The following is a 72,089-nucleotide window of genomic DNA, read 5'->3' as shown; positions in this document are numbered from 1 at the left end:
AAATGCAATGCATGATGGAATAGCAAATTGCAAATTTGCTAAATGGGGGCGCAAATTACCATCAATTTGTACTTGATGATAATTTGCAAAAACTTTTAAAAATGCCTTAAAGTGCTTTTTTAAAGTTGTAGGTTACACTCACACATGCTTTTGGGGCATGTGTATGCGCAGCATGTGTGCACAGGTCAATTTCAGGGTGCAACAGGGTGTCCTTTTGACTCCCTTGCACCCTTGAAATTGCACACGCAATTTGCGAGTAACATTGGTACTCGCAAATTGCGTATGCAATCTCCCATTCATGAATAGGAAGGCATTCCTTATTTGCGACTCGCAATTTGCGAGTCACAATTAAGGAATGTTTAGAAATCGCTAATTTCATAGCGATTCCTACATGCATTGGCTTTTGCAATTGCTTAATTGCGATTCCTTAATATTCGCAATTAAGGAACCGCAAAAGTCTACATTGATGCATGTGCCCCATAAAGTTACTGTTTAATGGCCACCACAACAACATCAGGGTTCTGCTGTTTAATGGGTGGTTAAGTCACAATCAAAGGGAATAAATCACGTGTGTCAGTTTTCCAGAGTCAAAATGTCTCCGTCAAGGGTGCAGTTTATGTTTATACCCCGTTCCTTCAGTTAGATGAGCAGTGTCATTATCGGGTCTTAATCACCTGGGTTCTCCAGGTAATCTGTTGTCCTCCACCAGGAGGGAGACTGTTTGGTTTAGGAAGCCTTAAGTGATAGGTAGATAGTGAAAAGTGTGAGTTAAACTTACCTCAGTTCAGGTAGGAAGTATTGTATTAGTCAGAAAGGAATAATATTAAAAAAGAATAAAAATTGAGCTTTAGTTGACGTGTTAGTGATCCAGAGCACCTAGTGGTTGGTTGACCTGTTTTGCCCTAGGTCGCCCTTGTGGTTCAGGGGGTCTTCATCAGGATCAGTGTGAGAGTGACTTTTTGGGGGGATCGCTCAGTGTGTGTAGGTAGATTGACTTACGACTCTTCGTCTGTGAGCTTGATTGCTCAATCTCTGACGGTGTGTTATAGGTCCAGACTCTGCCCATAAATATGGACGACAGAAAAACAGAAAAAGACACTACATTCTGACTACATGCAATGATAGGTACTGTCTTGCCCAATGTGGTGCTACAATGAATAAAAACCTAATTGAGGAGCAGGGGTGCACATACAGACTCTAGTAATCTTGCAAAGGATTTGTGAATATACTCTTTATGTATCCAATGTTGTATTGGTGTCCTCTAGGAGCCTCACGAATTGTTGTTGGAAACAACGGTGTCATCATAAATGAAGCTGTGTTTGACTAGGGTGGCTAGAGCAAAGGGAAAAGGGAGCGTATAGGCAGCACCCCGATGCTTGGTTAATTCAGAGAATAACACAGCTTCCCATCTTAGTACGCAAATGTTAGGTGATTACACACCCCGCTGTCAACAGCGGACTATCGCTCAGAGGCAAGAACAATATATGGCTTGGACATGCCCAATCGTTTTCCTCACCTCATGTAAGCAAAACTGCAGGGTAGAGGTGTCACTGTGAGGCGGCGTTTTGTGAATAAATATAACCTCTTCAGGGCTGGGACAGACAGAACACTGCCCTGTTCATAAATGTTGCGAAGGACTGAACACACGCTTTTATGAGCGGGCTGTCACTTTAAAAAGCCACTTATAGACTGAAGAGTCTCAAGGCAACTTCCATGTGTGTTAAACCGAGTGCTTGCTCCCCTCCCCCGTAAGTGTGTGCGACCTTAATTGGGTTAAGCCTAAATGATGATGTTTATTAGGGAACTGAGTCAAACACACTAAGAACCCGGTTTCATAAGTGCACACGACCCAAAGTTCACTCATTTGCAGGTGTGCATTCACAGGGCTAGAGCGTGAACTAAAAATGACAATCTCTTCAGTAGGCAGCATGCACACTACCACTACAAGCCATCGATCAATCTAAACAAATACAAATGCTGGTATATTAATTTTCATATCAGGACACATTCCCTAAGATATCCGGTTAAATGCCCCTCTGAACTGTCATTCCCTGTCTAATGTATCAACTTGATGAAGGGCAAAATTATGCCAGCTTATGTTGACACACCATGCACAAAGAAGTCTGCTATCACTGCATCAGTTGGTTTTACAGTGATCTGCTTAGAGGGGTTTGCATTTCATTCATACAGTAGTAAGTTATTCACCATTGTCTGTTTTTCTCTCTTGCAGGGTAGCACTGCCCCTGGTCTTCATGCTACTTGATGAATTCTGCAACAACGCTGATTGGTGGAAACAGGCCCTTTCCAACTTTCTACACAAGGGATCAATTTCTCTTTCTTCGACTTAACACGTTATTCTCTAGGAACCTCTTGTGATTCTGCTATTCCTTGTGCCACTTTTCCAATAAAGTAGAAAGAGCATCACAGTCCCTGTCTCGACTCCATCATTTATTAGATCTAGGAGGATAGACTGAGCAGCCAGAGACTGCATTTGAGAGCGGACGTTGGACTTTTACGCAAACTTTGTAAAATATTACTATCAGTGGTAAGAAACCATCCAATACATCATGGTTGTTCAGCACTGTTCCTTGTGGAGGCGGGAATTCTTCTGCCAGTTTCAGCTCTACAGACATTGCTGGGGTCACTTGGGGACTTACTGAGCAGAGAACCTTTACAATACTAGCACAGCTACTGGGGGGATTCTGAGCCAATTGCACACCAGGAAACACATTCAAACTGCACCGCACAGCCAATAGGACTGGCCGTCACACTGTTTATTAGTGGATATGTTAGTTAAAGTAGAGTAAATCTAACTGCCAAATAAAACAAACATTGTGTTATAGCTCTTAAAGTGAAGTGATTACCATAATGACCTTGGCATAAAGCAGATGAATTCATGATAAAATACAGTGCCTAAAGCAAGATGAGGCACTTTTATCACGTGTGTATTAAAACAGCAAACTTAAAAGAGGCACTGCTTAAACTGTCTCCGTACCATGCGGAAAAGAATGACATTAACCACACCTATTTTCATCAAAATCTAGATATTCAAATTAAAATCTTTTGTGATCATGACAATATGTAGCACGTCATACGAATACAATATGTTTTTACCAAGTGTGCACTATGATAACAACTGCATGACAGGTAATAGTTCAATTATATCTGTAGACAGCAAGGTAAAAGCATATACACTGCCATATTGTTGCTAAGAAATTCAAACATCCAGCTGTTACCAGAGGAATAAGAACAGGATGATGAATTAGAGCGGGAAAAATTAAAGTAGGTTCTAAAAATGGGCTGAACAACAACAAAAAAACACAACCGCCACCATTAAATGCTTTTTTGCAAGTAGAAAACAGTACAAGTGAGCACAAAAACCAAGAAGGCATTGCCACTGTATCATAAAGTATTAAAATCTAACGTTATATTTTCATATTAAAAGTCATGCGCTTCACATTGCCTAAGATAGGAACACGAGGCGCTTTCACCATCCATGCATTGGCGCTGCAGCATCGACAGAGGCACTTGCTAACATGTTTGCTTGCAAAGTAGAGACGAGGAAGAACCCTGACCGATAAGTGCTATTGAAAGTCAAGCATTCCGCGGGTGATGGAGCCGGCCAGTCTGGAAAGCATCAGTGCTCATCTGTCACCCAGCTCCGAGATGCCCTTCGGGTTGAACGTGAGCTTTACAAATGTTTATATAGATTTAGGTAAAGTCCGACACAGTTACGTTTTTTTCAAAAGTGCTTCGCCTGGACTACTGTGTAAACTCAAGCAAACGTTTGGTGCATACATACATGTTTTGTAAACAGTTTCAAAAAGTGAGCAGTACAGTTGCCAGTAACATGCCATATATCACAAATGTCTTCACAAATTACATCTTAAAACATGGTTGTTCTCTAAATTGCTCCGAATGTTCCCTCCTTTCCTCTTGAGGTAAACAGAAATGTCTATTTCATGGTCCGTGACTGGCTACCCTCCCCTCCCAGCTTCCCACACCACACCTTGAAGGATTGACATAGGCAAGTTGTCTTTGGAAGGCGGGGGGTCAGGGACCCCCCGGCCGTATTTATTATACAAAACAATAAAGGATGAATATCAGCATTACATCAATATGTTAAGAACTGCAAAATTCATAACATTAGATCTACAGTATTGAAGACAAATATCAAAGGCTAACCTTAACAAAAGTCTAATACAGCGTGTTTCCTATCCGAATCTAACATCCTGTCTGAATTTTGCATTCGAACATTTCTGGCCCGACGGCAAGGTTGCTAACCGGTGTCAAGTCCTACTAGCCACGCCCTTACCTACAGGTGCGCATGTGCGACAGGGGACCGCCTACCCCGCCGGCATCGTGAACTCCATTTAACCAACAAGGAGGGCCCTTACACTCTGCGTCATTTGCTGACGTCATGATGTATGTGCGGGGTGGCTACCAGCCTAAGGAAAGCGTGATTCCCTCCCCCGCATCTTAAGCAGCTAGCGGATATTCCTGCCCCTGAAGTTCTAGGAGGGACCAGTGGCCCCTCCCCCTGGGCCGCCCCCTCCGTGGATGGTGACGCCCCCCCAGGACCTTAAATTGCTGCTCACCGATCATGACATTACCGCCTGACCAACCCTAATAAATACGACGATGAACCTAGGGAAAAAGGGAAAAGAACTCGCTAAAGGACAACTACACTAACTAAAACCAGACCATAGTAATACAAAGCATGCTGTACTAATGGGAAAAAAGGCCTAAGTACACACAATATTACACTTTTAATGACAACATAATCACAGCTATAACGCGAAAAAGGCCTAAGTACACACAACATCCATATTTGATCACAACCAATCACAGCTAAAAAACGGGAAAAAGGCCTAAGTTCAGATATGACCAAGGAGAAAAATGGGGGCCTATGTAAAACCATACAATCACGTCAACTTCCTACACATGTAACGGGAAAAAAGGCCTAAGTCAACTTACATAGTACCTTCGACTAGCATTGTTTTGTAGCTTGTATTTTAGGGCTGGTGGGTGGGGAAAATTAAATGCCCCGAACGTGGGGCACACGAGGTATGCGGGGAGCGAGCCAGGGGCAAGAGGGCGCCCAGCTTGCTCCTCGGGCCTCTTAAGGAGCTGTGCCACCAGTGGGTCGCCGGCCCAGGCGGCCCGCCCCCCAGCCGACCCGCCCTCCTGCCCCGGAAGCTGTCCAGCTGCCTCCGGGTCACAGGGGAGGCATCAGCCTATCGGTGGTGGGGGCGCGCCGCGCGCGTCATCGCCCCGCAACGCACCCCCACCACCGAGAGGCCGGGGGAGGGGGGGAGTGCCGCACCGCCATGTGGGCGGGAGGGCCGAGCGGCCCCCCTTTACACATGGTCCGCGACTGGCTACGCTCCCCTCCCAGCTTCCCACACCACACCTTGAAGGATTGACATAGGCAAGTTGTCTTTGGAAGGCGGGGGGTCAGGAACCCCCCGGCCGTATTTATTATACAAAACAATAAAGAATGAATATCAGCATTACATAAATATGTTAAGAACCGCAAAATTCATAACATTAGATCTACAGTATTGAAGACAAATATCAAAGGCTAACCTTAACAAAAGTCTAATACAGCGTGTTTCCTATCCGAATCTAATATCCTGCCTGAATTTTGCATTCTAACATTTCTGGCCCGACGGCAAGGTCGCTAACCGGTGTCAAGTCCTACTAGCCACGCCCTACCTACAGGTGCACATGCGCGACAGGGGACCGCCTACCCCGCCGGCATCGTGAACTCCATTTAACCAACAAGGAGGGCCCTTACACTCTGCGTCATTTGCTGACGTCATGATGTATGTGCGGGGTGGCTACCAGCCTAAGGAAAGCGTGACTCCCTCCCCCGCATCTTTAGCAGCTAGCGGATATTCCTGCCCCTGAAGTTCTAGGAGGGACCAGTGGCCCCTCCCCCTGGGCTGCCTCCTCCGTGGATGGTGACGCCCTGCCTAGGACCTTAAATTGCTGCTCACCGATCATGACCTTACCGCCACAGGCCAGCATTGTTTCCCGACGATCTGGCCACCCCACAACTCCTGCCTGAAGGTCATCCCTACCTCACAAAGCCCTTCAACCAAGCTAGGATATAATCACACCATAATGTATTCCCTGCCTCAGTCAAATGGACCCCATCCTGTAAGTACAATTCATCCCCCCAAATAGTCCCATGTGGGATGGTCTGTAAGTGCGTGGTTCGGAAAAGTTTTTCTAACTTGGTATTGATCCTCTTTACCGAGTGATTCAATGCCCTGACGGAATCACCCCCATGCCACTGCAGCCGCGGTATCAGCTGGGACCAGACTACAGTGCAGTCAGGGCACACCCTCCATACCCAACCTGCTGCTGAGATGATCTCTTCCAGGAGGACCCTCAAACCCAGTCTAGCAAGGTCATTTCCCCCCAGATGAAGAATCACCACCGCTGGTGGTGCTGCATGTTGGGCGACCAACTCTGCAAAGAACCCCCGAAACTGACTGAGGCAGAGACCCCCCCTCCCAAAGAAGGAAATGGACAAACCTTTGCGTTCTAGCTCCCTTCTACCCTTGCCTGTAAAAAAGACATGTTTAGCACGATTAACATATGAATGACCAACAATCCAAACCCTGCCTGACCGCGTCCTGTGTTCCTGACTGTTCACGCCGCGATGAGTCGCCGATGAATCTTGATGATGACCCGAAGCGAGTTCTGCGCCTGCGTCACATAGCGAAGAAACTGCAAAACCAGAAAAAACAACCCAATGTCAGCAAAAGCTCTAGGTACTTTACAACATGTGTACCCGCACATACCATTTGTAGCAATTGGAATTGGGTAACCATCTCCCAATTCTTTTAACACTGTTCACATGCAGACCCCTTGTGATTGCCTCAGTGGCTGTGCCTATCCTAAAGGAGTGTGTGCCAAATTCCTTCGGGTCAAGGCCCACCCTGGTAATAGACTCCATGACTCTTCTGAACTGGTATTTGGTTAAAGGGGGTGCCATCAGCGTGTAATAAGAGCGACTCACCCAACAATCCACCTCGCTGCCTGATGCAAGTCTCCACATGGTGTACCAGGCCGCAAGGATTGGCCCTCGCCCTGTGCAGTACCACAGTCTCCCCCCATGCCCCCTGATCAGTTTTTGATCTCAAAATTGTCACCCACCATGTGTCTCCCTGTATAGTTGTGTTCAGGAATTGGATACCCCCCTGCCTATCTGCCTTGGAGGCTGCAACCAACTCGCTCAGCCTCAAAGCACCATACAAGGCTAATGTGAAAGCTGCTTTAAACAATTGTATCTCCCAGTCTGAACTACAGACGTCATGCAATGCAGGCAATAATGCCGTCAACCTCCCCAAGCCTATTGGTTTCCTAGTGTCAACCATGCTGCCCTGTAAACGGCGCCAACCCCTCAAACCCTTCCGCACCACAAAGCTGTTAGTTGAGTCTTTTACTCCCTTTGCCTGTGCTTAGAAGGAGACAGCTGCCCTATGCCTGTTAGCTGTTGCGACTAAGCGACCCTCCTGATGCAGTTTACCAAGATAATCTGTAAAACTATTCTCTAGAGCCCATTTGGATTCCCAGTCTCGCCCCAAGAAAGTGTAATATGAACCAAATGCCCCTTCATACGCTGTCCTTGTCTTGGGGGCTAAGCTAGCCGCCACGAGGTCCTGTAATTTGGGGCACCAATCTGCCAGAGTGCTGATGGGAAGTGTATCAGTGTAGGCTCTGCTGATGGAAGATGTTCCCTGAATACCTGCATTTTTTGGCGAGAGAGTGCATCAGCTGCATTATTAAGGACACCTGGTACATGTTTTGCCCTGAATATAACATTCAATTTCAAGCATCTCAACACAATCTCCTTCAAGAGGCAGAGTATGAACCTATAGCGTGCCGATTGCTGATTAATACACTCCACCACCGTCATGTTGTCTGACCAGAATATCACTGATTTGTTACACAGAAGATCTGGCCAGACCATTAATGCAACCCATATGGGGAACAGCTCCAGAAAACCAATGTTGGTTGTCAACTCACTGTAAACCCATTCGTCTAGCCACCTGTGGGTGACCCACTTGGTTCCCAGGATGGCACCAAGCCCAACACTCCCCGCAGCGTCAGTCCATAAACCTAACTCTGCTGAAGTAGTGGGGGGGGGGCCGGACCACACAACCCTGCCGTTGAAGTCCTCCAGGAATGCCATCCATATCTGCATGCCCTGGCGTACCTCAAGCGACAGTCTAGTGCTGTGGTGTTTTTCCCGCAGGCCCTTCATAGCCTGCGCGATTGAACGAGAAAAGGGGCGAGCCATTGGTATCACCCTCAATGCAAAATTCAACTGGCCCACTGTTTCCTGAAGCTGTTGTAAAGAGATCTTCTCTTTGGCCAGGCACGCGCCTAGTGCCGCCTTGAAATTTGACACCTTCTCTTTCGGGAGCCTGAAACAACCCTCCACCGAGTCTATTTCAATGCCCAGAAATTCTAAGCAAGTAGCTCGCCCCACTGTCTTCCCCGGCGCCAGCGGGACCACAAAAGCCCGCATGAGCACGCAAAATTCCTGCAATGCCCGCGCACACTTCTGAGACCCAGCCGCGCCCAGGAAGAGAAAGTCATCCAAGTAGTGCATGACCTGCTGATGCCCGGTTGCGTGCCTCATTACCCATTCCAAGAAGGAACTGAACGTCTCGAAATAGGCACATGAGATCGAACAACCCATGGGCACGCATTTGTCCATGTAATACTTCCCATAAAACTTGAACCCCAAAAGGCGGTGATCCCCCTGGTGTACAGGGAGAAAACGAAATGCATACTCTATGTCAGACTTGGCCATCAATGCCCCTGAACCCAGGCCCCTAAGCAACCCCACCGCTTGCTCAAAAGAGGCATATTTTACACTGCATACCTTCTCATCTATAGCATCATTCAGAATGCCGCCCTTGGGGCTGAGAGATTATGAATGAGTCTATATTCGCCTTTCTCTTTTTAGGGACAACACCAAGTGGGGATCAAACAAAGTTGGGCACTGTCACCTCATCAAATGGTCCTGCTATCCTACCCAGGCGTAATTCTTTTTAATTTTTGCCGCCACTACCCCTGGGTTATGCTTTACAGACAGTTGGTTCCTGCACTCAACCCTACCTGTGTACCCTCCTGGCGGAATCCTGAAACCCCAAGAAAATCCCTCCTGAAGTAATTTAGCCGCTGCGTGATCTGGGTATCTGTTCAGCCAGGGAATCATTGCCATGACATCAATGGGAGTGTGAGATACTAAACCCTCCTCTTGTCTATTCAGGTTTCTTTCTCCCCCTGGAGCCCTGGTTGCCACCCTTAAATCTACAGGAGGTCTGAAATACATGTTTTGCCTAGGATCCCACAATTTGAGACGAGTTTAGGGGTGAAGGGCATTATTCTTAGTGTAAGTAGATTATTCAAGCCACTAGACCTGCAAGTCTGGTAACATTTTCATAAATGTTTGTGGCCTGATGGAGAAAAGGGGCTGGCTGCAGTCATATTAATGCTGTGTGAAACCCGGAGAGAGTGTTCCAGATATGTTAAATATCCTTGATAAGGAAAGAGACTTTGGCGTAATATTAAAATTAAGATGGTTTGCTTTAGCCCTCATTCACAGTAGAAAGTTAATCTTGAAAATGGTTCTCAAAAAGAGGGACGTCAGGGCCCCATTATTCAACCTCTTCTAATGCGGCTGGGTTTTGCCAATTGGCACTGGCATAAGGGAACGAAAGAAAGTAATCGTTCTGATCTGGCTGCCATCCCTTATGCTTGCATCTACATAATTCTTAACTTCCAAAAACACAGTAATGTTAAATTCTTCCAGGAATTAGTAGCAATGGCACTCTATGATGGCCCCTGACCTGTCCACTCTGTTGGCGCTCCTTTCAACATCTGCAGCCACCTAATTTCACAAATTGAGGACTGTACCACTGAAGTAAAGGTTAATTACTTGAATGCAGTATTTGTGCTGGCTACATCTGTGTAGTTGACCTATTTCGAGTGCATGCGTTACAAGAAAAGATTAACTAACTTGCTCTTTACTCGCTAGAGTCTTATTTTTCTAAATCAAAGTAGCAATCTGGATTTGCCGATGTAGGCTAATCAATTATAAAAACAGTTTTAGAAAGTACCAAAACATAAGAAACGAATGTCATCTTCTTATTTGTCTTATTAGCCCCTACCATGGAGCACTTACTGTTCACATCCCATTTAGATGCACAAACATATGTAATGTTTTTCAGTCCCACAATACGAATATTTTCTGCTTTATTTTGTTTATTGTTATTGACTAGTGGAAGCAGGGTGTACTATTTCCCTACTTTGTAAGTAGTGTATACCGCAAATCTGCAATACAGAACGACCAAAACCTCAGAAGCGAGCTGGGAAACGATTTACGGAATGGGGACGCTTGTAACTAAACTATTTCGAGGTTCCCTAGGGCACTCGCAGACAACACGATAAAGGTGGAAGCGCGCACATATTAAGAGTGCAATAAAGCACTGCGTCCTCTGTGGCAAGCAGAACCAAAAGAATCACCACAAAAGGGGTTACGTTACGAGCAGTGAGCATTCCTAAAAAACTGTATTATGCATCGGAAAGGGGAGGCTACAATTTAGGCCTGAGCACATTTTGACCATCTCCTGGGGCGGAGATGCACATGTATCTGTAGTAAACCTAGAATCACAAACTAGCAATGCAAAAAGAGAAATAGCCCCACGCTCACAGCCATCAGTTAACCAATCATGCTAGGCGTTTCCGTTAAGCAGCTTATTAAAAATTCACAGTGCACGTTCGTTTAATTCAACAGTGTGTCTTTGTTCAACGCGTGAAAACGACAAAAAAAGGGCCGTCAATCACCCTGCTGTCTGTCCCGCTGCTCGACCGGCACCCCTCCACACCTTACCGGAGTATGCACCACTCAGCATACCACAACGCCGTTCTCAATGCTCACGCCGATCCGCCCTCAGCTGCTCCGCAAGTCACTGGGCTGCTCCGTCTTCCCGAACCGCCGCTGTTGCTGCTGACACGAGATGCGCACAAACGCACACGACACGAACCTGGAGAGGGATAAAGGAAGAAAATTAAACGCCCCGAACGTGGGGCACACGAGGTATGCGGGGAGCGAGCCAGGGGCAAGAGGGCACCCAGCTCGCTCCACGGGCCTCTTAAGGAGCTGTGCCACCAGGGGTCGCCCCCCAGGCGACCCGCCCCCCTGCCCCGGAAGCTGTCCAGCTGCTTCCGGTTCACGGGGGAGGCATCAGCCTATCGGTGGTGGGGGTGCGCTGTGCCCGTCATCGCCCCGCGACGCACCCCCTCCACCGAGAGGCCGGGGGAGGGGGGGAGTGCCACACCGCCATGTGGCGGGAGGGCCCAGCTGCCCCCCGTTTACACATTTAGCTCCCAAAAAACTTTGGTTTACATGCGCTTTACACATTTCATTAATAATAACAGTAACATGATCAAATGTATATAAAGCTACTGTTAACAATTATTATTAAGCAAAGGGACCCACAACGGAAAAGGAAAACATTAGGTCCGTTCCTCCAAAAAGGTATATTTTAAGTCAAGTCAAGTCAAAAAAGCTTTATTCAGTATATTGTATATGACCATAAAAACATTCTAATCACGAAAAAACTATTTAAATTAATAAAACGAATTTCGTTGCGTGCACTGCATCCCCAAATGCGATGCAGTGCACGCAACGAAATTCGTTTTATTAATTTATATGTAAACTTACCTGTAAACCTCCGTAATCCATAGTTTACTACCCCCCACCCTGCCCCTCCCCCTCCCCACGTCACCGCCCTGCTGTTACTCCTACTACCGACCGTGGCTGCTCTCTCTACTGCTTTCGTACTATCCTTTGCTGACGGAGACGACGGTGACGGCTGCATTCCTGAATCTTTGACAGACTGAGTTGCTGCCCAATTTCTTGATGAACTAAGGACTACCAAAATTCTATGAGCACTGATTGATGCTTGCACGTCTCTGGTCCTTGACCCAATCTTTGGGACTGTAGCCAGCTGCATGAAGAACTTTCGAATTCTGACTGATTGACAACAAATTTTGATGACTTAGAGGACGACTGATTGCCAGATTAGGCAAATATGGTGTTCTGTGATTTGCGTAATGATTAATACATTTATTAGATGGAACTAAATTCTTGTATTAAATAGATAAACAAAAGTATTAATTAACAAGAAATTGTGTCTGGTCATTAGTTGAAAAGAGATAGATCAGGATCTTTGAGTATGTTTAGTGGGAATAAATCATCACTCCAATCTAACTAAATGATCCATCGATCATGTGGGAGGAGTATCTTAATGTTGAGGTTTAAGGTGTAGAAATAAGAATATTAGTGTATAGATGTGTAAATAATTATCTCTCCATAGGTCATAAGGTATTCTTTCCATGTCAGCGCTTGGAACATTTATCTCTCCTATCAGTGCAGTCCAGTAAGAAGGTCCAGTAAGAAGTGAAGTGTGAATGTTTTTGGTGTTATGGGCCCCACCAGTGATTGAATGAGTGAATGTGTTGACGTGACGTCTGGACTGTGATGAAAGGAGGATTTTAGGTACGGATTTCGCCTTGAATCCCGTTACCCAGGTTTCCGCGCTGCAACAGTTTTTCTGGTAGCAGAGTTATGGTTTTTATTGTTTTGGTTTGGTGATTATTGCTTGCACATTGCTTACTGATTATTGATTATTGATTGTTAATGGTTTATGTATTAACACTCTATGTTGATTTACTTTGAGTTCTATGTTGTTTGACGGCTTCTGGGATGTAGGAAGTCAGAAGTTTGTAACGGTTCCGTAGTAGAGCAGAGGTAAGCGCTGCTCTCGGGAAAGACGGAATTGTTGTTGCCCGTAGGTACACGGAGAAAACGTGTGACGATTGAAGTTGCACAACACATTGTCTGGGTTCGATTTGGTGACATCGTCGTGTGTTGCCATTAGAGATATTCTTGTATGAGAGGAGTGTATGGTAGCGAAGGTCACCTGTGAAATTTTGGTCTTAAGTAACAAGAGTCCAGAAGGTACTCTGATAATGCTTATCACTGAAAAGGTAGTAGGTGCTCCCTAAGCTTGTTAGAAGGATAACGTAGAGGGAAGTGCTACTTTGTTAACGAGTGTCATAATTCTGTAGTAGGACAGACTGTTTGCTGTTCTCGGAAAAGACAGAATTCTGTGTGAATGTACTAAATTTCTCCCTGTGAAAGTGCGTGAATGAAAAGGCATTCAGGTTAATTGTGAAACTCTGGTTTTATTTCTCAAGAGCATTGGGTTTCCAACTAGGGTGCCGATCACGATCCGGTAAAAACCGGGTACGAACCGTCGGACGGAGCATATTCTCCGTCCGACGCGTACCCGGTCGTAAAAATATACAAACATGGAATTACGATTCGCACGGGAACACCATTTCCGTACGAATCCTACAAAACCCCGACCGAACAAAATAAACCTACAAATGCGATCCGGGAAAGCGCCGACCTGACGTCGGGACGCTCGCAGCCTGCCATTCACGAACCAGGAATTACGATTCGCACCGACGTCATCCCGCACGGTGATTATTTTCCGGCTGGCCAAAAACTGCCGGGAAATCAGGACGACGCGAACAAGGACTACCAGTACGCGACGGACTGACAGGACGACGCAAACAAGGAGGACCAGTACGCGACGGACAGACAGGACGACGCGAACAAGGAGTACCAGTACGTGACGGACAGACAGGACGACGCGAACAAGGAGGACCAGTACGCGACGGACAGACAGGACGACGCGAACAAGGAGGACCCGTATGCGACGGACAGACATGGACCCGAACCTACGTGTCATCCCGGCCCTCATAGCAGTCGACCTCCTCTACAGGTTCGGACGCAGACGCCGCAGAAGGTCAGAACAACTAAGGGAGGGGGGAAAGTGGGGTGGGGTGGGGGTGGCAGGACCAGGGCAGGCCACAAACCCCCACCAAAGTCACACAGCACACATGCCCTGGACATACCTGACTCCCATGCCCTGGTCACTACGAGGGGGTGGGGGCGTGTCCAGCTAAGCCAGCGACCGCCACAACGGAAGTCCGTCACGACGCGAACCGGCAACACAACCAGACATGTACGTCCCGTACCCACGCCTGAAGAGCGTGGTTACGAGTCGTACCACGCCCACACCCACGTCACCCCAACAATGGCGGGACGGCTCGTACCCACGTGACAAAGGCCTGGGTACGGGCCGCACAAGCATCACATAGCGTGGGGATGGATATGTACGGACCCTACCCCCACCCCGTATGCATGGAGCGTACCCCCACCCCAACAGTGTAAGTACGACCCGTACCCCCACCCACGTACGTATGGAGCGTACCCCCACCCCAACAGTGTAAGTACGACCCCTAACCCACCCGCGTACGTATGGAGCGTACCCCCACCCCAACAGTGTAAGTACGACCCGTACCCCCACCTGCGTACGTATGGAGCATACCCCCACCCCAACAGTGTAAGTACGACCCCTACCCCCACCCGCGTACGTATGGAGCGTACCCCCACCACAACAGTGTAAGTACGACCCGTACCCACACCCGCATACATATGGAGCGTACCCCCACCCCAACAGTGTAAGTACGACCCCTACCCCCACCCACGTACGTATAGAGCGTACCCCCACCCCAACAGTGTAAGTATGACCCCTACCCCCACCCGCGTACGTATGGAGCGTACCCCCACCCCAACAGTGTGAGTACGACCCCTACCCCCACCCGCGTACGTATGGAGCGTACCCCCACCCCAACAGTGTAAGTACGACCCCTAACCCACCCGCGTACGTATGCAGCGTACCCCCACCCCAACAGTGTAAGTACGACCCGTACCCCCACCTGCGTACGTATGGAGCATACCCCCACCCAACAGTGTAAGTACGACCCCTACCCCCACCCGCGTACGTATGAAGCGTACCCCCACCACAACAGTGTAAGTACGACCCGTACCCACACCCGGGTACGTATGGAGCGTACCCCCACCCCAACAGTGTAAGTACGACCCCTACCCCCACCCACGTACGTATAGAGCATACCCCCACCCCAACAGTGTAAGTATGACCCCTACCCCCACCCGCGTACGTATGGAGCGTACCCCCACCCCAACAGTGTAAGTACGACCCCTACCCCCACCCGCGTACGTATGGAGCGAACCCCCACCCCAACAGTGTAAGTACGACCCCAACCCTTACCCGCGTACCTATGGAGCGTACCCCCACGCCAACAGTTTAAGTACGACCCGTACCCTCACCTCGAATGCATGGAGCGTACCCCCACCCCAACAGTGTAAGTACGACACGTACCCCCACCTCGAATGCATGGAGCTTACCCCCACCCCAACAGTGTAAGTACGACCCGTACCCCCACCTCAAATGCATGGAGCGTACCCCCACCCCAACAGTGTAAGTACGACCCCTACCCCCACCCGTGTACGTATGGAGCGTACCCCCACCCCAACAGTGTAAGTACGACCCCTACCCCCACCCGCGTACGTATGGAGCGTACCCCCACCCCAACAGTGTAAGTACGACCCCTACCCTCACCTCGAATGCATGGAGCGTACCCCCACCCCAACAGTGTAAGTACGACACGTACCCCCACCTCGAATGCATGGAGCGTACCCCCACCCCAACAGTGTAAGTACGACACGTACCCCCACCTCGAATGCATGGAGCGTACCCACATCCGTGCATGTCATGAGCGTACATATTGTGAAATTGGAGAGGTGGGTGCAGAGTCCTCCCAGCAGTGCCCTGAGACAGGAGGGATGGGTGCAGAGTCCTCCCAGCAGTGCCCTGAGACAGGAGGGGTGGGTGCAGAGTCCTCCCAGCAGTGCCCTGAGACAGGTGGGGTGTGTGCAGAGACCTCCCAGCAGTGCCCAGACACAGGAGGGGTGGGTGCAGAGTCCTCCCAGCAGAGCCCTGAGACAGGAGGGGTGGGTGCAGAGTCCTCCCAGCAGTGCCCTGAGACAGGAGGGGTGGGTGCAGAGTCCTCCCAGCAGTGCCCTGAGACAGGAGGGGTGTGTGCAGAGACCTCCCAGCAGTGCCCAGGCACAGGAGGGGTGTGTGCAGAGTCCTCCCAGCAGAGCCCTGAGACAGTAGGGGTGGGTGCAGAGTCCCCTCCCAGCAGTGCCCTGAGACAGGAGGGGTGGGTGCAGAGTCCTCCCAGCAGTGCCCTGAGAAAGGAGGGGTGTGTGCAGAGTCCACCCAGCAGTGCCCAGTGACAGGAGGGGTGGGTGCCTATCACTCCCAGCAGTGCCCAGTCACAGGAGGGGTGGGTGCAGAGTCCTCCCAGCAGTGCCCAGTCACAGGAGGGGTGGGTGCAGAGTCCTCCCAGCAGTGCCCTGACACAGGAGGGGTGTGTGAGAGTCCTCCCAGCAGTGCCCTGAGACAGGAGGGGTGGGTGCAGAGTCCTCCCAGCAGTGCCCTGAGACAGGAGGGGTGTGTGCAGAGACCTCCCAGCAGTGCCCAGACACAGGAGGGGTGTGTGCAGAGTCCTCCCAGCAGAGCCCTGAGACAGGAGGGGTGGGTGCAGAGTCCTCCCAGCAGTGCCCTGAGACAGGAGGGGTGGGTGCAGAGTCCTCCCAGCAGTGCCCTGAGACAAGAGGGGTGTGTGCAGAGTCCACCCAGCAGTGCCCAGAGACAGGAGGGGTGGGTGCCTATCACTCCCAGCAGTGCCCAGTCACAGGAGGGGTGGGTGCAGAGTCCTCCCAGCAGTGCCCTGACACAGGAGGGGTGTGTGCAGAGTCCTCCCAGCAGAGCCCTGAGACAGGAGGGGTGGGTGCAGAGTCCTCCCAGCAGTGCCCTGAGACAGGAGGGGTGGGTGCAGAGTCCTCCCAGCAGTGCCCTGAGACAGAAGGGGTGTGTGCAGAGTCCTCCCAGCAGAGCCCTGAGACAGGAGGGGTGGGTGCAGAGTCCTCCCAGCAGTGCCCTGAGACAGGAGGGGTGTGTGCAGAGACCTCCCAGCAGTGCCCTGAGACAGGAGGGGTGGGTGCCCATCACTCCCAGCAGTGCCCATGGAACGCAAAGGGTGGAGTAGTCACAGATACCATGCCCACAAATGTCAGTCAGGTGCACAAGGACCCTGCAGTACATGTACCACATGTGTGCGAGGCTGGGAGTATACGCATGCATAGCGCAGAAAAGAAAACATGTCCACATGAAGTCATGTCAATAGGCCACATACACAAGTACAATGACTACCAAGGATGCCACGAATGATGCAGGTGGAGCCATCGTTCAGCATGCATGTGCAAAGGTGAAGGACTAGGTCACACACCCAGCTAATGGACACACAGCTCTGTGCTAAAGTCAGGGGACACCCTGCAGGGAAGAAGTCAGGGTACACAGAGGAAGGAATACACCTTGGGACAATTGCAACATGCAGCAACTGCTTACATGAATGGAGAAAGGTAGCTAACACCGTGTGAGGCACACAGATCCCAGGGTCCCCCCTATGAGCAGCACACTACTACATTTCCCACACACCCAACACATGACCAACACCCACAACCATGTAGCAGCCCCACCAACAGCAATGCCAGCAATGCAGGAGTGTTCCAAGGGTAAAAAATAAATAGCTTTATTCAGCATGAGCAAAAAACTAGTATGACGTAAGTCCAATATTAACAAAGGCCATAGGGCAGTCCAGGAGTCCCAGCTGGATGGGGGACACAGTGGGATGTGTGTCCCCTAGCTTGCCTGCACAGTTCCAATCCATTGTCTTCCACAGGGGTGAGGGCATCATGTGGGGGGGGAAGAAACAGGCACCGCAGGGACAGGAGGGTGAAGGGTAGGCGTCGTGGGTGCAGGGATGGAGGTCTCCACCACAGGGGGTGGGGCAGGGCCAAAGGCGGAGGCCAGGATCTCGCTGCACACCTTAGCAAGTTCCTCCAGGGACTCCCCTGCACCCGAAGGAACCACAGGCCCCAAGGAGGGGGGGGGGTCAGAGGGATGGGTCGCAGCGCTACTGGGGGAGGGTGTGGACAGGGGGGGGACTCAACCACCCTGACCGAGGACTTCCTTGACCGCTTGCGTGGTGGTGTCACTGTGGGGCTCAGGGACAGAGCGGCCATGAAGGAGTCTTTGGGGGAGATGTGGCCAGGAGTGCTGAGGGGAGGGGATTTGGAGGGAGTGGATTGGGTGGAATGCGGACTCCCACTCTGGCTGCGTGTCACACGTTTGCCCCCCGACCCAGTGGGTGTGCCTACTGCACCCTGTATGTGCGTGTCAGGAGGTGTGCGGCGGACCTTCCCTGCTGGTGTAGTGCCTGTGTCTGTTGTGGTGGGTGCATGCTTACGTCTGGGTGTATGTGGGACAGGCATGGGAGTGGGAATTGTGGAAGGAGCAGGGGTAGGGGGTGGGACGTAGCGCTGCAGGAGACCCACTGCTGCAGTCAGTGTGGAGTCTATGGACCTCAGCAAGTTGCGTTGGTCAGCCTGCGATGAATGAATACCCTCCAAGTATGCCTCCATGTTGTTGAGGACCTGGCTGTGGCCATGGAGGACATTAAGGATCGCAGTCTGACCAATCTGCAACTGCCGCTGGATGTCCACAGACTCAGCATTGGCGGCAGCAGTGGAGACAGGGGCAGGGGGTGCGGTGCCTGGCAGGAAGGAGACATGTGGTGACCGGGCACGTTGGGAAGGGACACGAGCACGTGGGAGGTGGCTGATGCCAATGGAGGGGGCGGTGCCAGATGTAGGGCTGCTGTCAGATGGTGGTGCAGCCACGGCCCACTCGGAGTTATCATCCTCGGACCGTCAGCTTCATACTCTGTTGTGCCAGTCGACAGGTCCCCGGGTTCACTCTCCACCGGCTCAGTCCCACTCGAAGTGCCAGCCCCGATGTCACCGCTGGCACTGGTGCTCGGTCCCTCCGCGCCGTCTGTGTCCATGTCTCCCTCCGTGTCCCCCGACGATGCTGTGGGCAGGGTGAAGAGACAGAAAGTAATCATACACCTGTATACATATGTCACATGAGTCAAATCTACGTAGGTTACAGTGCATAGCCTGAAACAAAGGAGGAGTTACATCTACAAAACAAGGTACATATGTAGGGCATGCAAGACACAGTTTTTTGACCCACCATGCCATGGAAAAACTATGGAGAGCATGACACAATAGCAAATGAGATGATATGGAATTTTGACTGAGGAGCAAGGCCCTGGGGACAATCCAGCACTGCATCTGCACCACACAGCGTGGCAGCAAATAGGGATGAGCAGGGACCATAGGCAGGAACTAGAGGCACATGCAGCATAGGTAATACTGATAACATGCCCACCCTGACTGGCACACTGCACCTTAAGTGTATGTCCAGGCAAACATGACACACTGGCCAGTCCTAGCAAGGAGATATCAGGTCTTGACATGTCGGACATGCCCGCACCACCCACCCCCTACATGAGACAAATCTATGGAGACACAGGAAGCACGTACATCTCTTAGTCAGGGTGAAATACACATGGGATGCAAAACTTCTATATTGCACACAAACTACCCAAGGTGCGGCTGTGCAAATTATCATGTACAAATGGGCAGCATCAGATGATTGCAACAAGACACAAAGGCAATGGCCACAGTGAGTATGTAATAGGAAAATCAGATCAGGCTGTACAGTGGACACTTGTAATACATCTCACGTCAATATACATGTTGCCAGGGGACAATGGCACAGAGCACAACCTATGCTGTAGACACAGAGATTGTCGACATTCTCGGATTACACACATGATACCTAGGAAAATATGCCCCTGGGGACAGTAGTGGCCACACAACTCCATGCTCCTGAATGGGAATGACTGCAACACACGCTAACATCCCTGCACTATGCCTAACGCACACTCATGCACATCATGTCACAGGCAACCACATGGAACATGCCTGCTGGAAGGCCTGGCACTCGAGAGATTAACTCCCATGTCTGGACTCAGCATTAGTGCCAACTGACATGGAACCCACAAGTCCAGTACTGGACAGGGCACAGGCAAGGTCACAAAACCTGTTACACACCACCCCCACACATGATGCTGCAGGCATTGTACACTTGTAGAAGGTGCCAGGCTACATAACCTTGTGATGGAGTGACTAAACACAGACCAGGGAACACATTGCAAGGATGGGGAAGGGAGGCAGGAGAGCACTGCAATACTGTGGGGAACAGGATCTGCACAACACCATAAACCCTGGAAGTGTATCCATGGAACAGTGCACTTACAAATGCTGGTGAAACACAACAAACACACACATGTACCTACCCCCTTCCGGCTGCTGCATGTCCTGTAGACGCCTGTCCAAGTCAGGAAAGACCACCGCCAGCACACGTTTCTGGATGTGGGAGAGACGGCGGCGCCCGCGGTTCTTGTGGCTCTCAGGTGAGTCCCCCAGCAGGACCCGTGCGATCCTCCGCGTCCAGCACCGGATATCCTGCCAGCGTTTCCTCACCTGGGACAGGCGCCGCTTCCGACCATCCGCACTCCTCACGGCGCTGACTGCGTCCAGCCATATCTGCTCCTTGGCAGAGGCGTCTACCTGTGAGGATGAACAAGTGACACTACATCAATACACCTTGCACATGTCACGGGGACACAGATTAGAACACATTTGCTGTTTACAACAAGGCATAGTGTGCATCCAACGCATTGCAACTTTGTCATAGGGACATGATCCTGTGGGGGAAGGCCAAAAGCAGTACGTGCCATTGAAAGGACACAGGTGGAATGAGGGCAACTACACAATCAATGAGCCAGGCTCACACTGTGCATCACACCCACCCCTCCTGTCTCTGGGCACTGCTGGGAGGACTCTGCACACACCCCTCCTGTCTCTGGGCACTGCTGGGAGGACTCTGCACCCACCCCTCCTGTCTCAGGGCACTGCTGGGAGTGATAGGCCCTCACCCCTCCTGTCTCAGGGCACTGCTGGGAGGACTCTGCACCCACCCCTCCTGTCACAGGGCACTGCTGGGAGGACTCTGCACCCACCCCTCCTGCCTCTGGGCACTGCTGGGAGTACTCTGCACACACCCCTCCTGTCTCTGGGCACTGCTGGGAGGACTCTGCACCCACCCTCCTGTCTCAGGGCACTGCTGGGAGTGATAGGCCCCCACCCCTCCTGTCTCAGGGCACTGCTGGGAGACATCAGGCATTCCCCCCCCTGGAACCCCCCCTACAGTACATAGCATGTGTGTCACACCTGGACACAATGGCAGAAGTCACACTCACAAAAAAGGGACACAGTCTGTGGCAGTGGACACTGCACTCACCTGATAACCTGGTCGCCCATACAGCATGGGGTACCGTGGGAGGATCACATCCACCAAAGCCATGTTCTCCTCCAGGGTGAATGGCTGTGACCTCTCCACAGCCCTTGACATGGTTCCAGGGAATCAGTAGCAGCAGCTGGGTCGTGGAATACAGAGATGTGCAGGCAAGTGCTCCCTCATGGGACCTGGCTGCCTAATATCTGCCTTGCTGGCCCATCTCATGCACAGGAGTACAGAATGATTGGTCACTCACATTAGCATCCTATGTTTCCTCCAATCCCTTCAAACCTAGCAGTCTGTGGGTTCTCTATCGGTTTCATTCTCCTGCATGATGTCAGCCCCACAAACACATTGCAACAAAGTAGAAGAATTCCAACTGACTTCTGCTGTGCACCTTCCAGAACAAATTCGAAATTTGACCTTGGTCTCCATGACAACCAGCATGCATGTAGGCCTTAATACTTGTCCCTCATGTGTCCCCTATGTAATTTGGAGCTTCACACACAGGTACGGTGCGTTCCGGGGCCCTAGGGCACCCCAAATGCATTGCAACGGCCCGTACACCCGTGCCTACGTTCACTATCACTATGGGTGTCCTCGAGTATGCGTACTCGTAGTGGTATGGGCCGTACACACGCCTGTACGCTCCCTATCACTATGGGTGTCCTCACGTATGCGTACTCGTAGTGGTACGGGCCGTACACACGCATGTACGCTCACTATCACTACGAGTACGCATACGCGAGGACACCCATAGTGATAGGGAGCGTACAGGCGTGTGTACGGCCCGTACCACTACGAGTACGCATACGCGAGGACACCCATAGTGAGAGGGAGCGTACAGGCGTGTGTACGGCCCATACCACTACGAGTACGCATACGCGAGGACACCCATAGTGATAGGGAGCGTACAGGCGTGTGTACGGCCTGTACCACTACGAGTACGCATACGCGAGGACACCCATAGTGATAGGGAGCGTACAGGCGTGCGTACGGCCCTACCACTACGAGTACGCATACGCGAGGACACCCATAGTGATAGGGAGCGTACAGGCGTGTGTACGGCCCGTACCACTATGAGTACGCATACGCGAGGACAACCATAGTGATAGGGAGCGTACAGGCGTGCGTACGGCCCTACCACTATGGGTGTTCTTGCGTATGCGTACTCATAGTGGTACGGACCGTACAAATGCCTGTACGCTCGCCATCATGATGGGTACACATACGGCAGCACTCCCATAGTGATATGGGAACGTACACAGGCCCTCTTAGCAGCAGTACGGCGGTTTTCACACATCACAGTGGTGATAGGCGGCACACAGGTAGGAATAGGGCGGACATACTTGTCCATGGATGGACATACTTGTCCATGGATGGACATACTTGTCCATGAATGGACATACTTGTTCATGAATGGACATCAAGGCATCGTCTGTGCATTACTACATGTGTGGGGCACAGGTGTGACAGGCTGTGATGTGGAACATTACTCCTGAGTGGAGAAGGCACCAGATGTATGATGAGATGTGTACAGATGTACTGTGTGACGGTGCAATGTGTGCCAGGCATGCCCTTGACTACTTCGACACGTGTGCATGTCGTACTGCACACTTGGGGTGAGTGTCACTGGCATGGCACAGACACCAACACACGGAAGTGTCCCCTGATGCCCGGTACAGGGGTTACCACACCTGCCTTGTCACTACCCACGGTGCACAATGTGACAATGTCATGTATGTGTGGGGGCTTCCCATCAGGTTGATGTTGGAGCACCCTCAAAAGCTGCAGCTGTTGCAGCAACCAACATGTGTCTGTGTGTAGATTGACATTGCACACTGTTCCGCACACCATGCCACATGTGGTATCGGATGTGAGGTGCACATGTATGCATGGGACACGGAGTAGCGTGACAAGAACATGTCTGCATCCTCACAATGAATGTGTGGTGAGTCATGACATGTGCACCTTCATGGCAAGGTGTGTGGGCTGTCCTAGTGTAATGTCATGTGACCTGTGGCTCTAGTGTTCCGCTACCAGTCTCTGCAATCGGCATCCTACTTCTGCTGATGTGTGGGTGTATGTCACTCCTGTCTTGCGTCTGGCTGTTCACTTGCACTGGGACACAGCTATTCCCATGGCATGGCATGGGGAGGTTCTCAATCTCCGTGTGTAGCTGGGTCTTGGTAGGAGTGTCACCTGGCAGCCATACGTGTCCTGGGCATGTAGCACATACCTGACTCCCTATGTAGCATATGTGTATTGACAGATTAACATGTGCTCAGTACATATGAATTGTTGTCGTAGTGCACTCACTCTTCCATGTCACTTCCTAATTACTGCAGAGCGCCGCCTCTTGCCCTACCAATTCCGGACTTGGCTGCCATGCGGGAGAATGACAGCATCCGTTGCTACCGCTTCCCCCAACCGTTGATTCTGGAGTTGACGGCGAGACTGGCACCACACCTGCAACCGCAGCACAGGTATCCTACGGCACTGACACCCCAGCTGAAGGTAATGGCTGCCCTACATTTTCTTGCCACGGGTAGCTTTCAATATACCATAGCTCATGTTGGTGGCATGTCCCAGAGCATGTTCTGCCATGTGCTGCATGATTTCTTAGAGGCCATGTTGATTCACCTGGATGACTTCATCAAGTTCCCAACCCCTGAACAGTTGACTGCGGTCAAGCGTGGATTCTATGCCCTGGGAGGGATGCCCCATGTCATTGGGTCCATAGATGGGACACATGTAGCTTTGGTACCACCACACGCACGGGAGGTAGCGTACCGCAATCGGAAGCACTACCACTCCATCAATGCCCTTGTGGTGTGTCAGTCCAACATGGTGATTTCACATGTCTGTGCTCGTTTTCCAGGATCAGCACACAATGCCTACATCATGAGGCGTAGCAGGATGCCTGAAATGATGATGCAGCTGCGCAACGAAAAAGCATGTGTTGTTGGTGGGTACAGTCTGTCTGTCCTGTATTTTGCATAGCCTACCAGCACGACCGCTTCACCAGTTCTAACGATGTCCATGTGCTTCCCATGTAGGGGACGCTGGCTATCCCAACATGCCTTGGCTGCTCACACCTCTCCGCAACCCCATCATGCCGGCCCAGCTCCGCTACAACACCGCCCATGGCCGGACAAGGCGAGTGATAGAGAGGACGTTTGGCCTGCTGAAGAGCCGATTTCGGTGCCTCCACAAGACCGGCGGCGCGCTCCCATATGCCCCTGCGAAGGTCTGCAAAATCTTCATGGTCTGCTGCATGCTGCACAACATGGCAGTTGAGAAAGCTGTGCCACTCATCCTGGATCAACATGACGAGGACCATCCACCCATGGAGGACGAAGGGCTTGGCAATGGGGCTAGTGATGTGGAGGATGTGGAGCCGCAAGAGGACATCCGGACTCGGCTCATACGCGACTTCTTTGCTTAGTGGTGAGTACCAGTGTCTGAGTGTGCACGCAATGGTCCCCGTGTGGCATGTGTTGTGATGTGTGTCTCCACCTGCATGTATGGCACGTGAGTCAGAGGTGTGTGTGGGTGTGTCACTGGAGTGATGGTGGCAGTGATGGTTGTATTTCCCCAGTCATAATTGTGACCTAGCATGTTGTCATCCATACATGTGTCGAGTAAATGCACATGCAAGTGGCTGTGCTTTTTGTGGCTGACTTCTTGTGTGTCACTCTTCCCCAGGTACTTGCGCATGCCGTCTGCTGGTTGCATTGTTGCGACACTGCTATTCCTCATGGACACGTCATTGTGGGCTGACTCAGCGTTACAGGCACGGACACGTTTGGAAGTCTCCATAAGGTAAGGGATGCATCAGGGGTGTATTGGGTGTGGCAGTTGTTCACGATGTATGCACACTGCCCCTGTCGATGTTTGGTTCCTCTGCAGCCATGTAGCATCACCATGGGACACGACATGCAGCTGTGTACACCTGAATAGATGGTCTGACTGGTTGACAGTCATCAGTGATGGGTTAGTGGATTGTGATGATGGCATCAATGTGCGTGACACTGCCCTCGGACACATACGGTTAGCATTGGCTTGACATGGTGTGGGACTTCCACATCAGCGGATCTATGGTGTATGGCAGTCTCTCCGTGAGCAGCTGTGGGTGTTTAGCTGTTAGCCGACAATTGTGTGCCAGTTCCATGGCCAACACGCATTTGTGCTGCAGAAGGGGGGTGCCAGTGTTGGACCCACATGTTACTCCACAAGATGTGTTCATGTGTACTTCAAGTTGCCTCTGCAATCCCGAAAACATGACTAATAAAGGTGTCCCTATGCCTCCAAGGTGCCTCTTCTCAGTCAATGCTGATGTGTTGCCACGGTGCATCCAGCATATCTGGCATGGTTTTCCCTGATAGTGGCTATGTGTCAATGTGTCGAGTAGCAAGATGCAAGCTGTGTGTGTGGGCTGAGACTGTGTATTGGGCATGATGTCCATGACTGTGTGGGTATTGTGACATGTGCCATCCCCATGCATCCAACGTTGGCCAGGCCCCCATTCTCTGCATCCACCAGACTCAGGCTTGCAGGATATGGTTCTGCCACCTGTCTACACATACCTGGGTGCCCCCCAGGACACTCCACATGATCCCTGACCTCTGCGCGTGACTGTTGCTGTACTCAATGTGTCTGTCAGCACGGTTGTGCGGCCACCCATTCAGCTGGTTGGGCCCATCACGGGTGTGTATGGTGCTCCATGTCTGTCTTGCCTAATACACTGTGACCCGTGTGTCCTGTGCCAGACTCACCCGTAGGGTGACAGAAAGCGCTATAGAAGAATTTTATACAATACAATACAATACAAAATCCTAACTTCTTTGAATACCAAAAGTAGTAAGTTTAGGATTTTTTCTTAAGTTAGTTCTGTGAATTGGCCCCCCTACCACCAGCAAGACCCCCTCCATGACACAAACGCCAGTGCACTACCCTAAACCCTAAAATACTACCCCCAGCATGACCCCCTACACTTGTCAAACACCACTGCACTACCCTAAACCCTAAAACACTACCCCAGCATAAACCCCTCACAACACAAACACCGCTGCACTAACCTAAACCGGAAATCTTCCCCCAGCATGACCCCCTACACTACTCAAACACCACTGCACTACCCTAAATGCTAAAACACTACCCCAAGCATGAATCCCTACACTTCACAAACACAACTGCACAACCCTCAACCCTAAATCTACCCCCAGCATGACCCCCTTCACTACACAAACACCACTGTACTACCCTAAACCCTAAATCTATCCCCAGCATGACCCCCTACACTACACAAACACCACCGCACTACACTAAACCCTACAACACTACCCCATCACGACTCCCTAAGCTACCCAACCACTGCACTACACTAAACCCTAAATCTATCCCCAGCATGACGTCTCACACTACACAACACCACTGCACTACCCTAAACTCTAAAACACTACCCCAGCACAAATCCCTACACTACCTAAACACCACTGCACTAACCTAAACCCTAAAACACTAACCCCAGCATGACCCCCTGCAGTACCCAAACACCACTGCACTACCCTATACCCTAAAACATGACCCCCTACACTACACAAACACCGCTGCACTACCCTGAAACACTACCCACAGCATAACCCCCTACACTACACAAACACCACTGCACTACCCTAAAACACTACCCCCCATACTACACAAACACCACTGCACTACCCCAAACTCTAAAACACTACCCCCAGCATGACCCTCTACACCACCCAAACACCACTGCCCTACCCTAAACCTAGAAAAGAAAACCCCACCCCATGTCCAATCCCCCTTACCTCTCACTCCTCGTGGTTCTTCTCTCCTTGTGGTTCCTGCTTCACGTCATCTCTGAGGGGCGGTGCACATCATTGTGAGGAAATGGAACAGCCTTTGTTTCCTTACAACAACGTGGATCGTCTACATGTTTTTTAGAACGCATGGTCATTTAACATACATACCTTTACAACAAATTTTGTTGTAAAGGCATGCGCGGTAAATGACCATGCGTTCTAAAATAATGTGTAGTAATGACTTTGCGATGTACAACACATGCATGTTAATGCATGCGTTGTACTAGTATCGCAAAGTTAAAAAGTCGCTGTAACGGCTGTTTGGCGATTGAAGCTGGCCCCTGTTCTTCAGTGAGTAATTTATTGATAAATTAGGAGGAAGGAATGTATTTTTTTTACCGAAAAGTGCATTCCCCGCTGTTGTATTGTGAAGTGTCCCCGTGGCCTGGTTTCACTTCCAGTGAGAGAGTGGAAGAGTCTGTTTGGATCTAAAGGAGTTCTGTTGTTGGACGGGGCCGGCGCAACATGTCATCAGAAACCACAGCTAATGGAAAGCGTCCTCCATGAGAGGTCAATGAGTGTGCGTCCCGCCGCAGTATGACCGTACCTCGTGACCCATGTGCCGCCTCCAGGGTGCAGGAGGCAGAAGCGACATCGCAGGTCCTCTTGAAGACCATTGTAGCACTAATTCTACATTTTGGAACTAGGACATTTTAACTAGGGGTGGGCGGAATTTGCGAAATTCACTTTCGCAAATTATCGCGAAAATTTTAAAAATCTCAGCAAACACGCGGAAATATCGCGAAGATGCAGAATTTTTTTTCCTGCCCGTTCGCGGTATTTTCTGCGTGGTCGCGGCTCACCAACTTACCCATGCGGTTGCTCATGGGCGCACCCATCTTGTTTTCACTTGTCTCGTGGTGCATGATCGCGAGAAGAAATACGTGATCGCGCAACGTATGACGTTACTGCGGGCGCGAACTGTCGCGAGACAGCGCAAATGGCTACCAACAATCCAACATCTCGTAGAGAAAACGACCGGATCGGGAAAACTTGTCTTTGAACCTGGGGATTCAGGTAAGGTGATCGCGCGCACGCGAAAATGTATTATTTTACAGCGCGAGCATGCAAAAAAGCGGAAATTTTGCCATTTTCGCGCTCTCCGCGGAACGAGAAAATGTCAAATTATCTCTATTTCTGCGAGCGGAACGGAATTTTAGTCCAGGCCTAATTTTAACCTCGTTGTTCCTGCCAGATACAAAGAGAAGATCCTCGTTACCTTTTTTGTGGGTTGTGGTGCTTGTCACTTTGCTGCCCCTCCGGTGCACACAACTGGGCACCCCACCTTGTGTGCCATCTGCAGGGCCTCTGCCTTCAGATCACTGGTTTCATTTTCTGGAGTGGCAACATAAACAGTTGCTCCCAAAGGACTAGCCTAAACATTTAGATGAATATCCCCTGCACTAGCATTCCACAGAATCATGAGTCATGAGTGACTGCATTTATGAGTAACTTTATGCATGAATGAGTGGATGTGTGTGTAGACCTAACAATCAGTCAGTGCTTATTTAGTAACTGGTATTGATGAGTCTATTTTTTCAAAAATGGTAGTCTGTATTTTAGAGTGGGTGTATCAAAGGTTATATTCAGGTGTGAGGAGGTGCATCAGATTTTCACGTGGATAATGTCATCAGTGATTTCTTTTGTGATGTCATTTGAGATGTCATCAGTGATGTCATCAGTGATTTCACTGACCATTTCATGAGTGATGTAATATGTGACGTCATCAGCAGTGCATTGCGGGGGCGCGAGTTATAGTTAGCTGAACTAACTATGGTGGGGAATTTCTCTGGTTTTGTACGAGTGAAATGTCCAACTAACTATAACGCTTCTGAAACCTATGTTTTTTTCAGTGAATTTTAAAGCTTATTTAAATGCTAATTTCTAACTATAACGTCTCTGAAACCTATGGTTTTTTCAGTGAATTTTAAAGGTTTTTTAAATGCTAATTTTTAAGTGTAATAGTAGTTATACCTATTTTTTTGGACTGATTTGCTACAGTTTTTTAACTGTTTATTTATTAATATATTATTCATTAAATAACAATACATATTCTTCTGCAAATTGCAAAAAAAGAGTTTTAAAAAAATTAAAACCGAAATATTGTTTAATTTTTTTGTTTTATTTTTTTATTTTAATATATTTATATTATATTCTTTTGTATTTTTTTTTTCCCAAAATTTTTCTGAGTCGCGCACCCAAAGCGTACACATCACGGGGGGTTCGCAGATTCTAGCTGCCATTTTAGAAACATTGTGAAGGATCCGCATACGGTGTGCGACGGCTGCGTGTTTTTCAGTTACATCATAAACATTGAATATTACATGATTTGCGCGATTGGTATGCGACCAGTCCATGACTACTGCTCCCGCGCATTCGCGACACATGCGCATTACTTTATGTGACGCTTGTGTGGTGGTGGGTCCTGCATGACGTCATATACGTGCTGGGTGCGCTGGGTGCGCGACTCCCACAAAAAAATGTTATGTTCTAAAATGATATGTATGTGTGTTTAATATACATATTAGGGCAAGAGACGATGTAAGATATTCATAAAAATAATATATTTGTACTGATAATAAACTTATATTATATAATATATTTTCGAGAAGTCGTATCGGGTGCGTGCTTCGTGAGCGCAGAGTGCGCGGATCCCATGTGACCTAAAAAAAAACATTTAATTGGTTCATAACATTTCCCACTGTAACTATTGAAGGACCCCACCCATTTTAATCATTCTTGTTGGAGCATCTTTAGAAAGACATCTCTTTTCCTACAAGAACCCTTTTTGCTTGATTTTTTGGTGATTTTCAAAAAATATCAAACAAAATGGCATCTGGACAGCAGCAGCAGTAGGAAGTATCTTCTGAAGAAGAATTCTTGCAGAAGGCTCCAAGTCCACAGAGGCCAGAATCTGTCGTCTGGAAATTCTTCACTTTTCCACCTGGAGAGAAGAAAGTAAATGCGAGAAAGATGACGTGCAAAATTTGGGACCGAGTCCTGTCAAGAGGCAGTGAAAACAAATACTCTTGTGGCACTGCTTCTATGTACAAGCATCTCCTGACCACACATCCTCTCAATCTTGCTCGGGAGGAAATGAGGCGAGCTGCTTTGAACCCCTCACCTGCTGTGGCAAGTACATCTGGAGCATCCTTAGGAATACCTGCAATGGACATTAGGCCAGAATTCGCCTTTCTTGAGCAACACTGCGTGAAGTATAAGAAATGTATATGCTTCAGTGAGTAGTCAGTGAATGCAGATTGTGCTGCGCAACGCAACCATCGTTGTTAATTTTTTGTTTTTTTATTTTTTGGAATGATAAGTAATTCCAAATGTTTCCTGTTTTATTCGTTCTTTTCTTTGTTCATTTTTTGAAGAAAAAAAACAAAAATACAAAATTATTCAAAAAAATAAAACAAAAATACAAAAGAAAAAAGAAGGAAAAAAAAGTTCTTATCAGAACTACCTTATCTGGTTAAAGAAAGAACTATAATTGCAAGGTAATGTGTGAAAGTTTGGTTTAATATATGTATACAGCATGATTGACTGAAAGAATGCATTAGTAGTGTATGGTGAATTAACAGGTGAAGATTTATGAGGAAGTACTGCAGCGTGACACTGCAAACTCTTTAGCTGCACTGCACTGTGGCACTTCCGAAACACAGGGATGTGACATATGTGCATGAATATGTTGCAACTCTGTGCTTCCCTCTGCACTGTCGCACAAACTGCAGCCATGCGGTGACACAGGCACCCTTGCACGATGGTGTAAGGATGTCTGTGTCGTGTGGAGATTGTTTTTGTGCTGGAAGGGACACCTTCCTGCACAAAAACAATCAGTAAAGGCATTTTCTTCTTTCAATGTATGCTGTGGAATGTAGCATGCATTGAAAGAGGAACAAATGAGGAGAAATTAAAGCAATTCTCCTCGTTGCGCCTTGCTACACCAACTCTAGGATGGCGCAGCATGCACACACATCTCCAGATTTACGATTTCTCCCAAATCTGGAGATGTGTCTTGTTCTATGGGTGTTATGTGAAAACACCCACAGCAACACCTATGGGACGCCCCTTCAATGCAAAGTTCTGTGAATGAAGGGGTCATATTTACAAGAAGAGGAAAAACCATGCAGGGTGGCTTTTCCTCTCCTTGTAAATATGAAGGAGTGCCTGGCGCCATCACTACGTTACAAAAAGTGACGTACTGGTGGCGCAGGGTGCTTGTAAATCTGCCCCATAAGTGCTAAGGTATAGGCAGACTGATACAATAAGAACATAGTGCTGGATGGGTGATTGAAGAATTGCAAAAGACTGATAGGAGGTATCCTACGCTGCATGGGTACTACTTCAGTATTTAATGGAGTGGACCAATAGTATGTATCTGCTTAGAGATTTGTAGGGATTATGCACAGAATATTGTATGTGTACATGTGTTGGTGCCTAGGTAATTTTATAAGAATGCCACTAGTAACTGGAATGATGACAGTGCTACAAACAGAGTGAACACTTAACTTATAAGTGCTTACATATTGGTGGAGTGATAGGATAAGTAGATAGTGGTAGATAAGTGATTAAAGAAGTGCATGGGACAGACTGGATGATTCCTACACTGCATGAATACTAACTGGGTATTTAGAATAGTGTATCAATAGTATGTAGCTAGTTAGAGGTCTGCAAAAACAACAATTGATGGACAGAATGCAGAACAATGTCATACATTCACCCCAGTACAGAGATCTGGGCCTAAATCCATCGTTTTTTTGCTCACCATGCCATTCCAGTTTGAACCCAGCCATATGCAAATCAGTCTTGACCCTGTGCCCAATGGGAACAGTCCAGCCCGAACTGCCAAGCCAGGTCCTCCCTGGACTGGAAACAAGCATCCTAGGACCGGTTTCGGGCTATCAGCCCTCGTCAGCCAGGATAGCTTGATTCCAGTGACATGGAGAGCAAGGGACTCACGTCTGAGCATACCCTTCCCACTCGGGGTGACAAATGCAAAAACAACAATTGATGGACAGAATGCAGAACAATGTCATACATTCACCCCAGTACAGAGATCTGGGCCTAAATCCATCGTTTTTTTGCTCACCATGCCATTCCAGTTTGAACCCAGCCATATGCAAATCAGTCTTGACCCTGTGCCCAATGGGAACAGTACAGCCCGAACTGCCAAGCCAGGTCCTCCCTGGACTGGAAACAAGCATCCTAGGACCGGTTTCGGGCTTTCAGCCCTCGTCAGCCAGGATAGCTTGATTCCAGTGACATGGAGAGCAAGGGACTCACGTCTGAGCATACCCTTCCCACTCGGGGTGACAAATGCAAAAACAACAATTGATGGACAGAATGCAGAACAATGTCATACATTCACCCCAGTACAGAGATCCGGGCCTAAATCCATCGTTTTTTTGCTCACCATGCCATTCCAGTTAGAGGTCTGCCTGGATAGTGCACAACATATTATAGATGTACTTGTGTTATTGACTACGCCATTCCTTAAGTATACAACTAATAAATGGAGTAATTTCAGTGTTACAAAGAAAGTGCATGCTGAATTTATAAGTGCTTAGGTATTGGTGGAGTGATAGGATACGTAGATAGTGCTGGATGGGTGACTGGAGAAGTGCAGAGGACAGACAGATGGATTCCTAGACTGCATAGGTACTAACTGGGTATTTAGAAGAGTGTATCAATATTATGTAGCTGGTTAGAGGTCTGGAAACATAGTGTACAAAATATTGTACCTGCACTTGTGTTAGTGGCTAGGCCATTCCTTAAGTATATGACTAATAATTAGAGTAATTTCAGTGCTACAAAGAGAGTGCATGCTAAATTTATTAGTGCTTAGGTATTGGCAGAGTAATAGGATACGTAGATAGTGCTGGATGGTTGAATGGAGAAGTGCATGGGACAGACAGAAGGATTCCTAGCTATGTAGCTGATTAGAGGTCTGCATGCATATTGCACAGGATATTGTAGCTGTACTGGTATTGGTGTGTCTATGGTTTCGAGAATGATAGTCTGTACTTAAGGGTGTGAGGAGGTGCATCAGATCATCACGTAGATGATGTCATCAGTGATGTCATTTGAGATGTCATCAGTGATGTCATCAGTGATGTCACTGACCATGTAATGAGTGATGTAATATTTGACGTCATCAGCAGTGCATTACTTTAATATATAAAGCTGGTGGCCATATTGGCCTGGTTACTAGGTGAAAAGTCAGGAATTGAAACAATAAAGAAATGAAAACAAGTGTTAATATGCACACAATGCCGTTTCAGCATATCTTGCCCCGTGACCGCCATACCTGTATTTTCATCAACGTGACTTATTCATAATAAACATACTTACAATTGCAAACACCAACATAAACAATGGACTACACATTACTTTAAAGTGAAAGGCTATCAGACATATTAATCACTGCAGGTTGCGTATTATAATGGTTCTTACACGAAAGAAAAGGAAAAAAAGGGGTGTTAATATACACACACTATCCCTAAATAAAGTTCTAGCGATTATTGTTCCATTCCATTTACAGCTCATTTGAGATGTCATGAGTGATGTCATGACTGATGTAACTGATCATGTCATGAATGATGTAATGTCTGAGGTCATTAGCAGTACATTGCAGGGGTGTAAGTTATAGTTAGCTCCGGTAACTATAACTGCTTAATTTCACTGGTTGTGTATGAGTGAAATCTGAGTCTAACTATACCATCCCTGTAATCTTTGTTTTTTTTCAGCAAATTTCTAGGTTTTTTTTTTAACGTTAAGTAAGATGCATATCACAATGGATGGTGGGGGGTTGGAAGCAGGGCCTGGCATTGTGCTGCCCCCACCCAAGCTTGCTGCTCCTGCCTTCCCTCCTCCTAGCCATCCATTGTCCAGGTCCATGTCCCTTCTCCCTTATTACAGCCCTGTGTGGCCGTTGTTCTGCCACTGGCCTTCCCACCTTCTCTGAACACTTAGCTTGCTGCCCCATCCACCTCGTCTCTATCCTCTGTTGTCTGAATCCATGGACTAGCCACCTCCCTCCTGCCGTGCATGGTCTGCCACTGCCCTCCATTTACCATGATGTACCAGTCCACTCCTCCTGCCCTCCATTGCCCAATTCTATGTCCCATCATTGACCTCCTGCTTAGCCTCTGTTCTTAGCTTGCTGCTCCTATACTCCTTCCTCCTGCCCTCCGATGTCCTTGTGCATGCCCCTGCTCCATCCTTTTTGCCCACCATGTTCCATGGACCTGCCACTCCTATCTACTCTGAATGTGCTGTTGAGCTGCCACTCCCCTCCCACCTGACCCTCCCTTCTATCCTCCATGGTCCTTTGTGCATGCCCCTGCACCCTCCTTCTTGCCCATCATAGCCATTGTGCTGACACTAACCCTCCCGCTTGCCATGCATGGTCTTCTGTGCTGCCACGGCCCCTCCCACCTTCCCTGTGTGGTCAGCTAGCTGCCCCTGACCCCCTCCCACCTTCCCTCCATGGTCTGTTTGTATGCCATCATAGTCTCACTGTTGCTCTCCATGGTGTGTCTTGCTTCTAGTGCCCATCCTGCCTGACCTCCTTGGTCATCTTGCTGCTCCTGCCCTGCCCCCTTGCCCCCATCCCTCTGTTTCCATGTGCAGACCCCTATTCCCTCCCTCCAGGCTTGTCTGTTCCATTGTAATGCCCCTGATCTGTCCCTCCTGCCCTTTATGGTCTGTTATGCTGCAGCTTTCTCTCCTGTCTGTCCATTATGGTCAGCTAGCTACCATTGCCTCTTTCCCCTCTGTTCTCTGTTGTCCATGTGCATAGTCCTGTCTCCTCCCTATTGCGTTCTATGGATTGTTGTGCTGCACTCCCACCCTTCAAACCCTGTGTGGTGTATTGTGCTGCTGCAAACCCTGATGCCTGCCCTGTAGGGTCAGTTTGGTGCACCTCTCCATGTCCCTCCTGTCCTCTGTTATCCGAGTCCATGTCCCTACCCCAATTCCTCCTGCCTTCCATGATCAAATGTACCATACTTGCGAACATTTTGAACTTAGTAAGAGGGAGATTTAAAAAACAAAACTGGGGTATTGATTTTCCCCTTTGAGTTACATTGAAAAAGAGGAGATTGTAGACAGGAGACAGATCAAATAAAGCCTATTTGAGCTTAAGAACATTGGACGTTTCCTGGCTGAATCGGATCTGTTGGCATGTATGGTTGTACTACCACTGCCTCTTCCTTCTGCCCACAATGGTCTATTATATTGCCACAGCCTCTCTTGCCAGTCCTGTATTGTTGGTTTGTTGCCCCTGCCCCCCTTTCCACTACCCTCCATAGTCTGTTTTGCTGCACTGCCCTTCCTGCCTGCCCAGTGTGGTAAAATGGTTGCCTCTGCACCCTCCTACCTGCCTTCAATTTTCAGAGTCCATGCCCCTGGCCTCTGCCTCTCAACAGTATCCTAAAGAACAACTAGATTGCTAACATTCTATATTTATTACAAAAGTGTGAAACGCCTGATGTCATCTTGATGTAATCAAAACTGTAATACCTAGAGCATTTCCTTTAGAAATTACATATATGAGAGGGTCTTATTTGCATCAAAATTATGGTTAGTGCTCTAAAAAACTAAAATGAGAACATATTTTCTAAGTTTTAAAATAGCAACAAAGCACTTTTAAATTATTTGTTATCTTTATGTTTTTTTATCCAGTTGACCACTTGATTAAATGTTGTACTTAGGGGAGAGGATGTGGTGTTACTTCCAGAACTGCAGACTTTGCAACTGGGGAACCAGGTTGGAGTTTCTGCTTCAGCTTGACATTCTGTGATTCTGGTCAAATCACTTAATCTCCCCATGTCTACAACCAAAATGAATTTGTTCTTGTGTGATGTAATCAATGCTCATGTAAAGCACTCCAATACCTGACAAGTCTGCACTATATAAAACTGCAAAAACACACATCGGTCATTGGGCTACATGTGGGCTACATCTGGGTGATATTTGTGCTGCATTTTGGCTCTTTTGTCTCTGGTGGCCTTCTTGGGAGATTTATTTGTTATGAAGTTCCCTATTTTCCTAATTTCCTCATTTACTGCATTCTCCTCAGTAGGAAATGCTTTAAGATTTTTACTTTGATTCCATCTAGAAGGTATTCAGATATGTCACACATTTGCCACAAATTCTGAATGTTAGCACTCTAGTTGCTCATTAGATCACTATAGTAAAGCTACTGCTCACCACAGAAGTCTGCTGCTGGTATTAAAAGTACATGTTTCAGTCTGCATGTCAGAATTTTTTAATGAAAAAGAAGAGGATTTGAGAAGTCACTCAAAATGTGCCCTAATTTTTCTTTCTTCAGCACTAATCATAATTTCTATGGCAAAATGAACCCCCTCATTGTGTTCCTTTTTAATTTAAATGTTTTAAGTGTTACCAGTTTATTCCAATCAAGATGTCTTCAGGCGTGCCATACTTTTGTCATAAGTATGACAGTAAGCGCTCTAGTTGTTCTTAAGAACACTCTGGGACATTCTGTCATTGGGCTATACTTGGGCTACATCTGGGTGATATTTGTGCTTCATTTGGGCTCTTTTGTCTCTGGTGGCCATCTTGGGAGACTTATTTGTTATGAAGTTTCCTAATTTCCTTATTTACTGCAGTCTCCTCAGTAGGAAACACTTTCAGTTTTTTACTTTGGTTCCATCAAGAAGGCATTCAGAGATGTCACACTTTTGCCATAAATTCTGAATGTTAGCACTCCAGTTGCTCATTAAATTAAATCAAAATATACTTTATTCGGCTTTAAAATTAAAACCATAAAAGTTACACAATTCCATACAGTAAAATAGATGACAATAAAAACAGGGGGAATTAATCCTATAGAAAAAGTAGCAGAATGTACATTTTGTGCAAAAAATTAATCAAGCGGAAAAAATACACAATGAAGGGAGCCTCCCAACATTAAAGATTTACTAGCTCTCCAAACAGATCCTAGATCTCAATGAAGATTTCAGAAAGCCTACTATAAAAGATACACATTCTGGTTTCAACAATTGTAAATAAAAAAGAGCTGGGCGGACCTGGATAAAATTCAACTTTTTTAAAAGAGGGCTTTAAAAATATCTCCGAGGTACTTCATAAAATTTACAAAAAAACTTAAATTGTAGCAAATCCTGAGGAGACACTGACCTCTGCAGCTCCCTTTTGGGTAAGCAAGCAACAAATGAAAATAATCTAAACGAAACCTGACCAATAAAAACCGTAAAAGATAGGGCTCAATAGATGGCGATGTTTTGTTTTTAAATTTCTGTAGAATCTCTGCCGAACCTTTTTAAGATAGTGAAGGTATACTTTACAAATTACACATCCTTCAATGTAATAAAATCAGGATTTGTAAAAAGGTCTGGCCGTCCCAGTTCTTCAAAGCAATCCTTAATGTATTTTAACTATGGAATGCTTGTTATATGGTCAAGGCTCAAAATTGCTCTTAATATCTAGTAATTGAGAGCTAGATCTTTATTTAGCCAACGATTGAGCCAAAACAACATTAGACGCATAGCCAAGGTATCCCCTATAAATGGCAACCCCAATTCTTCGTGTACCACCAGATTTGATGTCCCGCTAGGCACTCCTAAAAGACGTTTTAAAAAAATATTCTCAGCCACCTGTAAAGTGTCAGTTGATACATAGCCCCAGATTTCACTCCCATAGCTAGCAATGGCAACACTTTTAGCCTGATATATTTTCATCATTGCTGCTATTGGGCGCTTACCCATCTTCGCGGCAAAGTTAAAAATTGCGACGTTCGCCCTTGTTACTTCCCCTTTTTTCCTCTTAATCAAGGGCCCTCAGCTTAACCGATCATCTACCAAGACACCCAGGTAAGAGAATAACGTGGTCACTGGAACATTCTCATTACCCACTTTGAAAGGGTACTGTTTCTTCGGGCAAATCCCGACCTGCATTATATAAGATTTAGAGTTGTTGACTGTAAGGTCACGATCTTCCATGAAGCTCCGGAATGTATCAAGTAGGGTCTGTAATCCCTTTGCCGTCCTGGAGACCAGGATCGCGTCGTCCGCATATAGCAGGATGGGCAGACCTCGTCACCGTACGTGAGAGAAATCGACCCCTGTATTTACCAGAGTTTTTTACAGGTCAATAATATATAAGTTGAATAGTAAGGGGGCCTGGATACAACCCTGCCTTACCCTCCTCTCTATTTTAAAATCCCTGGATACTAGAAGATCTTTGGCAAATCTAATGTTGGCCTTGGTGTCCCTATGTAGATCCTCCAGGAAGTCAACCAAATTAGCCTCCACCCCCATGGTCCTCATGGATTGCCAACATTTCCCCCGATTAACACAATCATAAGCAGAGGAAAGATCCATGAAGGCCATGTACATTGTACCTTGGCAGGCATATACAGGTTAAGGCACTGGGCCAAGGTGGACCGCCCTGGTCGAAACCCGTACTGTATTTCAGAGATGATCTTATTCTCTGCCGCCCAGGAGGATAATCTTCCCAGAAGCACCCCACCCACAACCTTAACCACGGAATCAAGAAGGGAGATTGGACGATAACACAGAGTACTGTTACGATCGCCCTTCTTGAAAACCGGCACGATCGTCGAGGTGCCCCAAGAATCTGGGCAACCGGTTCTGGCCGCCGCATTAAGCATCGCCATCAGGACTGGAGCCCACAGGAGTGAATTTGCTTTAAAAAGGCCGGGTGGAATACCATCCGGGCCTGGGGCTTTGTTACATGTGAGCCCTAGGATGCCCTTCTCCACCTCTTTCTGTTTGAACTTTAATGGAGCATTAAAGTTAACCCTGCCGGGGGATTGATGGTAAACTTTGGGGCAGGTGAAGATAACTTGAAAGTGAGACACCCATTCATCCTCAGTTATATTGGTACCTACATCTCCAGCCCCCGCCCTTTCAAATAGAGGTCGATTAATAATACCCCAGAACCTTGCACTGTTCCCCAAGGTACTAGCATCCAATAGGTCTCTCCACATTTCCTCCTTCAATTCACCCTTGCGGGTGGCCAAAGTCTGTTTGTACTCTAAGCGTCGGGCGCAAATCATATGTTGTTTTCTAGGAGTAACATTTAGGGCCTCTTTTAGTTGTCTCGCTGCCTTGAGCAGAGTGAATTGAACCATCTAGGATCAGGTGACACCGTCCTATGAGAGGGGACACGTAGGAGTTCCCCGACCTTAGTGATAATAGCATCAAAATCCATAAGAACATCCCCCGAATCGGAATCAATTGACACACAGAAAGCTATTTCTGATGCACAAGACTCTTGGACTTTGCCATACAAAGAATCCGGAGAAATCTGCGACCATTTTAAATGGCGATTTCCCTCCACAGGTCTCATCGTGCCCGGGGCTATCACCCTAGCTTGTGTTGATAGTAGCCTACCATCCAGGTACATACAAACGGGGTTATGATCGCTAAAATCACTAGCCATAATTGTGAACCTGCAAAAACTAGACTGAAGACCAGAGGAGATCAAGATATGATCTATAAAAGACCATTACTGCATCCTTTAAAAGAGGGGACGAGCTGTGTGTTAAGGGGAGCAGATAAAGACATTGAAGATAACAAGTCAAATTAATTAAATAAATTATTCAACACATTTCCCTGGGCAGAGTGCACAAAGTGAAAACCCTGCATCCTGGCACATCCCAACGCAGCCATGCTTTTGGTTTTAGGATCGCTACAGGGATGAATATTAAAATCCCCTGTTACCATAAGCTTATATGCAACAGGGCCACAGGACTGTCTTATGAAGCAGCCCAGTTGGGCAATATTACACTCTCCCTTCGCACTGGTTGCATTATAAAAATTAATAATGCCCATGCTGTTGTTTCCTCTCCTTAGGACGATTGCTTGAAAATCCTTATTATCCGTGGGGAGTTGCTGTATCCTACAGGGCACAGCCAATGATATGTACATCACCAGCCCACCCCTAGCTCTACCACATGGAGATGGAGACGCGGAACAAAAAAGACTTTATAACCCTCCAAGAACAGGGTAAAATTCACAAGCCAGGTCTCCTGGAGACAGATCACAGAATATTGTCTAATGAACTGCATCCATATAGGGTCCTGAAATTTTCCCGTCAGACCTGCAATGTTCCATGACAGGATATTATACAAGTCTGCACTTGCGATCATCCCTTGATCGTTAACCGGTAAGGCCACCTGCTGCGAGGAGCTTGACTTCCCAAGTGTCTCCATGGCACTGGGCACAGTATTTCCCCTAGTGAGACGTAGAGACCCTTGTTGGGGTAATATATCCCCCAAGGGCTCAGTAATCTTCGTTAGTCAGTCACACTCATCCAATCTGGATAAAACTGAGAATCTATTAGATAACCCCAGTAACAGGCTGGTGCCCAGTCCACCGGGGATAACCCCTGAAGAACCAGAACCTTATGGGCCTGGCGGCGCAGGGTACGCCTTAATCTCCTGGGTTCACCTGCTTTATCTAACAGAGACACAGGACACTCTGTTGGGCGTAGAAGATCAGGTTTATTAGCTGCATCTAAGTACAGTTGTCCCAGAAGTACACTCGGTATGTTCTTAGGAGACTGCCACTTTACTCCGTGGCGCACAATTTTTTATAGTACATGGATGACATACAGATTAACCAAGAACACTCCCAATACATACATAAAGAGCCAATAAGAAAAGTTCGAAAACAAGGCATTACCAATGTAAAGAGCTTGGGAAATAAGATATCGAGTAACCCGAAGAAGCCTCTCCTCCAACTGTGTGTGTCACCCCTCCCCACAGGTTAATTCATTAACGTGTCTGCAACTGACTTGCAGATGGCAAGATACATTTGTGTGCTTGGAGGACAGTTGTGAAATGAGAGAATACGAGCAGAGAACAGCGAAGGCCAGAAGATAAGATAAAGACAGGAGAGAATAGTGTGAACCAACAGATAGTTGAGACAGGGATTAGTCAAACCAGACAGGGATTAGTGGACTCGGCCAGTCCCTGATACCAGTTCGTAAACAGAGGCAGAAGGCTATTTTGACACGATGCCGCAGGAAAAGCAGAAAAGACCTCGTTCGCCGTGCTGCCTTAGTGAGGGCAACACAAAATGGGGGTGGAACACAAAATGGCGGCTCAATACGATCGAGATCGAAAAATCGAATTTCCTCAGACCCTCCTTTTGCCAGAACTCAGGCAAAATACACGGACTCACGTTAATCTGAGTCGATGTCGATGGCCATGAGGTCATCAAGCTGTTGCTGTAACATCATTTTAATGTTCTCTGTTCTCTGTAATTTAGATTTTGGGATGCACACAGTAGCACAAAGGCCACAGATGGCGGGGCCACAGTGCATACAGAGACAACAGGAGAAAATGATGGCCAAAACTATTCCAAGGAATGTTAATACCTTCCATCCCCATTTTGGCAGTAGTCCCCAAAACCATCCCAATAACGACCAATCTCCTTCGTCCTGATGAATCGACTCAGAGATTACATGTAATTGAGAGATGGCTTGGTATACCGTCGGAGCATCGTCAGGTATATAAATACAGCAACTAGATCCGATCAATTTACAGACTCCACCACGGTCCGCAAGAACAACATCTAAAGCAACTCGGTTCTGTAATGTCATAAGACGATCCGCCTGTACTTCTGCTGTGATATTACTTAAGGCTCCTACAGTGATGTCTATAGTAGTCTCTACAACATGAACCAGTTGTCTCATATTTCTGCTGTTGGCCATTGGACCCCAAAAAGGAAGAAATCCTTTGAGGAAATCTCCTCCCTCTTGTCCTGCTACATCTTTGGAATCAATAATTCCTCTGCCATATCTGTTTCTATGATGATTTGAAGAGGCAGTGTACGTAGGGGGAAGAAGGAAAGCTAGATAGCATGTTCCGGAGAAACCAGTTGGCAACCACGTATAGGCTCTATCGTGGCATATAAAATACATGCCCTGAGATGGTACTAGCGGCGGTGAATTCTGAGATGCGTGGGTGAATGTGTGGGAACAAAAGCTTTTTCTTTGTTCGGTGTCAGCAGTCTGGCCATTTATTTGCAAACAGAAATTGCCTTGATGAGGAACAGTCCATATTGGCGGAGATTTTCCCTGTTTAACCTTATCACTAAGGCTAGTGATGTAATGAGTGACGTTCCAATTAGTATATGCTTTTCTCTCATCAACAGAAATTTTACTATTCTCCATGATTGTAGCCATAGCTACCATTCCCTTTATCAGCGAACTATGACTAAAATCTGGTCCACCAATATAGGAACCGACAGGTCGTTTAAATCGACTCTGATATGCGTTAGAGAATATTACAAAATAAGCCCAAGCGGAACCTTCATAAAAGAACGGAAGGACTAAATATGGCATCCTTTTTTCTGTGGTATGAGGCATAAGTCCACACACCCAACAGTCGGTTGTATTGATTACTAATTGGTGCTGGTGTAATAACTGGACAAATTAATTATTGTAGTATTCGGTTCTTCTCATAAATTCATGCTGAGGAAGTGTATGAAATAGATGTGGAGAGACAGTAGAATAAGAAGACAAAGAGATAGAAGCAGGGACAACTTTTTTCTGCATAGCATGAACAATCCAACCTATACACGCCAATAAAATGCACAATAAAATAAAAACACATAACGTTACACCACAACGACTGTACATTAGTTTACAATATTTTTCTCTCATTTTGTTCTTTTTCTCTCTTTCTCCTAATGTAGTCTCCATCTTCTAAGTGGATGCTCACGGCAATCTTCCTTAATCACTTGGTTATGATTGTCTGCCGTCCTATGACACTGCACGTCCTGCAGGCCTATTGCCACTACTCAGGTCACAACCAAGACTCCTACCGTGACCCCGCAACCGGGATAGAAACTACATGGAAGAGAGAATCTCAAATTTTCTTAATTAGTCTTGGTCTGAGATTATAACGGACTTTATCAGGTACAGTCTGGTCTCGAAACAATGTTTGTGGATTTGTAGTATTCAAGCGGAGATGAGACGGTACATCTTCCTGAAGAATATCGTCATCTTCTTTCTCCGACCGAGTTCCATTCAGGCGTGCATTACTAAAAGGTATGAATCGGGGAACCTTTTCATTTTCAGAGTCACTTATACCCTTATGGACCCACTGATCAAAGGGCAAAGGCAAAGGCACCTTCTTGCAGTGCACGCCGTGTATCCAGTTTTTCTTTCCTTCAACTTTTATTGCTGTTCGCGTCGTCAAGAGGACCTGTCACGGCTCCCTCCAACGAGGCTCCAAATTCCTTGTCCTCTGGAAATTCTTCACGCACACCAAGTCACCTGGTTGAATGGAATGACCTGGGTCTGTGGAGGCCTCGGGCAAAGCGTTCTGAACCTGTTGGTGGAGAACACGCAATTTAGTTGTAAGGTCGTGCAAATAATCAATCTGCATTGGGTATGGTATGTCAGAATATTTTTTAGGGCGAGGGACTCCCCATACATTAGCTGGGCATCCGTAAACAACCTCGTATGGGCTGAGTCCCAAACGAGAATGCACAGCTGTTCTAGTGGACAGAAGATCCAAAGGTAAAGCATTGGGCCAGGCAAGACCTGTGCTGGCTTGTATCTTTGCAAGTTTAAGTTTGAGAGTGCCATTATAACATTCTACCAAACCCGCTGACTGTGGATGGTTTGCCGCATGGAACTTCTGCTTTATACCAAGACCTGCACAAACTTTTTGCATGACTTGGCCCACAAATTCACTCCCATTGTCACTCCAGACAATGCGTGGCAAACCAAACCTAGGAAAGAACTCCTTCAGAAGAACCCTGGCAGTGGACAAAGCAGTTTTGTCTTTCAGAGGGTAAGCCTCTATCCATCTGGAAAAGGCACATACCACCACTAGAACATATTTGAGATTGTTGCATCTCTCCATGTGAATATAGTCGATTTGCAACACCTCAAAAGGATATGTCGGGGGAGCAAAATGACCTGCCGGAGTTGGGGTTCCTTTTCCCGGACTGTACATCAAGCAAATGATACAATGCTTCACCACATTATCTGCACATTTTGGAATCCCTTCATTCAGCCACACAGGAGCCAGAAGTGTACATATTCCTTTCGCACTGATGTGGGCTGGTCCATGTGCCATAGTAACTACAGGCAGTACATAGGCGTCTGGTAACAGCCAACGTTGGTGCTCTGACAATTCTATCCAACATCCTGTCTCATCTAACATTCCTGTACTTTCTCTCCACTTTCTTAACTCTTTCTCTGTAGCATCTCCCTGAATCGATCTCACACTTTCTATTGTGTCCTCACACATCCCTCTTTCCCTGACCCAATTTGCAGGGCCCGCAACATACATGCGACTTGTAGCATCTCTGGCTGTCCTTTTTGCTACCTCGTCCGCAAAAGCATTTCCGCAACCAACATCATCAATAATCTTCTTATGCGCACTACATTTCACAATTGCTATCTGGGTAGGCAAGGCAAGTGACCCAAGAAGATCAGTTACCAATTGACCATGCTGTATTTTAGTCCCGTGGGAGGTAAGGAATCCTCTTTCCTTCCACAAACGTCCGAAGCTATGCGCCACACCGAACGCATACTGGCTGTCGGTATACACATTCACTCTCTTTCCTTTAGATGACACACACGCTCTGGTCAAAGCTATCAGTTCGGCCACCTGAGCTGAATTATGTCTGATGCGTGCTGTCTCCACAATGGTATGCAATGTAGTAACAGCATAAGCTGAAGTTGTCTCACCATTTGGGAGTTTGAAACAAAACCACTCCACCCATAGGATCCCATCTGGATCCACTAGTGGCGTATCTTTCAAATCAATTCTACCTTTTGTCTCCTCCTCAGTACGGAGAAAACAATCATGTTGTTCTTGAATACCTTTCCCTTCCGGAAGAGGTAACAAAGTGGCTGGATTTAAAGTGTTACATCGTTTGATGTGCACATGACTAGCCAAGAGCGTCAGCTCAAATCCAGACAAGCGAGCACTCGTAAGATGCTGCGTTTTCGTCCTATTTAGCAAGGTATCCACTGCATCTGGTACCATAACAATGAGAGTATTATCTAGCACCACTCCAGCAGACTGACGAATAGAAATCGCTGCTGCTGCTGTAGCTTTAAGACAACTAGGCAATGCCTTGGCTACTGGGTCTAACGTAGCTGAAAAATAGGCACATGGCCGTTGTTTGTCTCCAAATTGTTGTGTCAAGACTGAAGGGCTTACTGTAATCCGGAGTACCCAACACAGGAGCAGAACACAGAGCAGCACGAAAATCAGAAAAACTCTTCTGACATTCGTCAGTCCAAGGATGGGGTTGGGGTGTGTCTTTCAAAGTAAGTGCTAACAAAGGTTTGGCCAACAAAGAAACATTTGGGATCCATTGCCTACAATAAGAGGTAATGCCCAGAAAGGCAAGCACCTCTCTTTGTGTGGATGGCACAGACATTTGCGCAATTGCTTGAATTCGTTCTGGGGTTAATAGCCTTCCCTCCTTTGATAAGAGATGACCCAAATAGGTAACCTCTCGACGAACATATTGTAGTTTAGAAGACGAAACCTTATGATTAAGATCAGACAAGTGACGTAACAATGCAACAGTCACATTCCTGCAGACACCCTCTGAGTCAGCAGCAGTTAACAAATCATCCATATATTGAATAAGAGTAACACATGAAGGCAAAGGGAAAGCATCAAGTTGACATTTCAGAGCTTGACTATAAATGGAGGGGCTTTCACAATAGCCTTGGGGTGCGCGCTTGAACCGGAAACTTCGGCCTCCTAGAGAGAAAACAAAAATATCCCTACTCTCTTCGGCAATGGGAATGCTGAAGAAAGCATTTTTCAGATCAATAACAGAAAACCAAGCTGCTGAGGCAGGTATCATAGTTAACAGGGCAGTAATATCTGGGACAACAGGAAACTATGGTACAACAATTTTGTTAACCTCCCGAAGATCAATCACAAAACGATAAACAGGAGGCTGAGAAGGGTCAGTGCATTTAAGAACAGGAAGAATAGGACAATTACATAACTTTCCTCTCGTTTCCTCAATCACACCCTTCTGAACCAAATCATAAATGATATCCAAAATCGCTCTTTCACCTTCATTGGAAATTCTGTATTGAGGAATGCGTGGCAATTTAACATTGGGCTTGAGAGTAACAACATAAGGCGGGATCTCAAGACAACCAACATCATTTGGACCCGTAGCCCAAAGCGTTGCAGGAAGAGAGAGCAATTCAGGTGGGAATTGATCTTTAGAAAAATACATTGGAGAAGTCAATTTCTGCCCCAAAGTAAGATGTACACCAGAAGGAAAACAATATATCGTTGCATGCAATCTTTTCAATAGATCCAAACCCAACAGATTTTCGCCGCAACCAGTTGTTAAAAGAAGAGGAGCTTCCAAGTCATAAGGGCCAATTGAAATAGGCAGAGGGCTAGAGACCGGATTACGAACTGGGGCGCCAGAAAATCCTACTGATACAATCGATGAGCCAGACAAAGGTGCCCCAGGGAGTTTAGAGTGAATGATAGAACTTCTCATCACACCAGTATCTAAAAGAAATGGCTCTGAAGCACCCATTGTAGTGACATTAACATAAGGTCCACTCTGATCTACTGGAATCGATACAACTCCCTCACTTTGTCTATGGCTGTCCTAGTTAGCATGAAGGCTTTCATTTTCACCTTCAACATGATAGTCATCATTGTAATACTGTGTAGACTGAGTATTTTGTTGATCAGAGTAGTTCATAGAATTTGGAGGGGGAAGGGAACGCTGTTCTTGGGTCAACACACCTCGACCTCTACCCCTGGGTACTAACTGATAAATACCTCGACCTCGTGGAGCAGATAGTCCTTCACTACGCTGTAATAAAACCGGGCAACTATTCTTAAAATGACCCTCCTCTCTACAATAGGCACATTGGTTAGGACCTAATAAAGGTCGCGGAATAAAAGGCTCAGGCTTTTGATACACCCTCTGAAACTGTGGAGGCTGTTGAAACTGGCGCTGAGCAAGACAAGGAGGATAAGCCTGTTGCAGAAGAACCTTCGTTTTTAATTCCTAAGTCTTTTTCTCTTGTTATTCTTTCTCCTCTTTATCCCTGTTCTCATAATATTGAGCAGTAGCCAATATCTGAGCAGAGGAAGAAACAGCCCATGAACTTTCAGAGTCTTTCAACTTATGTGACAGCTCGGGAAGTAAATTAAATATGAATTTATCTACAAATAATCGCTGTCCACCCTCTGTAGTCATATCCTGACCACTGTGATCAATAAACGTCTCCTCAAAACGAGTGAAAAAATCAAAGACACTCTCATCTTTCTTCTGTTTACATGCAGCTAGTTTATCCCAATTAACTCGCAAGGCGGGCATCATCGTTTTCATTAAAGTAATAATCCTACCAGGTAGTTCTGAAATCAAAGCATCAGGCTTAGCCCCACCTACTTGGGCTCTATCAACGGCAATTATAGCATTCCAATCACCACCTAATGCTTGGGCGTGATTCTCTCTCCGAATTCGAGTCCATAATGCTTGTGGGACTACATTCCCCATCAACATATCAATATCGGCTAAATTCATAATGCAGGCATCAACACCTTGGGACAAATCTTTATAATAACCAGCAGGGTTTTTACGGGGATCCGGTAGAGACTGTTTAAGAGCCAAAACTTCAGATCTTTTCCAGGGGACATGTACCCATATACGCTGGAAATGCGCGGGAACAGCTAGATTAGCACCTGCTGCTGCAACCGCTTCTCTCCATACTGGAGGAACCTCTCTCATTGGATAATGGTTGGATGTCAGCCTAACAGCAGGGTCGGAGTCAAGGAACGTTTGCGAGGAAAAAAGGGACCTAAAAGTGACAAGTGTCTTTACAGCGTCCTCAACCTTAGGACCCACAATGAGTCCCTTATCAAAATTAGCCTGAACATCCAACAGACCCTGAGGAACTGAACCCAAATCCATATCCTCCCATCCTTTAACAAGAGTGTCACACATAACATTAAAAACATATCTCTGCGTGGGCGCTTCCCACTGATGAAAGGTGGCCAAAATATCATTCACACTATACCGAGGACCCTTCTCGATCCATTTGCGAGCGAGAGAATCCAACATTAACCGTTCGTCGGAAGCTGGAAGCTGACTACGAGACTGTCTTAGGGGAAAAAGCCGGAGACATATTAAGAGTCTCAAAGAAAGGAGACAGAAACCCAGAGACAGTATTTGTGATCCGTTTACGGACAGTAGGAGAATTGGACATAAGGACAGGGGACAAGGTATTGGGCGAACTAATAGGAGAAGAACTGGCAGTTATAAGAGGAGCCGAAGGCAAAGGAGATTGTGGTTCAAGAGATGGGGGTAAAGCAACCGGTGGCAAAGGAAGTGGGGGTGGCAATGCTTGAAGGGGCAAGTGCGAAAGAACCGGAGCAGGCGGAGGCGCAACTAATGGCTGAACTGGTTGTAATAATGGGGGTGCATTAGCACCTTGTACATAGGGAGGAAGCAATCTCAATAGGTGAGACATCAAAGGGTCTTCCTCCAGTTCCCTACTTTTATCAGGAGGGGAAGTAGGCAACACCGGATAGCATTTATCTATCGCCATACGATGCTGTCTCTCTGAAATTTCCATTTCACGATCAATCTCATTATCTTTAAACTGCTGGGCAGCCTGTATAATCGTCATACTTTGTGCTTTCTTATCTCGATTTGCCTGTTTAATTTCTCTCTGTGTGGCTTCCTTACGCCAGAGGCGGAAAGAGTCAAACATTGCCGGCCGGGCTTTTCTTTTAAACAAAATTGCTTCCAAATTATCTAATATGTCAGGCTCAAAGCTACCATTCTGTGGCCACTGTAAAACACCATCGTTCTTTGTGTATCGGATCCATGCCTCATTAAAGGCAATGGGGCCAACACCATGTTTAGAATAAAGCTCATAAGTGGGAGTTCCAACCAAAGGAATTGGACAAGAGTCCTCCAGCCGGGAGTCCCTATCACAACCAAAACAACAAAACTTCCTAAACTTACTCAGACCAGGCATCGTTATTTCACTGGACTGTTCACAAACATCAAGGGGTTAAATCAATTAACACAGCACAAATGTACTCACCCCTCGGCTTCGGCTTTTGCAATAGCCGAATAAAAGACCCAAAGACCAAACAAAATAGTGGGAGCTACCCACCACCAATTCTTAACTAAGTTTGCTCTTACGCCAACAGAGACCTTTCTAACATCTCGCATTACCATACATCACCAAAAAGGGCCAAAGCAAGGCGGCAGTCAGGGCAGCAGTCATCAGCAGCCGTCAGGAAGGAGAAACCGCGCTGAAAAAGACCTTCGGACAACTTCGACATACAGGGGTCGCTTGACGTGGTTCGCGATTCCTCCAGAATTTTCTTGCGGGGCTCCTCATGACCTTCAGGCAGAACCACTACCTCTGAAGCCGCCCCACGTTGGGCGCCAGTTGAAGAACCAGAACCTTATGGGCCTGGCGGCGCAGGGTACGCCTTAATCTCCTGGGTTCACCTGCTTTATCTAACAGAGACACAGGACACTCTGTTGGGCGTAGAAGATCAGGTTTATTAGCTGCAGCTAAGTACAGTTGTCCCAGAAGTACACTCGGTATGTTCTTAGGAGACTGCCACTTTACTCCGTGGCGCACAATCTTTTATAGTACATGGATGACATACAGATTAACCAAGAACACTCCAAATACATACATAAAGAGCCAATAAGAAAAGCTCGAAAACAAGGCATTACCAATGTAAAGAGCTTGGGAAATAATATATCGAGTAACCCGAAGAAGCCTCTCCTCCAACTGTGTGTGTCACCCCTCCCCACAGGTTAATTCATTAACGTGTCTGCAACTGACTTGCAGATGGCAAGATACATTTGTGTGCTTGGAGGACAGTTGTGAAACGAGAGAATACGAGCAGAGAACCGCGAAGGCCAGAAGATAAGAAAAAGTCAGGAGAGAATAGTGTGAACCAACAGATAGTTGAGACAGGGATTAGTCAAACCAGACAGGGATTAGTGGACTCGGCCAGTCCCTGACACCAGTTCGTAAACAGAGGCAGAAGGCTATTTTGACACGATGCCGCGGGAAAAGCATAAAAGACCTCGTTCGCCGTGCTGCCTGAGTGAAGGCAACACAAAATGGCGGTGGAACACAAAATGGCGGCTCAATACGATCGAGATCAAAAAATCGAATTTCCTCACCCCCCTGCGATAAAAGCTGGTTAACACCCATGTCCACACGGGGTCTTTGAGACCACCTGTCACGTGGGATACTAATATTTGGGCGCCTTGTATGGACTGCCTTGTAGAAAAAACCCAGCGGGAGGACCTGGATACCAGAAACGCGCTGTGAATAGTCACAATAAGCATCCTGTAATATTCTATCCACTAGGGAAGAGCTGTTAAAATTCACAACAATACAATCGCCCCGCCAGGTTTTCTCGAATTCCCTAGCAAGCCCACCCGACGCACCATGATAATATTACGTTCCACCATTGGCACCACGGATGTATTATTTGACAGCCAACGAGTAACCTTGTTTTAAAGTTGACCTAGGTCCTCATTAGACCCTGGTTGAAGCGGGGGAACATTACCCAAAATTATTACAAGGGGTGTTGATTGGGGGGGAAGATTGATAACCGGCAAATTCTGTGCAGCATTTGACTGATGAACCTGCGTCACCTCTGGTGGTAGTCCGGATCTTTGGAAACCCGCACCCTGGAGATGAATAGGAGAGGGCACATTAGGGACATGTCTTTCACTTGGGGCATCGACCAACCCCCTAGATCTTTTGAGGCCACGTAGTTGCCACTGGGCTGGACTCCACTGGCAGGCTGAGGGGCTGGATCTGGCCCAGACATGGGCATCAAACCAGGAGTCATGTTATCCCTGAACAAATCCGAGGCCAGAGATTGAATAATTTTTTTAAAATTTTTTTTTATTTTTTTTATTTGAGCAGGGCAGAAACACAAAAAAAGAAGAAAAGAAAAATACAGTATTATAGTAATACATCCAATCAAATATTATCCATTATATACCGTTTCATACATATCCTATGGACACGCTATTAATGACCATCAGAAAAAGAGTTAGACTAATACTCTATTCTAGTATATAGTCATCCTTAATCTTATTTACATTTTCCATAATATGCATTTTAGTTTCCCAGGTCTTCCTATCCCATTTATCTCCTTTCTTTCAACCAATTAATCATAGGTGCCCATATCTCGGATCCTTTTTTCCTAGCTCGATGTCCCTTAGTCTCATACAGTACCATTTCTTGGGTATATATATGAAGGAGCCGATAAAACCATGCAAAATAGCTAGGTGCTTCTTCCTCCTTCCAAGCTGTTGCAATCAGTAGCCTTGCTACTGCTGCTGTCATAAATACAAAATATGTCTGTGATGGTGATAGACCTAGTTTATAATCAAATCCAAATCACCTTAATGTCGAGGTTACGCTAAGATTTTTGTTAATAGTTCTTGTCCAGAATTCTTCTATACCTGTTTTGAGGGATATTAGTTTACTGCATGAGAAAAACATATGAATTATATCTGCAGGGCCAGCCTGACATCGAGGGCACATGTCATTCTCCCGTTTCCCCCATTTAAATAGTTTCTCCGGAGTATAAGACAAATTAAATATCGTTTTATAATGTTGTGATTTGAGATTGGCCGAGAGAAAATTCTTTTTTGCTAACTCCAATGTCCGATCTATATCTATTTCTTCATCTTCTAATTTCTCTTCCCATTTAGCCTCGATTTTTCCGATATCATCCGGGAGATTTCTTAGCAAAATATTATAATATTCCCCAATCCGAGCTTTAACTCGAAAAACTAATTCTAAAACTGGTATAGAATCCAATTTAAAAATGTTCTTGCGGAAGTGTTTTCAACCAACTCCAGATTTGAAAATATTTAAATTGAGATTGTTCATCTATTCCTTCACGTCTAACCAAATCCAAAAATGTTATAGTCTCTAATTTATAATTATACAAATGACTAATTCTATCAATCCCAACCGACACCCAGCCTCTTGCCATAGCATCATCCATCCCAGCTGGAAACAATGATGAGCCCCACAATGGGGTATATCTATTGTATTTCGTAATTTTTTATTCATTCGTAATTTTCTGCCATACCCCCCAGGCAAATTTTAGACACTTAAATCGAGTTTTTTTGTAATAGCTGGGTTCTATTTTCTTCAAGAACATACCCAAAGCCTCATTGCCAATAGCTAAATGGTATATCGATGGCAAATCATTTTCGGCGGAGATTTTATCATTTAATAACAGGACCATTTGTGTTAAAAAAACTGCCCAATAGTACAATTGTAAATTTGGTGCTGCCCACCCACCTCTATCCTGGGGAAGTGTTAAATATTTTAGTGATCGCCTAATTTTCTGAAACTGCTATACAAAATTAGAGAACATTGTCTCAATTTTCCGGCTAATAGGCCCTGGTATTTTCAATGGAATTGACTGAAATAAATATAATATTTTTGGGAAAACCTTCATTTTTAAAACATTAGTCCTCCAGACAATAGTTAACTGAATTTTATCTATCCGCCTTAAATCTTTCCCAATTTCGTCTAATGTTTTATCAAGGTTATTTGTCCATATTTTATCTAAGTCAGCTCCTATCTTTACCCCCAAATAGGTTGCGAATTCAGGTTGTGGTTGATCTAAAATATTACATTTCTTTGAGCAAATAATTTGTGTCTTGCTTCTATTAAGTAAGTATCCAGATCTATTTCCAAATTCCTCCGCCATCTTTTCAATTTCTTTTATTGCTGACTCTGGATCGGACGTCGTGATGGCTATATCATCTGCATTAGCCAGTACTTTCGTTTCATACCCATTAGTTTTCATAGGTCTGATATTGACATTTCTTAATAGTTGTTCAATGAAGGGGTCTAGATAGATGGCAAAAAGAATCGGAGAACATGGACATCCTTGTCTTGTTCCTCTAGCTATTTTTATGATTGTTGTGGTATTGCCCATGATCTGTAATTTAGCTTTTGGGTTCTAATGCATTGCTCGAATAGCTGTTAAAAGTCGTAGTCCAAACTCCCGTGCCAATAGAGCATCCCATAAATATTGCCAGGCCACACGGTCGAAAGTCTCCTCGGCATCTACAAAAATTATAGCTGTTTTTTCTTCGTTGGCCTCAGCGATATCCAATAGCGATATTACCCTTCTAATATGATCTGTAGTTCCACGGCCTGGGATAAAGCCATGTTGCCATGGCAAAACTAGCTGAGCAATCACCTTCTGTAACCGATTTGCTAAGATTTTAGAGTAAAGCTTTGCATCCGAATTTATTAATGCAATTGGTCTATATGAGCCGGTTTATTTTTTTTGGGGAAAGCGACAATATCAGTCTCTCGCCATGAAATAGGTGGTATGCCTCGATACTGTACATCTAGAAATAAATCCAGTATTAATGGAGCGAGTTCTGACTGAAGCAGTTTATATATTTCAATTGGGATTTTATCAGGGCCACAAGCTTTCCCATTAGATAGCGAAGCTATTGCAATCAATATTTCTTCCATTTTAAATTCCTCTTCTAAATTTAATTTGGCTCCCTCCTCAACCTTCCTCGTCTCTTTACCCTTATTTAATTTTTCTGTATGGTTACCCCTATCTTATCCTCTTGATATAGCTTTTGATAAAATTGTTTAAAAACCTCAATAATTTCCTTCGTATTTGTCTCCAGTAAGCCCTCGGTATTCCGTATTTGTACTATATTATTTCTAATCGTTTTCTGATGAGTACAAAGAGACAATAGTTTCCCTGCCTTCTCACCATACTCATACATTTCTTTTTGGTATATTTGATATGTTTGAGCTACTTGCACCTGGAAATGTTTATTTATTTCACCTTTGACAATGGCAATTTTAGTCCATAGTTCATTCAATATCCTCTATTCAGCATGTGTAATCTGTTTAGTGTGACCTGTCTCTAACTGTGCAAGTTCATCTTTTGTTTCTGTTTTTTCTGATGTCCGGCATATTTTATCGTTTCCCCACGTAGTCCTGCTTTGTACGCATCCCATACCATAATCCTTGAAGCACTGTATCTATTCATTTCAAAATATTCTTTCGTCCAACTTTTTATATAGCCTTTATATGTTTCATCAACTAATAATTTACGGTCAAATGTCCATTGCCGTATTTCCTGATTTTTACATTGTTGCCAATCTATTTGTAATATCAATGGATTGTGGTCAGAGAAAATGTGTGGCATTTTCTTAATTTCCATATTTTCCAATAATGGAGTAGAGACCATAAAATAATCTAAGCGTACATATTTCTTGTGTGGGTGCGAATAGTATGTATATACTGGATCATTAAAATGCTGATATACCCTGGCATCAATTAGCCTATATGAATCTTGACAAGCTTTTATCGCCCGGTAAACCTGTGGCTTCCTTCCTTGATACTGATACTGAGTACAGGTTGACTGCACATTATCTTTATGTATATTAAAATCTCCACAGATTATGAAAGGAGTCGACGAGGTCGCTAGCCATACTTCTAAATCTGCCCAAATTTTCGGGTCATCTTGATTAGAGCCATACCCCGCAGCTATTGTTAACCCCGTTTCTAATGTGACAATGGCCCATCTACACCCCCTTATCTGCCAAAATACGTTTTACAGGTCCTATATTATATCGCAAATATATTGCCACTCCTCTTATTGTTGTCATCTGTGTAGAACATATTGCCATTTCATATCCTCTTATCTGCAATTGTTTTTTATTAGCCCATGAAATATGCGTTTTCTGTAGACATATAACTTCTGGATTCCAGAATCGTAAAATTTCAAAAACCCTTTCTCTTTTCTTCCTACTGATCAATCCTCCCACATTTACTGAACACACCCTAACTTTACCCATAGCCTTTCCCTCTAATTATTTCTTTCATGTAATCTATCATCTCTTTTAACATATTTATTCTATCTCTCCCTCTTTTATCTACTCTGCCCTGCTTAAGATTTTCCCCTCTTTTCACCGCCTTCCCAACCCCTCCCCTCTCCCCCACCATGTCTGAACCTTGCCCCCCCCTCCCTTCCCCTTGGAAGTTTCCAGACCTAGGTCTGGCATTGGATGGTTACAAAGCCATATCCCCCGATCCGACACACCCCTCCTTCTTGTAATACAAATACCTTAAAATTTCCCTTAAGTTTTCATAGGACATAATACTCCGGTTAACTCCTAAATTTCCAGATCATTGATTTATGGTAATCAATCATGTATTCCCTTCTCTCTTTTTTCTTTAATTCATCTAAAAATTCTTTAGCCTTAACTTCCGAAGTAAAAAATCGAGATCTATCCCCAATCACAACTTTTAGTTTGGCCGGATTCATAAGATAGGCCTGGGCACCATTCTCTTGAAATATATTTATCATTTGTCTCAGGAGCCATCGCCTCTCTACAGTAACATGGCAAAAATCAGGAGGCGTAAAAAACTCAAGCCCCTCAATCTGACATTTCTTGTCTGGCCTCGATTTCTCAAATATGGCCTGTCTAAGAAGATAGTTCCCGAACTATACCAATACAGCTCTAGGCTTTTCATCATTTTGTGTGTGCTGCTTAACATTTAATGGAATTCAGTGAGCTCTTTGGATTTCTTGTGACCAGTTCCAACCTGTAAGCTCGGGGTAGGCTTTAGTCAATATATCGATCATAAAGAGACGTATATCCGTCCCCCCTTATCCTCTGGTATGCCCAAAAATCTTAAATTGTTTCTGCGCTGGCGATTTTCTTGTTCCTCAATTTTCCATTTGATATCCTCCAGTCTTGCCTCTTGTGCTTCAACTTGTTTTTGGGCTGTCATAACATCCGTCTCCAAATTTTCTGTTCTTGTCTCCAACATTGTAGTCTATCTCAGATTTCTCCACAAACTTTAGCAATTTTACGGATTGAGCCTTGCATCTTACGTATGGCTGTTTGTGTCCTCTTATTTTCCTGTTTACTTTCCTCCCGATGAGCCAATACAGATTGCAGTATAGTGTTCATCGTTGTATTTAAGTTGTTTCCCAGCCCTGACATCTGATCTCCCGTAAGTTGAGTTGTGGGCGTATAATCCCACTGCAGTTCGGGTCTTTCGTGTCTTTCCTGATCAGGGAGAGTAGGCGTCTGGCTGCCCTTCCTTCTGATTGTAGCAGAGTCCTGCCCAATAGCATCTGATTTGTTTCCCAAATCGCTCTCTTCCTCAGTTGAGCTCGAAATCATAGATGATTCCTCAATTGAAGGTGTTCCATCGGAAAGAGAAATAAAGTGCTCTGACATTTCTTTCTCAATATCTATTATATGCTGCCTTTTATTAGACATTAGCTGGCCCTCAGTTAATTTGTTAATCTTGGGTCCTTGTCCTTGTCTTTGTTGCCTAGAACTTCCTGATGGTTTATTATTCCAATTTTTAAAGGTAGTCTTACTTCTAGATTTTTCCTCCCCTTCTTTCACTTTTTGATGCTATCATACTGATATTCGAATCCTTTCCCTGTTCCTTCTCTCTTACATCCGTGCCGGAGCATTCAGTTCGTAGTGCTATTGTGTCTGGGTCAACTTGTACCTCACCTTCATGATCTTCAGTCCCAGCAGTATCATTATTTACAATGTTATTCGTTTCAACTGCCCGAGCTAAGATGTTATTAAGCCGGTCTGGTACACCTGCTTGTCGAGCACCCTCCCAGTATCAGCTGTCATTACAGTATACAAAGTCTACAAACTCTAAATTTTATTTGATAAATCCCACTCCTGCACCCGTCTGACCTGTTCAGCCTGCTCAGCCTGTTCTGCTTGCTCAGCCTGGATTGACGGAGGTTCAGCTGCCAGGTTGATCAGCTTTTGGGGAGTAGCGTCACTAGCAAGATCCTTTTCAAGTTCCAATTCCAGCCCTTCGCTATCTTGCTGAATTTGAGCTACCAAACTAGTGGCAGCAGTCAGTTTCTTCTATCCTGGAAGCAGCTCCACAATCGTCGGGCCGGTCCTGAGCTGGCAATCCACCTCGGCTTTTCCCTTTCGCCTTTTTTCCTCGGTGGGATCTTTTCGATTCACCGTCTGCCCGCAGCGTCCTTGTTGCCGCGAAGCTCCCGACGTTGTCCCATCCATCGTCAGCGTCTCCGCCGGCGGACTTTGAGCAACCGCTGCTGCCTTCCCTTGCGTCAAGACTGCCACAGCTGTGACCACCGCCGCTACGGGACCCTTCGGCTTCATGTCAGCCTGGGTATCCCTGATGCACTCCACAGGTACGTCTCAGCTCCCTTATCTGATGCCTTAATATCGCGGACCAAGGAGGGGTGCACTGACAGGAAATAACTTGTAATAGACCCAGTATCGCATCAGCAATTTCTTTTAACATCATGGACACATTTTGTACACCTTTGGAGCAGGGTTCTAGATCGGGAGATTAGCTTTGTAAACGGTGCCTCAGAGCTGCCTCAGCCTCCCGCCATCTTGCTTCCCCGTAGATCGAACCGAGATTCAATAATTTGAGTGGGTTGTACAGATCTTTTATGTTCTACTAGAACTTTCTCTATTGAGGTTAACCTGTCCCAGATGGGGCTCAATTTGGCATCCAGCATACAACTCATGGTTGCCATAAAGGCATTCTGGTGCATTCTGGGCATAGTGGTTATTGAGCCACAAGACCACTGGGACATTACTATACTCACCTGTGATCAAGGCGCATGCGCGCCGAAACGCGTAAGGTTTAAGAGTGTAACTGCCATGCACAGACCTAATAAAGCGTCGGCAAGAGAGGATGACACAGCTGTGAGCTCTTCATTTTTCGTGTTGATGTTTACTGGATTCTCCATTCCTGTTTCAGAGCTTGCCCTGCAGAGTCGGTGGCCCCGGCAAAGTGGAGAAAAAAGTGGTGATTTAACGGAGGGGCATGACTCGCTCGATACCTCACCAGCCTAATGGATTTCCGCAGTAATTTGGTGATGGCTAAGAGAAAGGGAGACGAAGGAGGTGCTTCCTCTTTCTGACAGACTGTGTTCCTTCTTCTTGAGCAAACAATTCAGTGTGTGGCAGCCAAGAGCACTAAGCTTGAAATATTTTAACCCGACTGCATCGTGCAAATACAGAGGATTTTCCGCGATACTGAACAGTGGTGCATTCTGGGCATAGTGGTTATTGAGCCACAAGACCACTGGGACATTACTATACTCACCTGTGATCAAGGCGCATGCGCGCCGAAACGCGTAAGGGTTAAGAGTGTAACTGCCATGCACAGACCTAATAAAGCATCGGCAAGAGAGGATGACACAGCTGTGAGCTCTTCATTTTGCATATATATATATATATATATATATATATATATATATATATGTAAACCAAGATCCTCCTTTCGTATTCTCAATCTATTGTAGGGTGGCGCGAGACCGGCGGAGCAGAACCGGCACTTCAATATTTCTCAAAAACGGAATCCCACTCGCGCTCTCGGATGGCAATTGGCAATAAGACAACGAACTTCAATCCAAACAAAAGGGAGTTTATTCACTTCATAAACTCGCCGTGACGCGTTTCGCCACTGTCGTGGCTTGTTAACACAGCGATATACCATAGAAAACACCATTACATACTTTTGCCTTCCATAAACAAAGAAAGAGGACTGTACCCTCGCAACATCACTGGGAAACTCCTGAACAAAGCGGTCGCCATTTTATCAAGTGCAAATATAATGTTATAAACAAAATATAAACGTTTATATGGCACCATTATTTACATAGCAAGGGGCATTTTATATAGAAACAGTTGTCATGAAATCTATAGTAATTCTATGGTACAAAATTAATTAGTACAAAGAAAATTATGTCACAAAGTTAATAGTTCGTTCGTGAATGCGAACAGGCTTCATTTATGTGCAATTGCCTGGATTTCCTAATCGACATTAGTGCGTTACTGTCTTGTTATTCTATATATCTTTTGACCTTAATGACAAAACCCCTTGTTCTCCCTGATATTACAGAGTTCCTGCTCACATGGTTTCTCAGTCACATTGCAATTCAACCCTTGTTAGTGGGTATTTCAAAAAATGTGTAAGGCTCTCTATGCATGGTATCTTCTTCCCTTATATCACCCATATATTAAAATCATGAGCCAATTGGTCTTATCTCACGCAAAGGGAACCGTCGGATGATCTGAGGAGAATGAGCAGAGATCTCAAACTGGATCAGCCATACCACCCTTTCTTCCTTCCTGTTAAGAAGATACAGATGTGATTAAGTCATAGGGAAATTCTCATTAAAACAATATACACATTTATTCATTTTGAAGATGTATTGCCATTTCTTCATCAAGATTATGGCCATTCGGAAAAAGGGTACACATCCCTATTATGTGTTTCGATTCCCGTTGTCTTAGTCTTAGAACCCTGTTGCCCCCTCTGACTTTGGGTGTGATCTGTTCAATAGCATAGTATGTTAGTTTAGTGGGGTCGGAGAAATGGTGGCTTGCAAAATGTCGGGCAATGGGATATTGTCTATCCTGGTTGGTAATCGCACGCATATGTTCAAGAACTCATTTTTTTGCCATATGCGTGGTACTACCCACATATCGTAGCTTACAGGGGCACTCCAACACATAGATAACAAAAGTTCTGGTGCATGTCAAGAATTGTGAGATGTTCATCATTATTCCAGTGCTAGTGTAAAAATATGTTTTAACCAATGAAATTCCCCCGTTATAGTTACTGCAGGCAACTATAACTCACGCGACCGCAATCCTCTGCTGATGCTAATACTGTATTTAGACACTTATTTGCCCATGTCTTCTTCCATTAAATTTTAGCTTTACATATATTACAAATATTTTTTTTTCATAAAGACACATATGTCATCAGCAGAAGATTGCGGTCGCGTGAGTTATAGTTGCCTGCAGTAACTATAACGGGGGAATTTCATTGGTTTTTTATCAGTAAAATGTCCAGCTAACTATAACATGTGTGAAACCTATGGTTTTTTCAGTGAATTTGCAAGGTTTTTTAAATGCTAAGTTACTTTACGCCATTCGTGGCGTGCGCGCCCAGTTAACGCAGTTCGTTCCATGCACGCATGGTGCGCTTCGCGCACCGTGCGCGCACAGTGAGCACGCGGTGCGCTTTGCGCACCGCGTGCCCACTTTACGCAGTTAGTGCCGTGCACGCACAGTGGTCACGCGGTGCGCTGCGCGCACCGCGTGCCCACGTTAAGCGGGATGGGCCATATACGCACGATGCGCTTCGCGCACCGTGCGCACATGGGGGACATATTTTGCGCATCTTTGTGAAATGTTTTCTTTGTTAACTTCTTAGATGTTATATGCCATGCACAAATGGTGTCCTTCGGGCACCATTTGCACACGGGGTGGGGAGAATGTGGATAAATTTTTTTTTTTACAATTTTTTACCATACGCGTACGGTAAGCGTAATCGGCTATTTTCCGAAAAAAAAAATATTTTTTTTTTTGGGCTTGGGGGTGGTTTGGGGACCCCGGTATCAATGCTGGGTGGTTAGGATCTCATGAAACTGCCTCTTTACACATTTTTGGGGTTCGTTTTTGCTGCCCAACTCAGGAAGCGAGAGAGAAAATGGCGGCAGCCGCTTCCTGGTTTCGACCGTTTCGAATGTTTACTAAGATCTAAGAGCCAATCAGAATCGCGCTCGCGCACGCCACCGTACGCGTACGGTAAGCTTACGGTAAGCTTTTGGTAAGCGCACCGTAAGCTGCCACAGATATATATATTGATTTAAAGGCTATTTTCTCAGAATCTACTGAACAGATTTACACCAAACCTACAAAAGGCACTTCCTTGACCTGGGGACTACCTCTCTGCCAAATTTCATTAAATTCTGTTCAGCCGTTCGGGCTGTAGCCCTGTCTAAAGGTCCTATGGAAAAATGCATGGGAAAAACGCGTTTTGGGACCCCCCTTTTATCTCAGCCCCCGCTTGACGAACCCCCCGGAGACTTTCAGGGTAGGAGCGGAGCGTAGCGCCCCACCTATTTTGAAACATTCGCAAGGATTCGTCGACCGGCGCCAAAGTTATTCAAAATAGAATGTTGCGGATTTCCTATGGAAACGTGGTCCTAACTATAACTACCTACTGGCGACCGCCAGTAGGTAATAAATGCATATACATATATATGCATATATATATGTGCATAGGTGTGCGTGTAGAGAGCGGTGTAGAGGTGGAGGTGTAGAGGTAGAGAGGTAGATGTAGAGGTAGAGAGGTAGATAGGTAGAGAGTTGTAGAGAGAGAGGTTGAGAGAGGTAGAGAGGTAGAGAGTAGAGGATGAGTAATAGAGAGTAGAGAGTGAGTAGTAGAGAGTAGTAGAGAGAGTAGGAGAGAGTGAGTAGTAGAGAGTAGTAGAGTGAGTAGTAGAGAGTAGTAGAGTGAGTAGTAGAGAGTAGTAGAGAGTGGGTAATAGAGAGTGAGTAGTAGAGAGGAGTAGAGAGAAGTAGAGAGTGAGTAGTAGAGTGAGTAGTAGTGAGTAGTAGGGAGTGAGCAGCAGAGAGTGAGTAGTAGAGAGTAGTAGAGAGTGAGTAGCAGAGAGAGAGTAGTAGAGAGTAAGTAGTAGAGAGTGAGTAGAAGAGTAAGTAGTAGAGAGCTACGTTCCCTTTAAGGCGCGTGCGTGCGCACCTTCCATGACGTCAGCGCGCACTCCCGGATGTGGAGCGCGCACAACGATTCCAGGACGTCGGGAGAGAGGCGCCGCCACTTTTATGAAGCGGGCGGCGCGAAAGGCAGGCACTTTTGAAGCGGTGCCGGAGAGGAGTCGTGGAGAGTGGAGGTAAGGGGGCTTGGGGGCTTGAGGGCTTGTGGCTGCTTGGGGGGGGGCTCAGGGCGTGTTGATGCAGAGCGCGGGGCTGATTGTGGCCTTTTTTTTATGTATTGACGGCAATCACAGCCCGTGAAGGGGATCTGATTACCAGCAATACTTAAACAAAAGGCCACAATCGTCCCCGCGCTTTACTAACAAAACAGTAGAGTCGGTTTAAAATCACAGCATGTACCAAAGTACACGCTGTGTTTTTAAACTGGCTCTACTCTTTTGTTAGTAAAGCGCGGGGACGATTGTGGCCTTTTGTGGGGGGGAGGGGATTGACAGGATTCTCCAGAAGGTGATGTAAGTTTATCGCAAGAGTTGTGATGCCCTGAGATGCCATAAGTGGGTGGTATTCATTGCGCGGCACCTATAAAGCCAATGTATCCATTATTTATTTCATGCCTTCTTGTAAAGAGTTGTTTGGGGATATCGTGGATCACGTGACTATGCTCTGATGTTTAAAAATTAAAAATGGAAATATGAGATCAGGGGTTTCCCTGGAGGACGGCCAGGTGGGGCTGGTGTCCTGTCTGTCAATGTCCTCCTAACCCACCACACCTCGGTGCCCCCGTCACTGGCTGCAGCCAAGGAGACAAACGATGCTGTTCATGTTTACATTTGATATCTTTTTACTATTGCATTCCCAAAGAGTATTTTCTTTTTCCAGAGAGGTGTATGTTTGCAGTTTTTTTAATGCAAAATATGAGTCGTATATTGCGTAGTGTGAATGGAGCCACTCCTGTGTGGCAGTGCGAGTTCTGATTGCGGGAAGGCCGCGATTGAGACCCCTGGATTTGAGGCTGAAAGCAGAGCAAGTTTCTCACTGTGCCATAAAACGTTTAGACTACATGCTCATCCAGGGCTTTAAGTGGGCCGGGTCCTGCCGGTGCCCAGCACTGGCAGTGCTTAAAAGCAGGTGCCTATTTTTACCCTGGTGGGGTGAGGGGGGGGCTAACTCTGCAATAGTAGCACCAGTCACTGCTTTTGATGCAACTTCACAGAGACTCATTTTTCCGTTTTATATAGTGCAAACTTTGAGCGCGTTACATTGGCACCAGTTACATTACACACGCACATATTCGTTTTTTGAATCACCGGATGTTGAGCTGAGGTCAGGCTCGAACCTGCTTTCTCAGCTTGAAAGTTGGCAGCCCTAGCCTTAGGAAACAACCTCGCTCACTAAAACTGCAGCGTTTTCATTGTTATATACAAGGAAAACATAGCTGTTGCTTATTTATCTTATGCAACTTACAACCATTGACAAAGCCAATAGTCCTGGCTTGTTGTGCGTGTAATGTCCATGTCTGGAGGCAATGACAGAAGAAGCAAAATACCAGTGGGAGACCCCCCAGTTATTTCATCCCAATTAAAGCCCTGTGCTCATCCAATCCTTAGTCTCTCTGCAGAGAGCACAGAGTAATATCCAGGCGTCACAGTTGTAATTGTGATGATATGGGAACGTGTGTGGTGGAGTACACAGCTGTCAAAATATTGACAAAGCCAAAGTTAAAGAAAATGCAGTGTGAGGGCATGCATTCTGTGGGAGATGCAAGGAGGGAGGGAGATGCAGGAGTGAACAGAGTGTGCAGAGGAGGAAAGAAATGAGGTGTAAGCTATGAACCATGGGTGTCGTAGAAGTCGTGGAGAGTGCAGGTAAGGGGGCTTGGGGGCTTGTGGCGGGCTTGTGGCGGCTTGGAGGGGGTGCTCGGGGGTGTGTGGCTGCAGAGCGCGGGACTGATTGTGGCCTTTTGTTTATGTATTGATGGTAATCACAGCCTGTGAAGGTGCTCTGATTACCATCAATACTTAAACAAAAGGCCACTATCATCCCCGCGCTTTACCAACAAAACAGTAGAGTCGGTTTAAAATCACAGCGTGTACCGAAGTACACGCTGTGTTTGTAAACTGGCTCTACTCTTTTGCAAGTAATCGTCCCCCTTTGAAGTGCCCACCATTGAGTTTACCACAGAGGACCAAAATCTATTTTTGCGTTTGCCAATGCTTGTTATAATGGTGAGGGCCCAGCAGCTCCCACACGATAAGGTTTTACAAAAAACATGCCTAAACAAGTCACGCATTGACAAAACCAAACGGCTGACCACACATTTCAGACCTACTGGCTTTGCCAATGCTTGTGTTATTTTTTTGCCCCTAATCATATTTCAACTGGTTACACTGCTTTTCCATTAGGAATATTTTTGGGAGATACAAGCGTACATCAACATTTTACTAAATGATGCTGCAAAGATATGGCACCTAATGTCTTTTTTCCTACTTGCATTTTTTTGTGAACATTTTATTTTGAAAGCAAAGAACCATCACTCTTGCTTTCAAGCTTCTGCAAATATTTGCATATAAACAGAGAGCGTTCTGGGAGCATTATACATAGCCTCATATTACTAAACTTTGAAAAGGTGTGTACACATTTATACTGGAGCCGCCTTCAGTAGTGAAGGCCGAGCTTACGGCATTTACTTTTAATGCTCACCCTAATAATGAATGCTTTTCATTAATGAACCATAAATACAAGTTTGAACAGCATTAACACATGGACCCACATATTACCTTAACTGTAGACAATGGCCTTTCCTAATCCATAATGTGGTACTGTAAAATGGCAGCCAACGGGTTTGTGCTGTAGAGGGTTGGGCCAACTTGTCCCAAGGACAAAAAAAACTTGATTCCCTTGACCCCAAACAAATCATTAGTAATTAGAGTTTGTTTTTGTGTGCCCATGTGTTTATTTTATTCGAATTACTCTTGTACTGGTTACAATACATCATACTAATAATGAAACGCATTGGCACACGCCTGTTTGTCCTAGACTGGAATCCCAGGTAATTATTTGGTCAATTTTTCTGTTGGGGTCTCTAGACCTGTCCCATTCATATTTTGTGATTCTTCAAGCATTTGCTGACTATCTTGTCTTCAGTTGCAGGTTTCCAGTCTGTAAGGTATTTGGATAGGAGTGGTCAGGTGCGAGTACCCAAGAAGACAAGGTAATTCTGTGTATGTTCCTCGTTGGGTTGGGGGTTGCTGTGTAAATAGAATCACAATCTGCACCCCTTTTCTTTTGCAGGTTTGGGAGACCGTACTACGAATACAATTGCACAGGCAGACGGGAGTACAGGCAGAACAAACAGGTAATTGTTTGCTAGAGTTAAAGGAGTGCATTTTCTGTTGCAGGTTTTGCTGCCAGAACCCCACACATTTAAACTGGCATACGTGAGTTCAAGCAGAAGAGGTAATTGTTTGGTAGAGTTAAACTGTGGTGCATCTTGATCATTGTAGTATAATATACTTACCCATGTTTTCTTCTGTTGCAGGCTTCGCAGCCAGACCCCCATACATTGACACAGGCGTACGTGAGTTCAAGCAGAAGAGGTAATTGTTTGGTAGAGTTAAACTGTGGTGCATCTTGATCATTGTAGTATAATATACTTACCCATGTTTTCTTCTGTTGCAGGCTTCGCAGCCAGACCCCCATACATTGACACAGGCGTACGTGAGTTCAAGCAGAAGAGGCAATTGTTTGGTAGAGTTAAACTGTGGTGCATCTTGCTCATTGTAGTATAATATACTTACCCATGTTTTCTTCTGTTGCAGGCTTCGCAGCCAGACCCCCATACATTGACACAGGCGTACGCGAGTTCAAGCAGAAGAGGTAATTGTTTGGTAGAGTTAAACTGTGGTGCATATTGATCATTGTAGTATAATATACTTACCCATGTTTTCTTCTGTTGCAGGCTTCGCAGCCAGACCCCCATACATTGACACAGGCGTACGTGAGTTCAAGCAGAAGAGGTAATTGTTTGGTAGAGTTAAACTGTAGTGCATCTTGATCATTGTAGTATAATGGATTGCATTCATGAGCTAGGCTTCAACGTAAGCCATGTTCCCTTATCTTGCAGGCTTTGTGGCACAGCAGGTTAAAACCGGCGGGCACGGAAATGTTCAAGCACAAAGCTGTCACTTTGGGAGAGTGCAGTGCGTCACCACAAAGGAAGAAACGTTGCCTTGTATTCAAGGAAGAGTGGATGAAGGAAATTGTGGAGGCTGAGATGCAGAAATCGCGAAGCAAGGCCGCGTGCAACTCGGGGAACTTTTCCAATACAGTCCAGACGTGGGCTTGATTTACAAAGCATGTGCCGAAGCCAAGATTGTTGGGGACTTTTCCACAGGGAAGAAATGGAGTGATGGCTGGAAACTGGATTACATGAAACGCCATCTACTTAGCAAAGTACACGAGGCTGCCATGGTGATCTTGAGAAACAGAAGTGCTGCTGCCAGGTTTGGTTTTGGAGTGCGGGCAATGCTGACAGAAACTGCCACTGACAAAGCAAATAGAATGGAAGTAGGTGAACGCCAAAGATCTGTGCCTGAAGAGATAAAGATTCTCATCAACAAAGTGCTGCTGGCAGTCAAGATGAATACTTCAATGTTATCTGTACAAGACATCCATGACCACCTAGCTTTGTATGTCAAGATACCAGACAGCTGGAGGAGCAAGAACTATGCCATTGAGTTCCTTGAGGCCATCAATAGCGTGATACACTGTGAAGCTATGGCAGAACTTCATAACGCTTTGTATCACACATTGATAATTGATGAGAGCACTGATATTTCAGTTTCAAAAATGCTCATCCTGTACTTCAAGTTCCGACCAGTAACATCAACAGAGCACAAAACACAGTTTGGGGGCATAGTGAAGCTGACTAGTCGCAATGCTGAGGCTATCACTACTGCTGTGAAAGATTTCTACACTGCCAATGAACTGGACCTTCTGAAAATGGTCATGTTCACATCTGATGGTGCGTCCGTGATGTTGGGTAAGAATAATGGTGTTGCTACTCGCCTTAAACAATCCATACCTCATCTAGTTGAGCAGCATTGTGTCACCCATCGAGAAGATTTGGGAGTTGATGATGCCTGGAAAAGGGTTCCAATGGTTAAAGAGATGGCGACATTATTGAGGACTGTCTACACTGTGTTCTCCAGATCTCCTGCAAGGAAGTCCAAGCTGGATGAAATTGCATCGGTCACTGAATGTGAAGTGGTCTCTTTTCGACCACTGAATGAAGTCCGGTGGCTTTCAAGGCATTTTGCTGTTGGTGCACTAATTCGTAATTACGAGGCTGTTCTTAAGTACTTTGAGCATGAGAAAGTTGAGGAGAATGATCCAGTTGCTAAATATTGTTATAAAAAGCTATCAAACTCCAACTACCATATTTCACTTGCAGTACTTAATGACATTCTGGGTGAATGTGCATCTTTGTGCAAACTGTTCCAAAAAAGTTCTCTGACTACTGTTGAAGCTGTATAGTATGCAAGAGCAAAGATTGGCCAAGTTAAGCAACAGTATTTGGGGGACACTGTCTTTTGGAGCAGTAATGTAAGAGATCTGATGGAGTTGTACAAGGAAAGGCAAGAGTTTGACAGTGGGCCTATTTTGTCTTTTGTTTCCCTTCTTTGTGAGCACATGCCAAAAAGGTTCCCTGAAGATGAGCTAAAAGAATGGGCAAGTTTTGAAATCCAGGCAATGGCCGCACAATCACATTTTGATTTTGGGACTGAGAATATACAAAGACTTGTAGAAAAGTATAAAAATGTCTTGGTCCTGGGGGATTGCGAAACACCAGAAGATGTTGTTCGACAGTAAATATGTGGTGGCAGAACATGTAAAGGGTGGGTTATTTACCACCTTTCAAGACATGGTGAATTTCACTGTACGCAATGCTGCTTAGTATAGTGTGGTCTCTCAGCTTGTTAATGTCTGCGCAACGTTTCAAGCATCTAGTGCAGATTGTGAACGAGGATTCTGCCTCATGAATACTATAAAGAGTAAATTGAGGAATAGACTAGAGCAGAAGCATTAGGATATGCTGATGAGGACAAATGCCTACCTCCTGAACGGGAAAGTTGACCTAGATCGAGTTTATCACCACTGGAAAAATGCCAAAGATCGCCGTGAGAAGCAACCCTGTCACCCCTCTAGTGATGCCACTTGACATGTCTCCCTTATTGTTTATATGTGATATTGTATAGGCTCCCAACATTTCCCCACCCAATTAACAGTGCTCAAGTTAAGAATATTTATTAAAATCTTATGATGGTACCACCGTTTAAGTCTTGTGCTTTTCTATACTTGAAGTGTACTTGCCTGTGTAACCAATTCATGTAATCGTTTATCTAATTTGGAAACTGCCCTCAAGACACTTATTGTGGCACTGTATGTGTGAAAATGCACCATCTTTTCACTTATTGAAGTAAACGTTCTGAGTGACATTTGGCGCCGCGCACACGCGCGGTCTGGTTCCTGGCACACATAGCCATGGTTGCAGCGCACAGAGACCCTCCACTGCCGCACACAGAGGAAAGAAATTAGAGGGAACATTGGTAGAGAGTAGTAGCGAGTAGTAGAGAGTAGTAGAAAGAGAGTAGTAGAGAATGAGTAGTAGAGAGAGAGAAGTAGTGTGAGTAGTAGAGAGTAGTAGAGAGAGAGTAGTAGAGAGTGACTAGTAGAGAGAGAGTAGTACAGAGAGAGTGGTACAGAGTGAGTAGTAGAGAGAGAGTAGTAGTAAGTAGTGGAGAGTGAGTAGTAAAGAGTGAGTAGTAGAGGGCAGTGGAGTATAGGAGAGTGAGTAGTAGAGAGTAGTAGAGAGTGAGTAGTAAAGTGAATAGTAAGGAGTAGTAGAGAGTGAGTAGTAGAGAGTGAGTAGTAGAGAGTAGTAGAGAGTGAGTAGTAGAGAGAGAGTAGTATGGAGTAGTAGAGTAGTAGAGAGTGAGTAGTAGAGGATAGTGGAGTAGTGGAGACTGAGTAGTAGAGAGTAGTAGAGAGTGAGTAGTAGAGTGAGTAGTAGGGAGTAGTAGAGAGTGAGTAGTAGAGTGAGTAGTAGAGAGTAGTAGAGAGCGAGTAGTAAAAAGCAAGTAGTAGAGAGTAGTAGACAGTGAGTAGTAGTAGAGGTAGTGGAGTAGTGGAGAGTGAGTAGTAGAGAGTGAGTAGTAGAGTGAGTAGTAGAGAGTAGTAGAGAGTGAGTAGTAGAAAGCAATTAGTAGAGAGTAGTAGAGAGTGAGTAGTAGTATAGGGTAGTGGAGTAGTGGAGAGTGAGTAGTAGAGAGTTAGTAGTAGAGGGTAGTGGAGTAGTAGAGACTGAGTAGTAGAAAGTAGTATAGAGTGAGTAGTAGAGTGAGTAGTAGAGAGTAGTAGATAGTGAGTAGTAGATAGATTAGTAGAGGTTGAGTAGTAGAGAGAATAGAGAGTAGTAGAGTAGTAGAGACTGAGTAGTGGAGAGTGAATAGTAGAGAGCAGTAGAGAGTGAGTAGTAGAGAGTACTAAAGATTAGTAGAGTGAGTAGAAGAGAGTGAGTAGTAGAGAGAGAGTAGTAGAGAGTGAGTCGTAGAGTAGTAGAGAGTGAGTGGTAGAGTGTAGTAGAGAGTAGTAGAGTGAGTAGTAGAGAGTAGTAGAGAGTGAGTAGTAGAGTAGCATAGAGTGAGTAGTAGAGAAAGTAGAAGAGAGTAGTAGAGTAGTAGAGAGTGAGTAGTAGAGAGTGAGTAGTAGAGAGTATTAGAGAGCGAGTAGTAGAGAGTGAGTTGTAGAGAGTGAGTTGTAGAGAGGGAGTAGTAGAGAGAGAGTAGTAGAGAGTAGTAGAGAGTGATTAGTAGAGAGAGTAGTAGAGTAGTAGAGTAGTAGAGAGTGAGTAGTAGAGAGAGTAGCAGAGAGTAGTGGAGTAGTAGAGAGTGAGTAGTAGAGAGTGAGTAGTAGAGAGTAGTAGAGAGCGAGTATTGGAGTGAGTAGTGGAGAGTGAGTAGTAGAGAGTCAATAGTAGAGTGAGTAGTAGAGAGAGAGTAGTAGAGAATGAGCAGTAGAGAGTAGGAGAGTGAGTAGTAGAGAGGGAGTAGTAGAGGGAGAGTAGTAGAGAGTGAGTAGTAGAGTAGTAGAGAGTAAATGGTAGACAGTAGTAGAGAGTAGTGGAGTGAGTAGTAGAGAGTAGTAGAGAGTGAGTAGTAGAGAGTGAGTAGTAGAGAGTGAGTTGTAGAGAGGGAGTAGTAGAGAGAGAGTAGTAGAGAGTAGTAGAGAGTGATTAGTAGAGAGAGTAGTAGAGTAGTAGAGAGTGAGTAATAGAGCGAGTAGTAGAGAGTAGTTGAGAGTGAGTAGTAGAGAGTGAGTAGTAGAAAGTGAGTAGTAGAGAGTATTAGAGAGCGAGTAGTAGAGAGTGAGTTGTAGAGAGTGAGTTGTAGAGAGGGAGTAGTAGAGAGAGAGTAGTAGAGAGTAGTAGAGAGTGATTAGTAGAGAGAGTAGTAGAGTAGTAGAGAGTGAGTAGTAGAGAGAGTAGCAGAGAGTAGTGGAGTAGTAGAGAGTGAGTAGTAGAGAGTGAGTAGTAGAGAGTAGTAGAGAGCGAGTATTGGAGTGAGTAGTGGAGAGTGAGTAGTAGAGAGTCAATAGTAGAGTGAGTAGTAGAGAGAGAGTAGTAGAGAATGAGTAGTAGAGAGTAGGAGAGTGAGTAGTAGAGAGGGAGTAGTAGAGGGAGAGTAGTAGAGAGTGAGTAGTAGAGTAGTAGAGAGTAAATGGTAGACAGTAGTAGAGAGTAGTGGAGTGAGAAGTAGAAAGTAGTAGAGAGTGAGTAGTAGAGAGTGAGTAGTAGAGAGTAGTAGTAGAGAGTAGTAGAGAGTGAGTAGTAGAGTGAGTAGTAGAGAGTAGTAGATAGTGAGTAGTAGAGAGAGTAGTAGAGCTTGAGTAGTAGAGAGAGTAGTAGAGCTTGAGTAGTAGAGAGACTAGAGAGTAGTAGAGTAGTAGAGACTGAGTAGTGGAGAGTAAATAGTAGAGAGCAGTAGAGAGTGAGTAGTAGAGAGAGAGTAGTATAGAGTAGTAGAGAGTAGTAGAGTGAGTAGAAGAGAGTGAGTAGTAGAGAGGGAGAGTAGTAGAGAGTAGTAGAGAGTGAGTCGTAGAGTAGTAGAGAGTGAGTGGTAGAGTGTAGTAGAGAGTAGTAGAGTGAGTATTAGAGAGTAGTAGAGAGTTAGTAGTAGAGTCGTAAAGAGTGAGAAGTAGAGAGAGTAGTAGAGAGTAGTAGAGTAGTAGAGAAAGAGTAGTAGAGAGTGAGTAGTAGAGAGTATTAGAGAGCGAGTAGTAGAGAGTGAGTTGTAGAGAGTGAGTTGTAGAGAGAGAGTAGTAGAGAGAGAGTAGTAGAGAGTAGTAGAGAGTGAGTAGTAGAGAGAGTAGTAGAGTAGTAGAGAGTGAGTAGTAGAGAGAGTAGCAGAGAGTAGTGGAGTAGTAGAGAGTGAATAGTAGAGAGTGAGTTGTAGAGAGTAGTAGAGAGCGAGTATTAGAGTGAGTAGTGGAGAGTAAGTAGTAGAGAGTGAGTAGTAGGGAGTGAGTGGTAGAGAGTCAATAGTAGAGTGAGTAGTAGAGAGAGAGTAATATTAATGAAGAGTGAGTAGTAGAGAGTAGTAGAGTGAGTAGTAGAGAGAGAGTAGTAGAGGAGAGTAGTAGAGAGTAGTAGAGAGTGAGTAGTAGAGTAGAAGAGAGTGAATGGTAGACAGTAGTAGAGAGTAGTGGAGTGAGTAGTAGAGAGTAGTAGAGAGTGAGTAGTAGAGAGTGAGTAATAGAGAGTAGTAGTAGAGAGTAGTAGAGAGTATTAGAGAGTGAGTAGTAGTGAGTAGCAGCAAGTGAGTAGTAGAGTATCAGTAGTTTAATTTAAAAGAAACACAATGAGGGGGTTCATATTTATAATAGAAATTATGATTAGTGCTGAAAATAAATAAATCAGGGCATATTTTGATTGACTTCTCAAATCCTCTTCTTTTTCATTAAAAAATTCTGACATGCAGACTGAAACATGCACTTTCAATATCAGCAGCAGACGTCCCTGGTGAGTAGCAGCTTTACTACAGTGATCTAATAAGCAACTAGAGTGCTAACATTCCGAATTTATGGCAAATGTGTGACACATCTAGAATGCCTTCTTGGTGGAATCAAAGTAAAAAGCTGAAAGTATTTCCTACTGAGGAGACTGTAGTAAATGAGGAAATTAGGAAACTTCATAACAAATAAGTCTCCCAAGATGGCCACCA

The sequence above is a fragment of the Triturus cristatus genome, chromosome 7 (genome assembly GCF_964204655.1).
Source record: "Triturus cristatus chromosome 7, aTriCri1.1, whole genome shotgun sequence".
In the NCBI taxonomy this organism is placed as follows: Eukaryota; Metazoa; Chordata; class Amphibia; order Caudata; family Salamandridae; genus Triturus; species Triturus cristatus.
Note: the sequence above shows the minus strand (reverse complement) of the source record.